We start from the raw sequence: 53,353 nt of genomic DNA on the forward strand, positions 1-53,353 counted from the left end.
ATATAATAATTAATTACTATTAACAATAAATTAACAGATAATATATTAGTATCTTATATTTTTTTTATATAGTTATTATATATGTACGCGAGGCCCCTCCATTGTTTGATGACCTAGTGGAGGGGCGTATATAGGCTTTCTCTCCCTTCTTCCAATTTTACATATATGATATTTTATCTTAAGATATATATAATATTAAAAAATTTCTAAAAATTCATATTTAATTTATTGATCTACAAGTTAAAAACGAAAGTTAAAATGTAATCTAAAAAGCATTTTTCATATACGGTTCTGCTACGTTATTAACAGCATATCTGCCAATTTCTGCCAACTTTTATTTATAATTGTGTTTTATGAAAGTGTGTTCTTGGATGTGTCTAATAAAAATGTCTTTTTTATAGCTGTGTTTAATAGAAATGTATTTATAGATATATTTTCTGGATGTGTCTCTTTATATATATATTTAAAATATGATAATTAGTACCCTATACTTTTCCTTTCATATATTAGTTGCACATATCCACGTAAATATATGGTCAGTATTAATTTATGTTGCCCTTGATTTTTTTATATTATTGCATATTTTAATATTATATAATTATAAAATTGTATTAAAATTAACATTTATTTTATATTATATATATTTATTTATAGTACCTGCTCTTTTTTAACTTTTTTACATGGGTCCTGATTACAGCGTAGGAGGTGTAAATAGAAAAACTCATTGTAATTACATAGGATTGTGTTGAACTGAATTAGTTAAATTCATCAGTATAATAAAATGATGATATTTATGCTAAAGATATTTTTGTTGGTTTGGTTTTGGTAAAGTGGGGACAGAAGGAATCACCAGATTATGGGATGCCAACTGAATCTGTTACCCACCCTTTTAGAGGAGTGCAAATAATATCTATTTGTTCTTTTCTTTTGAGTGAGTAACATGTTTGTCTGTTTTAGCTGGCTAGCGTTCGCACTTGTTCTTCGTCTTCATCTTCATCATTCAATATTCATTACCCATGTGCTCTTAGTGGGTGTGGGGCAGCGGGGCAGGGATAGAATCGTAATTATAGTTATTTGCTAAATATTTTAATTTCTCTCTTGTCCTCCCATTAAAAAAGTTATGAATGATAGTAGTAGGTAATAAGGACGGAAATGTTAAGTTTTCCTGAAAGAGCATGCATACCTGACCCTAAGCCTCTTAAAAAGTTGATAAAAAAATATAATTACAAAAAATTAATTAGAATAATAATAAAAAATATGCTATTTCTTTTGTTAGTATTTTTGTTTTTTGTTAAAAAAGATACAAAATATATTAATTCAATATTTTTAAATATGATATTTTTGTTTTGTCTTATATGTAAAATATAATTTTGTGTCTTTATATTTCTATTTCAGTATCTCATGCTTATAAATAAATACAACATAAAAAAAACAACGCAACAAAAATATGTGAACGTTCCCAAAAAAAAACTAACCCGTTTTAATTTAATTAATGTATGACTATTTTTGTTTTTGGTTATTAGGGTTGACAGTGGACGGGTAGGCGTGAGATTTTACCCTATTTGATCGTGTCTCGCCTTCCTTTCACTTGGGTACTCGTCTCGCTCCTATTCGTCTCTATCCATCCCTATAAAAATTAAATAACACTTTAATTTTTACATATTCATATATAGATTAAGATAAAAACTTGAAATTTATACATAAATTAAAATACAAATATAAAATTCATACAATATCAAATAACTTGAAATTCAAATAAAAACTAACACCTGATCACTACAAATTTAACACCATAATCAAGAAATTGCAACATTAAATATAAATGAGTCTTCAATCCTTATTCTTTATCACTTTTCAACTCTTCATCATCGTTCAATATTTAAATCTGAAAATCAAAAGGTATAGCAATTTAATTAGTATTAACATGCCAACATCATAAAAGAAAACCAAAGTCGATAACAATTTAAAATGAAAAAAAAAAACTACAATGAAACATATATAAACTATAATAACAAAATCTCTAATTCTCAATCAACAAAGTCTGATTCTCAATCAACATAACAACATACCAACATCATAAAAAAATGAAACCATTGCCGACAACAATTTAAAATAAAATAAAAAATTGCAATCAAAATATATAAACTGCAATCACAAAGTCTCTAATTCTCAATAACAAAGTCCTGATTCTCAATCAACATAACAACATGCCAACATCATGAAAAAATGAAACCAAACCCGACAACAATTTAAAATGAAAAATAAAAATTGCAATCAAACATATATAAACTGCAATCACAAAGTCTCTGATTCTCAATCAACAAAATTCTGATTCTCAATCAACATAGCAAGATGCCAACATCATGAAAAAAACAACCAAAGCCAATAATGATTTAAAATAAAAAAAACTACAATTGGACCTATATAAATTGCAATCACAAAGTCTCTGATTCTTAATCAACAAAACCCTGATTCTCAATCAACATAGCAACATGCCAACATTATGCAAAAAATAAACAAAACTGATAATGATTTAAAACGAAAAAAAAAACTGCAATCAGACATATGTAAACTATAATCACAAAGTTTTTTATTCTTAATCAACATATATAAATTGCAATCAGACCCACTATAGGGCACATATATAAAGAAAATTGTAGCACAAATTCACAACAATCATGAAGTGCAGATTTAGTCATTCATAATGTGAGAGAGAGAGAAGGAGGGAGAGGGAATTTATCAGTGGTGAGAGAGAGAGAGAGAGAGAGAGAGGAGGAAGTCAGACACGATCAGAGGAAAAGGGCTACAGTGATGGTCTCACAGGAAGCTGCAACGAAAATGCTCAAGCTCACAGCAATGACGACCAAGTGCAAATCTGTGGAAGAAGAAGAGAAGAACTTAAAACGATGAAGTGCAGATTCACAACGACGCAGTTAGAGGACGGATGGCGATGTGGTGATGGATGAAGTAGTCACTATAAGAAAGTCGTTGGATACCGTCGGATTTAGCGGCGGAATAAATTCGATGGTATAAACCTCGTCGGTAACTGTTTATTGGCGAATTGTTTCGTTCGCCACTAATTACCGACGAATTTAGCAGCGAATATAAACTTTTAATTGTGAAATTCTGGAGCTTGTTACTATCAGTAATTACTGGAAATCAAGTGGATGAGTTGCAACTTGAATTAAAGGATCGCAAAACACTATAGAAACTATGAAATACGTCATTTTTACCTACAAGAGAGTGCACAAACAGAACCATAACTTAACCAGACACTGTAAACACCGGCAACAACCATAATAGTTAATAAACTACATTAATGATATGAAAATCGTGCATTTCAACTAACAAGAAACACAAGCTACTTATGAAATGGCAAACACCCTCTTTTCCCCAATGATATGAGCTACTCTTTTTCATCAACAACATAACTTACTAAGAGAGAAGATTCTCAGCTACTAACAAATCTTACTCCATTTTATCTTCAACTCAAATGACTATCTCATCCAAAACATATATAAAGAAAGAAAACAAAATAAGAAAAGAGAAATCAAACCTCGAATCACTCTGTAAGCCTGCCTCTTGAAGAGAAAAACGGCAGTGAAGAAAGACGTTGTGGCACTAATTGCTTGGTTAAACGACACAGGAAGGTACCTCAACGACACATTCCTAAACACAATGGAGACACAGAAAATAAGTCTCAAAGCAGAGATCTTGAAGAACTGAACAATTATTAGCAAAAATTTAACAAATCAACAAGAACAATGACAGCAACAATAACAATCACTAACAAATCAACAAGAACCACAACAACAATAACTACAAGAAAAATTTAAGTAATCAAGAACAATAATAGCAAATAAATTCAATAACTACAAGAACTAAACATCTTTGCAACAACAACATAACAATTAACAAGAAGAATCAGCAACAAGAAGAACAACTAACAGAGGCTGAAAAAGAACAATCAGCGACGAGATGCTGTTTGGAAAAAAGGGGGGTTAGGGAAAAAAAAAGGTTAGGGTTTTTTATTAAAAAAATGAAAACATTATAGAATAGGGAGAGGGATGGGAGCAACCTACCTGACGACGGAGGAGAGACACAGCTTTGACAACAGAGGGAGCAGCAGCAGTAGCTCTTCCAATGGCGGCGGAGACAGATGGAGCAACTCTGTTTGAGGCAATGAAACACAATCCAGATAACTTGATGTAGACTTTGGAAGAGAATGGAGGTCGGCAGCGCTAGCGGAGGGTGGTTGCAGGTGCTGCCGGAGGATGTTGCAGGGGAGAGAGAAAAGAGAGGAGAATGGGGGCAAAGAGAAGGGTGTTATCGAAAGTGAGGGGAGAGGCCTGCACATTTTGAATTTAGATCAGGTTTACCGTCGGTAATGCATTGCGTATGACCAAAATACAGCGTTCTATTATTTGAGATTTACCGGTGGATAAATCCGACGGTAAATCCGACGGTAAACTTGATGCCAATTTTTCATGTTTTTCCTCCAATTATTACCGAAGAATTTACCGTTGGAATATCAAATCTGATGGTAACCTTTTTATCCGATGAATTTATTGCCATATCTGCCGGTAAATCTGCCATAAACCTGCCGCTAACGTTCAACGGCATTCAGTATTTTTCTTGTAGTAAGTGAAGAAAAAGAAGACTCTGGGTCTGAGGGTGAATGTCTCTGGCTCGGGCTCAGTAGTAACAGACGGCGATGCAGTGATAGTTGAAGTAGTGGAGATTGGTGACGGTGAGGGTAAGGGTGAGGGTGTGAGGGTGAAGGTCTGAGGAATGAGGCAGTGATCACTAAAGGAGAGGCTGTGCAATACAAACCCTAATCCTAAATATAGTTTATAGATTTTTTAAATTTTAAATTTATATATACGGGTTATTACTCGCGGGTTTGGTTACTCCTGCCAACCCTATTGGTTATGATCCGGTAGTCATAAATCGGCCCATTTATGCTTATCAATCAGAATTCAAATACAATAATAAACATGATTTATCTTCCGCTAGAGAGAATCTCGTCCTTAACAACCCACTCAAAAACAAACTAAGGTTGGTTACCGAAAGACCAGAAAAGATCTCAACCATTCTGAAGAGTAACACTTTATAAATATAAAAATCTAACTATTTAAAAGGTATGCTATTCACTCTAAATTACATTATACTCATTTTTTACTCTTACTAACTTGAGTGTCGGAGTGCCTTTGCAAGTGTCCGCCACTCCCGTTCCTCTTGAAGTCGACGTATACCTCATCTGTCTCAGGTGAAGGCAAGCCCAACCTTGGACAGAACGAGCTATATACCATTCGAGGACTACCATGCCAGAACATTTGGCACCCACCATGGGACTGAGTTTACTTAACTCCACTATCATTTTTTTGATCCCATTATTTATCCTTTTTTGCAGGTTATAATCAATGGCAAAAAAGCAAAGCAATTCACCTTCTCCTCCTCCCACTACAGCCGAACTATTAGTTATCAATGAATTGTTGAAAGCAAAATTTAGAAGATAACTGAACTTTTGAACCAAAACGGACAAGATGATTAGCAGGGCCAGAAGAGTCCTGGTCATAATTATCAGAACCAAACCAACAATCGACCCGGCCAAATTACTAGATCATTGAGTCACTGGTTTAACCGGTGGGTCATAAGTTAAATCGGTTGACCCGGTCATAATTAAATAAATGTATAAATTTTAATTTTCTATATTAAATTAACTTTTTTTTAATTCATTAATTAATTAGTATCTATTAAATTATTCAAATATATGTTAAAAAATATTAATATTAATAGATGTCATATAATTATCAATAAAAAAAATATGTTATGATTAATAAAAAGTTTTGCTTATCTTTTTTAATTTATAGATATTTAATAAAGTTTAATGTTTATTTTAATAATGATATATAATTAAAAAATAATTAATTTAAGAAAGAATAAATATAAAATATAAAATAAATTAAATTAATATGAACATTATTTATTAAAATAAAGAGATAAAAAATATCTTAAATTTGCATGACCAAAAGAGTTAATACATAAAGTTATTAATTAGGATATGTCTAATAGTTAGTAATATATTTATAAAATGACAATATATTACAAAGAACAAACTTGGTCTAGTGGTTGCAGGTCTTTTATAACTTTAAGGACTCAAGTTTGAACCCAGCACTTAGCATATCCTCCAATTTTTTGAAATTTGAGTGATACGTGTGCTAACGTTAGCGGGCCTTCCGGTCTTTGATCCTGGGTTTAGGTCGGATTTGACTGGATTTTTCGAGTTTGACTGGTTCATTTGCTTGCCCGATTAAAATGTCAATCCAGACCTGTTTAAGATCCAGTTTACCGATTTTTTGATCGAACTGGTTGGTTCGGTTAGATTCAATAACTATGGTCCTTGTAATGGTACAGTGATGACGATCACACCTCGAAAATAATGACCGCGGTAGTAGTCACTCCAAAGTTATCAACAAAGAGAACAAGTCCTTCCAAATTCTCTGGTAACATCATCTAATGGTATACAATTTTAGTTGCATTTAATGCATACTAGACTTCCATGTTTTCATTAGAAATTCTAAATAAGCACAATTATACAAGCGTTTGATGTAACACTCCGATTTTCCACAAAGTTATTCTCAGAAATTATGTGATGAGAAATTTGATAAATATCTGAGAATCATCTCATCATAAAATAATAAGGCAGATTTAGACTTGATAAGTGAAAATAAAAGATATAGCGTGAGAGATAAAAGCGTGTCCTAAGCCAAAAACCGTATCGATAACAATGAATTTGACCGTCGAGTTAAATTCATCTATGGAATCTTTTCTACTAGCTTATCTTGAATGAATTAACTTAGTAGAATATTCTAAATTTTATTCAAAATTAAGATACTCTCTGCTGCTGATTTCTCAGTTGCCGGTTGTTTAAACCAATATAGTTTGAAAATGGTAATCTTACAGTTTAATTATTGAACCGTTTTCTTTTCTCTCTTTGGCAATTTGGCCAAACCTTCAAGGAAGATATCTTCAATCTAAAGTCATGAAGCCACTAGAAAGATTATATAGAAGAAAAATAAAGAACCAAAATACCTAGCTTAATTAAAAATCTAATCGAACTTAAACCGAACCGATTTTTTTCAACCAAATCACTCTCTCTAGATTAGCCACTTAACCACAATTAACCACTCTCTCTTCTCTTCTTGCTGGCTGAACCTCCCCCACATATTATCCAAGAATGATGACTCATTAGAAAGCAATTAATGAAGGAACACATGCAATTAGACAAGTGTGCCTTCCCTTGATTATTGTCACCGAACCACACCTCTTTTTGACCATCCAACCCTTTATCATTAGATCATTCTTTATATAAGCCATGCTAGTATTAAGTGTGAACAAAAAAAAAGAAGAAATGAGAAGGGAGTTAGAGAAAGAGAGGAGTCTGAGAGTTAGAGTGAACCGAAGAAAAGAAGGGAGTTCTTCCAATCTTTACCACCACTTCCACATGATTCCTCAAGCCTCTAGCTACACACCTTCATGGAGATGATCATGCTAAGAAAGGAAAGCAAGGGAAAGTGAAGAAAGGGCTGGCCAAAGTTTAAAGTAAAATTGACCGAAGGAGAAAGAGAAAGCTAGAACCGATTCCGTGAGAAAGGGTGAACTCCATCGAGGTAGGGGTTAGGCTAGTGTAATTGTATGTTGGTGTTTATGTGAATGATGTTTGTTGATGATGTAATGAGTAATTTCTTCTAGCTATGATGTTGGATTATGTATGATATTGATGAAGATGATTGATGTGCTAGCATGCAAAATTTTATGATAATGGTGTGCTCTTGAATGAACATATAATGTATGAATGAATAAATTGACAAGAGCTGAGCTCTTGCGGCTTTAAGACTAAGTTGAGTAAGTCTAAACAAGTGAAATAAAGATATATTATGATTAAGAGATGATGAGAAGCTTAGGAAATTAAAATGGTTAGTTAGAACCTAAGCCAAATTCTGCCGATATAGTTACTGAAATTAGGCAGCGACTTGCATGAATTTTTGGGCAAAATCTAGCCATTCAAAAATCTTGTAATAATTCCCTGGTAATCTTTGATGAGGGTAGATAATCCTTTCAAAATTTTAGAATATTCTGATGAATAGGTTGAAAGATAAAAATGTTTGAAAGTAAATAGTTTCTGTTGGAAGATTTGCTTTTGTGTAGGTTGGAAGTTTCTACTGGATTAATTCAAAAGCAAATCTTTCAACAGAAACTATTTACTTTCAAACATTTTTATCTTCCAACCTATTCATCAGAATATTCTGAGATTTTGAGAAGATTATCTACCCTCATCAAGGATTACCAGGGAATTATTGCAAGATTTTTGAATGGCTAGATTTTGCCCAAATATTCGTGCAAGTCACTGCCTAATTTCAGTAACTATATCGGCAGAATTTGGCTTAGATTCTAACGAACCATTTCGATTTCCTAAGACTCTCATCATCTCTTAATCATAATCTATCTTTATTTCACTTGTCTAGACTTAATCAACTTAGTCTTAAAGCCCTAAGAGCTGAGCTCTTGTCAATTTAATCATTCATACATTATATGTTCATTCAAGAGCACACCATTATCATAAAATTCTGCATGCTAGCACATTAATCATCTTCATTATTATCATACATAATCCAACGTCGTAAGTAGCAGCAATTACTCATTACATCATCAGCAAACATTATTCATATAAACACAAACATACAATTACACTAGCCTAACCCCTACCTCGATGGAGTTCACCCTTTCTCACGGAATCGATTCTGGCTTTCTCTTCCTCCTTCGGTCAACTTTACTTCAAAATTTGGCCAGCCCTTTCTTCACTTTCTCTTGCTCTCCTTAATTATCTTGATCATCTCCATGAAGGTGTGTAGCTAGAGGCTTGAGGAATCATGTGGAAGTGGTGGTGAAGATTGGAAGAACTCCCTTCTCTTCCTCGGTTCACTCTAACTCTCAGACTCCTCTCTTTCTCTAACTCTCTTCTCATTTCTTCTTCTTTTTTTGTTCACACTTAATACTAGCATGGCTTATATGAAGAATGATCTTATGATAAAGGGTTGGGTGGTCAAAAAGAGGTGTGGTTCAGTGACAATAATCAAGGGAAGACACACTTGTCTAATTACATGTGTTCCTTCATTAATTGCTTTCTAATGATTCATCATTCTTGGCTAATATATGGAGGAGGTTCAGCCAGCAAGAAGAGAAAAGAGAGAGTGGTTAATTGTGGTTAAGTAGCTAATCTAGAAAGAGTGCTTTGGTTAAAGAAAAATCGGTTCAGTTTTAGTTTGGTTAGATTTTAATTAAGCTAGGTATTTTGGTTCTTTATTTTTCTTCTAGATAATCTTTCTAGTGGCTTTATGAATTTAGATTGAAGATAGCTTCCTTGAAAGTTTGGCCAAATTGCCAAAGAGAAAAAAGAAAACTGTTTAATAATTAAACCATAAGATTACCATTTTTAAACCGCCGTATCGGTTTAAACAACCCAAGTTTTGGGGTAATCCCATTTTTATAGAATTAAATACACAATTTACAAAATGGAAGGTTCAATATTTTAATGACATGCAATTCTGAAACTTGTTTAAGTTACTGGTATTGATCTTAAACTTCAAATTGAGTGCAACCAGTTTCGATAGAACCCTTATGATGTATAGTTTATTCACTCAAAAGTTTAGGATTTTAGAAGTTATGAATTAAAAGTCTTTAACAGTTTACTGCTCACTAATGGCTAAACGGGATTTACAAACTTAGAGCAGTGACTTCCGTGTTGAATATCTCCTAATGCAGAAAAGCTTTTGTGATGAAACCAAAACCAAATGAAATCCTATGGTATCTACTTCATTCAGTTTAAGTTTAAGAGCCATGGCTATTCTAGAAAATTAGTTATGCACTTTGGAAGTTAACCAGTTCATCGATTAACCTAATAGAAACCTCTCAAAACAGAATATGCATAAATTTTATTTTGGAAATAAGACTGCTCTGAAACTTGAACCAAATGAAACTTAAGTTAGATACAAATGCGTGGACATCAAGTTTGCATAAATCTGAGTCCGTTTGTTATATCAATTATTAAATAGAAGACTGGTTGCCAAGAAGGTAATAGGCTAGACAAGTCAGAAAAATGAGTAAGAATGTAATTTGTCCCTAGAAAGGTTTAAAGTTAAAAGGTGATGCGGATGTATGTTTAGTAATATAGTAATGTGGAGGTATGCTTAGTTATGTGGTGATGCGGAGGTATGTGTATTTATAAGGTGATGCAGAGGCATGATGAAAGAGAGAAAATAAGAAACCATGAATGAATGAGATAATTGTAAACGGATAATTATTTATGAGAATTAATTGTTTGACTGGGCCTGTGTGCCAAATCGCTAATGAGAAAGTGCCCGTCTGACTGATAGCCTAAGGTTGCTAATGCGGGAATGTCCACCTAACTGATGGCCTGAATGAAAAAGATAATTGAGAATTGTTTGTTTGACTGGGCCTTTGCGCAAACCTCAAATGCCGAAGTGCCTGCCTGACTGATAGCCTAAGGTTGCTAATGCGGGAATGTTCGCCTAATTGATAACCTGTTTCTCATTGTGATGCACAGAGAAATGTGAGCAACGGATTTGGCCTAACTGACATGGGTAACCGTAATGCCAAGGTATCTTAACTGACATGGGTTCGCCCATGATGATACCAATGTGCCTGACTGACACAGTAAAGAAACCATATTCAGACAACCGATGCATGAGCTCATGGCCTGCACTAGGAATAGGCATGCATCATAAATTATTTGCACATTTGATTGTGATTGTTTACTGTTCATTATTTCTGTTATATGCTATCTACTTCTTGTTAATTTTCTATTTTCTGATTCTTGTCTGTATTTTTAAAATTATATGATTTAAAATTTCTCCAAAGCTTAGAATAAGATAGTAAAACTAGGAATAACAGTCATAGAGAATAGCATAAAGAGTGGCATTAACCCCAAAGGAAGATGCCAAGAAAGAGTTATGTCAGAGCCCGCAATACGGAAGTAGCCGAGAGACTTAGCAAGCGAGTTGTTACGATAGATCCAGAACTCTAGGTTTCACAAGAGAAATGCGTTTTCATGATGTCACCTTATTGGGAACCATATAGGTTCTCACTCCTTCCTTTTCTCTTTTACCCACAAATGGAGGATTTCGACTTGACTGTCGTCACTGGAGTTCTATTCAGAGAGGTACCAGAGGAGCATGTATTTTCGGACTCTACAAGAGATGCTCAAGACTAGTCTTGAGACGATGTTTGCTGACTTGTGCCCCGAAGGTGGAAAGAATGTAGGATAGATGGTCTTTGTTCCTTAGATGTTGCTTTCCCTCACCTTTGTAGCATCTTTTAGGGATAGGACTTAATATTTTCTTTTCTTTTGTTAATTCGGGTACCAGTTTAGGAGTTTTCTATATGAACTAGGTATTTAGGAAGTTGTCAATTGTATATACGTGTATATATATATATATAAGTATGTCAAGTTTGTGTGAACTAACTTGAGATGTATATATGCATGAGAGTTTTCTGTAATCTTGTTGCCAATTTAATTTTGTTGTTAGTTTGGTATTTATTTTATATTGTATATCTCTGATGATGTTTTTGGTTGCTGCTAACGGGTTTATTGAGAAAAGCATATGATAAAAATAAGCTAACATACGCAATTCCGTTAGTACGAAAGGCTCATATGTAGTAAATATTATCGAGTCTAGAGTTTTATAGAATTATTGAAAAGTGACACCTAATGACTGACAGTGATCCGGACCTGTCAGAAATTGGGTCATTACATTTGATCAAATAACGAAGTTGATTTTATTATTTTTGATATATAATCAAGAATAAAATTACATATGATCCAAACAATTTAAGTCAAGTTACAATGAATTTCTCTCGTTATTTATGTTGTTATTGCTACTAATTACTATTTTGTTCTTCAACTACATTTTGATTCCTCAATGCTAGTTCACGCTATCCTATTTGTATTTTTTTTATTCTCTCTTGGAATAAGAGGGTTTAGCTTTCGGTTTAACAAACAAATTCAAAATCCGTATTTACAATATTCAATACAAAGAGGAAAAATTTAAATTAACTTGGAAGAAAAATAAAAGAAAAATAACCTCAACATATTACATTAATAACTCATTTTTATCACGATAAAACAATATGTACGCGTAATCTAGCTTACTCATGTCAATCTTTTATTTCAAATTTCAATATAACATATCTTCTAATAAGGTAGACCTTCTTTAAATGCATCTAGTGTACTATTTCTACTATACATTTCTGTATCAAGTCTTCTATATAAGATAACACAGTTATAACAGTACATGCCGACTAGAGGGAAGCTAGGCAGTGCTATAGCATACACTTTACAACAAACCCACCAAAGCAACCTCAGCAACAGTATCGCCATGTAGACTATAACTCAAAAAGTTTCAACCTCCTAACAGAACTCAACTCCAAATAAGATATATAAGACTAACCTATACAGAGGATGAAATAAGTTCAAGGACATACGAGATACATCACACGGGCTAAGAAAATAGCTATAGCACGGAACTACAACACAACATTCAAAGCTCATCAGACAAAATGCATACATTTTGCGATAGTACCCTAATGAGTACAGGGAATATCTTTTCTTTAAAGATGTATCATAGCTAAGTTCATAAGTTGAAACATGGTGATATGCTCTTTTTCATTAATGAAATATCTTTACTCTTTTACTTTCAGTTTTTTCTATTACTCTTATTTATCACTATCTCCAATTGATTTATAAATCATCCAATACACAATCAATCAAAATTAATCATTCTGTCCACAAATATTCAAGAACCACATACATATAATTCAATCCACCATACCCTTTCTTGAGATATACTTCCTTATAAAATGCTCATGTTGCTGAGTTATCCGTAATCGATTTTTTCTATACCAAAATAAACTTACAATTCGAATGGTCAAATCCCAAAAAATGAATAATCCATCAATCGATTTTAAGCCAACTGCTCAAGCTTACCCAAGGGATATCCTAATCCATAATTCAAACTCAGTGTTCTTCACCGAATTGTAATTCAATTCTCAAGCAAACCGCAACTTTTACTAAACTAGTTCTTCTTTATTATTTGATTGGCAATTTTAGATACTATCCACAAACAAATATTCTCCACAATCTAAATAAATATCTAAAGACATCTACTAGTCCAGTGATCGATTAGTAACAATATTCAAACCACAACAAATGACTTAATTAACTAATCAAAACTGATTTATATTCCAGTTTTCAAACATTTAAAAGGCCAAGCTATCTATCACCTTCTATTATCTCTAATAACCGACCATTAAAATCGGTTACTCAAACCCAAATACAACTAATGCAAGTGATACTTCGCTACAATTATTCAAATTCAAAATCACTAACCGATGTATAAAACGGTTATTATGCAAATCACATATAGCACAAATTATGCTATCTCTGTTCATCAATCCTAACGTCACTTAAGACATAGCTCTTGGTCCCATCAAAACAATCCTCAATTCACAAATTACAATCCAGCAATATTTACTCAATTATCCATTTCACAATGTTCAATCATCATCCCTAATCAATCCTACCATGATCACATAAACATACACATATCAAAGCAACATAAAAGCACAATATATAAGTTAAACAAGTTCATTCTTTAAAGTTGGGTAGTCAGTTCATCATCAGCAAAACATGACCACACCATATTGTTCAAACAAAATATATAATTCTTAAAACAAATAAACTATTATAGAGTAGCCATATCCTCATCTCCACCCTCCTATTCTATATCATCATCTACAAGTCCTCCGTTAAGAAGAATTCTGCACGGGTCCATAATGACAAAATCAACAACAGGAGCAATAAACTTAGCTTGCTCCGCAGCCCTATCCAATCCAGCCAAGAACATTTCCAACCATAGTTCACCTTGCTATCATGAGTTAGAGAAAATCTTGCCCTTAACAACCCACTCAGAAACAGACTAAGGTTGGTTATCGAAAGATCAGGAAAAGATCTCAACCAATATGAAGAGTAACATTCTATAAATACAAAGTCTTAACTACGTAAAAGGTACGCTATTCACTCTAAATTATATTATACTCATTTTCTACTCTTACTAACTTGAGTATCGGAGTACCTTTGCAGGTGCCCACCGCCACCATTCCTCTTAAAGTCGACGCATACCTCATCCATATCAAGCGAAGGCAAGCCCAACCTTGGACAGGATGAGTTTATACACCATCTGAGGCCTACCATGCAGGAACATGTTACATCATACATTTTCGAGCTCGAGACTTCTTATGGAGTAATGAGTATTGTCTAAAATAATTGAAAGTTGGCAAATGACCATCATGATTAATCTTAAATTCACTTCAATTCGCATATGTTTAATTCTTAGTTCAGGAAACTTCAAAACCATGATATGAATAATATTCATACATACACAACGTATTGGAGGGGAATTTAGAGACGGAAAAAAAATCCGCACCTGCAAATATCCGCCGGGATTATCTGCAATGAAAAGGCTAACAAGGACCCACAAAATCTCCACGGGACGAAGACCTGCCCCTCGAATAAATGGGGACGGAGGCATACTTGAAATAGATTGTGAGTGGATTGGGCTTGGAAAAGAAGTAGGAGATTGGGCAAAGTAGCTAGAATATGGCTTCGTGTGAACTTTGAATGATGGTGGGAGATATCTATAAATGACTATGATGCTTAAGTTAGCAAGAATTATAGGCAGACTTAAATGAATTAGGATTAAGAAATAGTTTGAGTTTGATGGGATATTCATATAGGGAGGTCATGATTTGGCCACCATTCTTATGTTTCTCTACTTACAGTATTGGACAAAATTTTTCCTAATTTTCAGAGAGTTCCCCCACGTTATAGTTGTGGATGAGTTGTGGGTTTATATATGAAATAGTGTCTGATAAGGTCTTACTTGTTATGCAAGTCGGGTCAACAAGTCGGGTCGGACACGGATCATAGAACCCGTGTCCTAAATATCTCGGATAAATCCATGCTCCTATCATAACTCACATGGTTGGGCCTCTTTGATTCTAAAGAGATTGGGTTAATAATTTTAGACCATGTATCGTATTGGACCATGGCTTAAATTGTATCTTTATACATACATCTATAGAAGTGTTTTTTGCTGAATTGATAGAATTGTTCTACTTATTATGTTAAAAAAATTATTATTATTATAAGTTGATAAAAATAATTGAAAAAAAATCACTTGATAATTCTCAGTGAGTTTGTTCAAGTGAATTAATGAACTAGTTATTAGACCATTTCATGTAGGTATTTTATTTGGATTATAATTATAAATGTGAATCAAGTTTGGTTATATTATTTATAAAATTTGATTATAAATTAATTGTTGAGAATATGAATCCATTACCATGTTCTTAGGGCTAGAAGTGAGTCGAGCTGAGTTAAGTTAGACCAAGTTCAAGCTCGACTCAATAAAATTGAGCTTGGCTCATGATTTGACTTATTAACAATCGAGCATATTTTTTAAACTCAAGTTCAACTCGCCGAAAGCTCACGAGCTGACTCAAGCTTACGAGCTGCCTCAAATAATAGGAACATAATCTATAATTCTATATTAATAAATTATATTTTTTATTTATGTCCTACATCAAAATTATATATAAAAAATAAATATAAAATTTTAAATAATTAAGATCAATAATATATATAATTATATATTACTATTTCATATGCATATATATTATATTAAAAGTATATATATATAAAATCGAGTCAGCTTACGAGCTAATGAACTGAACTTATCTATACTCAAGTTCGACTCATTTAATTTATGAGCTCAATTCTAAGTTCAAACTTGACTCACCAGCTCACGAATTCAGTTTATCGAACTATTAACAAATCAAGTTTAAGTTAGCCTATGAACTGACTTGACTGACTTGACTTGCTTCAAACCCTACATGTTCTTATATCATAAATGATTGATAACTGATTTCTAATATTTATATACCATTACTATTTACAAGTTATAATTTGAAAAAGCGAAAACTAATAATATGATACAAAGGTAATTAAATAAAATAAAAATCTTAAATGTTTAACCCTTAAATATCTATAAATTTTGGACACTTGTAAAATTTGCTTATGTTAGTTTAATAATAAAAAAAAAATACTGACAAATGCCTTAAGAATGCATGCTAAAATTATTTTAGAAACTTCCAAAATTTTTTCTTCATTAAATATACAATGAATACATTAAAATCTCCAAATATTTAAATTTCCAATACAAACTTTATTTAAAAAAAGAAAACTCTAAACAACACACTTATTAGCAAATTCCTACATCTATTTAAGCCAAATAAAAGTAAATTTTACAAATGTTAAATAGTTTTCAATTTACACTAACGTTTCTACTAGTAGTAGCCACTGGTCACAGTAAAGATAGTAAGAACAATGCCGTCGGCGGCTCACACTACTAAAAGTAGACACTGACACCTCATTGAGTCTGAATTTTTTCATATATCACTGACACTACTAATAGTTTTCATATTATGAGGTAAACAATTCATTAATAAAAAAACCCAACTAGTTTGCAAAGAAGCAGCAATCAAGACTAGAAAATGAAACAAATGTCTCATAATATTTTTTATCTTATGACTAATGGTTAACAAATCATCATATACTAAGTTACAGATCCAGAAAAATGCACAAGAGATCCAATTTTCATCATGATTTACATCTGATTACAATGATACCATGGATCTACTAACAAAATCAGCCATGTGGTAGGAAGCAGGCCAGGCGCCATACATCCCTTGAAAACATTGCATTATATACAGAATATGACAGCTTATAAAAAATATTTCATTCTGTCATCTCTCCTCATGGCATTATATACAGCTTGGACCTGAAAATGCAACAAACAGATCAAGGTTTTTCCCTCTCTTTTTTCATTTTTTAAAGGGATAGGGATTTGTTGGGCATTGTGCTGGGTATGTCTGCGAGTCAGGATCTTCGAGAGAAGGGAATGACTTGAAGAGTAAAATGGATTTCACTTGTCAATTCATTTTCTTCCATCCCTTTATTTCGAAGATCCCAACTCGCAACTGCAAACTCGGACATCTGTGATAACGGGAATCGGAAACTGGGTACTGGGATTGGGGTAGGTGGAAATCCAATTGCGGCTTGAGTTTGATACCACTGGCTAAAGCCTCAGTGGCAATCAAAGATTTACTTGATTGTTAGTATGGAGAAACAATTAAGAAGGAATCCCCGAGTTAAAATAATTTAGAAAGTTTAATTCAAAAAGACTTACGTATAAAGGGGATATACCTGTTCACTAGAAACAACTTGGATAGGCCCAATATTTACGGATACATATTTGCCCCTAGCAGATAACTTCTGCTTCACTCGTCCCTGTCACAAATATGTTGAAATTCTTGAGGTGAGCCTCAACCACAAGTGAAATCGTGCATGTAATGCATTGATGACATTTCACAGTTAAATCATGAAATCTTCTAGACTACTGATGTAGTGAAAGCCTTGAAGTAAATCATATGCAAATGCTTAAGGTACAATACGCTACACATTTATGCTGTAAACACCTCAAGAGTCAGTCCATTTTGCAGGGACTTATGTTTATATAAAAAGCAAGCAAATTCATCGCAAGCACACCACAAACCAGTGACACAATATCACATTATCAACTTTATTTTTTCAAAGATCTAATTCTCAGAATATTACTGTATTACGTATTTTAAACATAGCAGGTCACAAATAATCATCCATCGGTAATCTAGTCCCAGTTAATTTGAAATACAAGTAAGCTGTAAAAGAATTCAAGGCTAGCTTATAAATTTGCTTATCTTGAGACAGCAGAACCTCAGACATTAATTTGGAAGATGGAAAATTAGAGAGTCAAAAAATGTGTGGATTATTATTAGGGTTGCTATGCCAATGTGTTTGATAAACCAGACAGAATACAATCCACAATGCAACCCAGGGGAATATTCAAAAGATCCTCCAAGTTTTCTGCAATTCTGAGGTACAACCAAATGACACATTCAACATTTTTTCTCTTGCTATCTATAGAACTCCTACACAACGAACTAACTTTCTCAACCTCAACTCAAGTAACAAACAGCTACATGTCTAACGTGGGCCAAAGCTATTCATCCAGCTATTCCTATTGATGCCTTTCCTTACAGAGACATGAAAAAATATACCCCTCTACCATTACTCCCTCCCACTCCCACAGCTTTCACCTTCTGCTCAAGGTGACAGTCTGGGAAATGTTGCAGCAGCTTCTCCGAAATTTCCCAAAAATCATCACAACAGAAGGAAACCTTCCATTGCACCAACAATTCAGCAAGACCCTCCTTATCTATCTGGGAAGGATCTACAGAATTATGAACAACCATATATATAGATAATGGGCAATCTTGCTTAACAAAAACCGAGGTAGCCTAGTGGTTGAGGCTTCAATCCCATAGAAAGAGCACTACAGCACTATTGTTTGAATCCTTCTCTTCCCAAACTTTAAGTATTTTCACAGATGTCCCCATAAAGATGTTGAGCTCTGACCAAGGTATTCTGGTTTGTGGCACTAAACACTTACGTATTCTTTGTTTAGTTTTGTTTATACTTCTCCATATGTCATTTACTTTTAAAACAATAAGAATCAATATACTTGATGATAATTCAGAAATAAAGAAGAGATAAAAAGTCAAGTAAACTTTTTGGGGTTTAACAAAAATAAAACTTAATATATTTATTCTTAAAAATGCATATTAGTTAATTATTAGATTAGTTGTTATTTGCTTTTATAATACTTTCCTAATAACAAAGAAAAAGGATTAAAAAAAGCATTGCTCTTTTCACTATAAGAGAACAATGAAGGCATTCTCAAATTTTACTTAGAAAATGATATATCTTTGATGATACAATTCAATAACTTCTGCTGCATCCCACAACTTTGTGTGACTTCTGGATCTGTTCCGCTGCTGCTCCTTATTATACATTTATAATTCAAAGCCAACAAGTCAACAAGAACGGAAGTGTGGTGGGATGCCAGGATTACGGGAATCTAGTGGAGCTCTGCAACGAATATCTAACTCTTACAGTGTGGTTCTTATAAATTGGTATCAAAGCCTCCTAATGTGTTCTCCCAATAACTGGCTTTCACATTTTATGGTTGGGGCCTTTTTTCCCCCTTGGTTGAGGCCTTGGTTCTTTATTCATGATAGCTAGTTTATATGGTAATGTTCTCCCATAGTTCTTCAAGTGACAAGTATGGAGACAAAGATAAAATAAAATTGTCTTATCTTGTTTGGTAAGTATAAATACAACGAGAGAAAAAAAATTATATAGGGTTAGAACAACCACTATCAAAACTATGCAAATCAAACATCATTCACTGGACTTCTAAATTTACTAGTAAACATGTTGATTATCTACTAAGAAAGCGAAGGAGTGTATTATATAGCATTAATACAGCGCTAGCTAGCAAAATCTCACAGCACTGAACACAAGTAGGACTGACAATTTACTGCATTGTGGGCATTGTGATTTTTTTTTTCAATTTTTTTTTTCTTTTCGGGGAATTTATTTCTTTCAGCTGATGATCTAACAGAAGGTATCATTCACCTTGTAATGACAATTTATAAGAACGAAAATAAAACTATGTTCTCCACCAATAATACACAGTTCAAGAATACATCAAGTTACACAAGTAAATTGAAGCAAAAGGTTTAAAAAATTGAAGATAAATTGATGAATAAAACTTCATAAATTAGTGCATCAATCAGAATTTTTTTTTAACCTCCAAATTTTGAGAAATACAGTGCTGCTTACCTCAGGAATGGGCTGTTGGATTACAGATTCCACGGCAACAACCATTGATTGCACGAAGTCCTCCCCTCCGGTTCCTATTGCAGTAAATCCTCGAACAGTTGGGTACGAGTTCACCTGCGCCGCAGCACATCATCACCCACAACACAAACATTCTGAAACTCTAACAAGTTTAATCACGTTGAGTTACATAATTATTCAGTCTCAAACCATTAGTTATGGTACTGGAACAAAAAAAAAAATATATCTCTTTTCGCTACTGCATCATACCACAATTTGCAAACTACAAACCCAACTGACACACGGTTTTTGCATGATGATGAACACAACAAGCTATGAAATACACAAAAAAAAAAAAATCCATTTTTTGTACCTTCTGGTCCAAAGTGAGCCACTCATTCGTAGAATCATCAGTCACAGTGCCTCCAATAACCATGTTCGTAGTTTGACCAACCCTCCCTTCTGTCTTCGACACCTCTACAACCAAAACCAAACACAAAAGTTTAATTTCAACTTTTATTTTAAAACAATAAATTAAAATTTTAGAGAAAAAGAAAATTAAAAGGAAAGAAAAAAGAAATAGAGAGATTACCTGAAATGGCTTTTAGAACAGCTTCTTGAGGCGGACCCTGATCGTCCTGAGACGAAGACGACGACGTTTCGTTGTGAGAGCAACAAAGAGTTCTTCCTCTGTGAAACCGTTGAGCCCTAACGGTTCTGAATCGCAAAGTTCCTCTGTTCTTGGAATTGAAACCACGAAGATGTTCCAATTGGTAAGGTTCCACAAGTAAAGCTGAACGAAGCATAAACCTGCACGCCATTTTCTCTTTCTGTTATTATATCTGTTCCTTTGTTTCTTCCTTCAGTTCCAATTTATACTTGCCTATCTTCCCGTTTGCCTTGGGAAAAAAAAAAGGAGACCAGGATTTTTGTGATAAATGATAAGAACCAAAATGTATGGTCGAGAATGCCCTTGTCAAGTTCACCGGCACTATGGAATAATGGAAAATTTCAAGGGTATTATTGGCTTTTCACATCTAGTTAAATAACAGTGATTACCTTACTTTTTGTCTTTTTAATTTTTCTGTAAATTTCGCTTTACGTTCAGAACCCTAACACTAACAATTTCTCGCAATTAGGATCCTTTTTTTTTTCCGCCGATGTATGGATCCGAGAGTAACAGGGAAGATTCGGAGCGAACCGCTTTCAGAAGAGCGGAGAAGAATTACAAGCTCTACTACGATACCAATGCTTCCAAGAACAAAAAGTAACTTAATTATCTTATTTTATTTTATTTTTCTTTTGTGTGTTTGTTGAACGCAATTAGTTAGTTGCAGTGTTGGTTACACTGTTGTGTTGATCACTGGAACGTTTTCCTCTCTTGGCGCAGGAAGAAAAAACCCAAACCGGTGGACTTGACGGAAGTTCTTGACTTCCGTTCAATTTTAGAATGCCACGATCGAAACGGCGAGCTTCCTCCGTTTGTTAACGTCATTCACGACAAGTTCAGCTCCCCTGTGTTCTCCTTGCAAAATCGCCCAGGTATTCATTCATCAATTTTTTTTTTTTTTTGGGTTGGTTGTCATCCAACAAACCAATCATCTTAGCATAATGTGTGTTCAATTGGAAAATTATAAATGCCGTAGTCCAAGTAAACTACTCCTTCCGTATACATTAAAGAAAATCAATGTATAGATTCAACTTGCATCTAAAGTTCTGAATACATTGATTATGGACGTATCAATCTGTGCAAAGTTATATGTATTTTGAAATGTAGGGAATAATCGTGTGTGCATTTGTAACTAACTCGATGACTTGTGTAAGTAAGAACTAAGCAATGAGCTAAACAGAATGCGGTAGTGATTGTTGTGTTTTGTAGGTTTTTATTTTATTCCTGGGGCGTTGAGCATAGAGAAACAATGCAGTTTGATAAGGGAGAGTTTGATTGATTTCCCACAGCCACCTAATAGAACGAATCACAATGCGATCTATGGTCCTATACACAATCTATTTGATGAAGCAAAAGAAGGGAAGGTTCTGGTAGAAGAGTACTCTCCCGTTGGTTCACCTGAGCTAGGTCCTGATTGCGGTTTTCAAGATGGTAAGAGGTGGAAGTTCGTAACAGAAAAGGAAGAGCTCATAAGGAAGGGAAAATCTGTTTCTGCTTCTGCTTTGCTGCGGAAGCTGAGATGGAGCACCCTTGGCCTACAATTCAATTGGTCCAGGGTACGTTTTGTTTCACAAATTACCAATAAAACGTATACGAGTATGTAAGTGTTTCACAGCTGCATGTCTCTCCAGAACAGCTATATTCTTAGTTATGGGAATTGATGTGCTAACTTATTTTGGGCTTGGAATACTATATATTCATACCTAGTAAGTGTAATGTAATATTTTGATTTTGATTTTGAGAAATAGTTATATGATAAATGGCCATGGTTGATCTGCTTCTTAGCTTACATAGGTTTTTAACTACCAAGGAATTGATTTTCTGGTTGTGAATGAGAAAAGATAATTGGTTGTGAAGACTAGCTTGCGAGTTACTGACAGTGCCTCAATTCTTTTTTGGTGTAAGTTTGCTTAAAATAATATTATATTTGAGTTGCCAGTAGAAGCTGTTCTAACGAGTTACTTAGTTGTCAAACTATGTAGGCTATGTTTCTTATGGCTGCATCACCTGAATTTGTAATGAGTCTTTTTTGGGAGTTATAATTTCAACTTGTGCACATCACATCTTATGTCCAGGAAAATCATCCAGTGGTTATTTTGTGTGCAGCGGAACTATGATGTATCTCTCCCACATAACAAAATCCCTGAAGCTCTGTGTGATCTGGCCAAAGAATTGGCTAAACCTGCAATGCCTGCTGGTGTTGAATTCCAGCCTGAAGGTGCAATAGTGAATTACTTTGGTTTAGGTATGCTTATAGCAAAACTTAATTTATATTAGATCTCAATGTATGATAACTCCTCGGGCTGCGGGTAGTAAAGCTTTATAATAGATTTTAAAATAGTTGATACCATATTTACTTCAGGTGACACACTGGGTGGCCACCTTGATGACATGGAAGCAGACTGGAGCAAGCCTATAGTTAGCTTAAGGTATTATATACCTGCTTCTTTTTCGAATTTTAGCTTTAGAAAACCCAACAGAAGGATCGAACTTGTTCTTGGATCATAATTAGTTTATTATCTTGTTGCCATAGTTTGGGCTGCAAAGCTATATTTCTTTTGGGTGGAAAAACTAGAGAGGATCCTCCCTTGGCAATGTTTCTTAGAAGTGGTGATGTTGTACTCATGGCCGGAGAAGCAAGGGAATGCTTTCATGGTAAGTTTTATTGCAAAAACATACTTAAGAGTGTGTTTGCTTTGTGTAAAAATGTGGTGAAAATATTCTCGAGTAGAATTATACGGAAAGCGTATCCATGAGAATTTCCACTTATTTTCACTTTCAAACCAAACATACCCTTAGAAAAAATAACATGAAAGATGAATTCCTATGATCATTTGAAGTTCTGGACTCAAAGAAGTTGGAAATCAGTTTGATTTTGATGTGTTGCAGGTGTTCCACGGATATTCACAGATGAAAAAAATGCTGAAATAGACCATCTTCAGGCACAACTTTCACATGAAGATGATCTTTGTTTCTTAAAATACATTCAAACTTCAAGGATCAATATCAACATCAGACAAGTTTTTTGAGTAGTGTGTTTCTTTTCTTCCAAAGTGAAATTTTGGTTGATTAGCTGATGAAAAATGAAATGATGTATCATTGTATAATTTAATTTGACTATGGCTTAATTTTCATCTTTATTCTGACAATTAAGTCTTGTCCAGAAAACCACCCAGTCTCTGGAATTCTTTGTCCTCACCAGTTTCCTTAGACGAAGAAAATTAGACCAGGTTAGCGGGTCCAACAAAAAAAAAACTAGTCAGTGAAAATAAGTTATTCTTTTTCTTATGCTTTAACACTATAATCTTTCAAAAACGTAGTATTAATTTGACAAATAATAACAAAAAGAACATTTTCTTTATACATAACAGACGCTCTTGTGCATTTTGCGAATGAATTAATAATTGGATCCAATCTTTTTGGAAACATGTAAATAATTATTTAGATAATTGTTCTCACCAATTCTTCTCATGGGAAATTCTTTTCCGTCTAGCTTGTTAATGATTATGGAGAATCTTTCAAACATATCATATGTTTTCTTCTTCTTTTATGAAGAATAGCTCGTATTCTCCCATAAACATGTTAGGTCTAGTTTATCGGATTTGTTTGTTACTTTATGTATGGGTTGAAGCTTGTCCCACATTTTTCTGGCAGTTTTGCATCTCGAGACCTGGACCTTTTCAAAGTTTTTGGTGCAATGCATCATGTTGATTATTTTGGCATTTATCTTGATATTCTTTTCTTCAATTATCTTCTGAATCGTCCTCTGAAACTATTAGTATATTGAACAAATAACCTTATTATCTCCTCTTAATATAAGTAGTTATTTCCATTGGACTATATTTGGGTTAGTGTATAGGAGACTATGTTGGCTATAGATTTTTACAACATGTTAAGCTTGATTCCTTGAACGTGAGTTCTTGATATCAGTCAGTTAAACCATGAGAAGAGGGGTTGAATTAAAGTAGCTTTAAGACTTTTTCCCCTTTTAACCTTTAAAATAGAATTATGCAGGAGATTTTTCTGTTTCCTCGCATAATGTGCATAAGGCTAACAAAATAGAGGAAACATAAAGAAGATTACACAATCATATATCTTGGTTTAACGTCGAAAGATAATAAGGTCTGCATCCAGTCTTTACTAAAAAATTATAAATTATGGTAGAATTTTTTATTAAATCAAAACTGATTATATACACCAATTTCAATGAAATTATACCCAAATTCACCGGTAGAAAACTACCAAGACTCTATTCCCTAGTTCCTTTCTCCAAAACTATTTTAATCTTACTCCTTAGTTTCTAATGAATGCAAAATCCAAGAAAGTTATACCTAATTGACCGACAAAGCTGCCATTACTCTCTGTCCTAGTTCATTTACCCTAAACTATAAGAATCTTCCTTCTGAGTTTGAGTTGAAAAAACAAGTGTAAGCTTCTACTCGAGCCTAGACCTATTCGAAAGTATAAAGCCTTTCTCTAAGCTTGAACCCCCTAAATAAATTTGATTGTATGAGCTCAATTTCTATGCTCAAACTACCAAACAAATTACAAAGAAACATAAATTTATTATGGCCTTTTCAAATATATCTCTCTTGCCTTTATCCTTCCATGGCTTTTATTGGTTCCTCACTTGATATCAATATTTTCTCTTTTCTATTATAGAAAGAGATAGACAACAATAAAGTAAAAGCACTCTACAACTAGCTAAGAATATTAAGACTATCCTCCTCATCAAAGGAACATAATGAAAATTCTATGTAATCATGATATGAGAAAAAGAGGATGCTCCACTGATGGAAGAATGATGCTAAAAACCTCTCCTTTTTAAATTTGAATTCTAAATTTTGTATTATTTGATAAAGTGTCATTGCTTGAATTCAAACTATACTGCTTATTTGGTTTGGGTTGCTATTGAAGCAAAATGTTTGTGTGGTTAACATGTTTGGGTTCTCAGGTTTATATTACCATTTTGATAAATGAACAAATCAATGTCAATGTGTTTTTAAGGTTTGCGTTGAAGTAAATATAGCTTCTTTTAACATCACAAATTATAGGTCAAATAGGTCCCCTAAAATATTATTATAAGACAAATAGGTTCTCATCATGAAAACGGCGCTGTTTGCATTCTCTGTCTAAGTAGGGACGAATTTGTCCTCCCCGAAATGATGTCGTTTTGTCCCTGGTTCCAATACGACGTTGTTTTGTCCAGCGTGAATGGGGACCAAAATGTCCTAAAAATGACATGTCACAGTTAACCTAACACGTCACCACTTTAACTGGATCAAACGATTTTGGGATGTATCTGGGGGATATTTAAGAACCTCAGGGTCGAAATCTTAGTTAAATTTTGTGGAGGACAAAACTGTCGGATAGTAAATTTCTTGGGGACCTATTTGAGGTATTATTCTTTAATAATCTATAAATAAAATGCTGAAGTTTGGCTTAATTTAATGTGGTAAAAGGCTGGAAAATCAGAAGAAAACAGAGAACTTTCCGGTAAGTTTGAAGAAAACGTTGTCGTTTTGGGCAAATTTGGCTTACCGCGCCTAATGTCTCTCACTCTCACTCTCACTCTCACTCTCACTCTCATTCCTCTCAGCTTCCACCAGAAGTGCAGGACTCTAAATCCCCCTTCTCCAACCCTAGCCTCTCTTCGAGCCACTGCCGCCGCCTGTCCATCGAGCGACTGCCACCGTCCGTCTGTGTAACCACTGCTCTCTCAAGCTGCAGAACTTTGAACCATATCATTCCCCCTTCTCTAACCGTAGCTGCTGCCACCACCAGTCCGTCGATCCACTGTCACCATCCATCCGTCGAGCTCGGTCACCGTTTGTCCATGTAGCCACTGCCCTTAAGCCTCCAACCCCTGCTCCCTTCTTCTGCGAGCTCTCGGTGCATCCCCTGCTCTCTTCATCTTCTCGCCGTCATCTTCATCTTCTCGCTATCGTCAGGTCGGCATCTTCCGTCAATCAAGGGTCTGTCGGCGTCATCTTCGAAGGTCAGTGAATGTCTTGATCACTTGTTCTTCACTTGTTCGGTTCTTCATTTTTTTTTACCTTTTTGTGCTCTGTTTCTGTGATTAGTTATGGTTTTGTGTGTTGTGATTTTATTGATTAATGAATGTCTTGTGATTAACTCTATTTCTTTACTGATTAGTGATTAGCTCTGGTTCTTTACTGATTTTGTGTGTTATGTTTTCCTGTTTTGTTTTGTAATTTAATTGTACCTAGATTGTGACTATGTTGATTATTGTGACTATGTTCTTTCCAAGTCACAGGTTGCCAAATTGAAAAAGAAGAAAAGAAAACAATGAAGATTTCTGATACATTCTGCAACAAACTGACAAAATACAAGACCAATCTCAGTCATCTACAATCAAACAGCACCCAGTTGTTCTTATATTCTTGACATCATAGTTTTAGTAGTTCAAATGGACAGTGATCCTTAGCAATGTCTCTGCTCCATCAGTGGAAACCTGTCCTGGGGGGATAAGAGCTCTGAGCTCTGCAAAACCGCTTGCGTTCTTGAACTTCCTTGTGCCCCCGATCACTGATAACTGCGACATGGCGCTCCCTATCTTGTACAGGCCATAGAAGTTAAGGCTGTCTCCATACTCCCCTCCTTCGAACAAGGCGGTAAATGTCATCATCTGTCTACTCCCATCTGCCAAACTCGCCACGTACACTCCTTGAGCTTTCCCAACTATTTGTTACAGTGATTGTGCCGAAACCAAGTCCCAAACCATCAGGTCCTAACTGCAACTGGGCATTATTCTGGTTGTTATTGTTGCCTGAGTCTCCTGCAAAGCTCGTACCAGCCAAGCCGGTTCCAAGTGGGATCCCGAATACTCCGTTGACAGTTGGAAGAGCACCATTGGCATTGGGGACAGCAGTCTGACCTTGCGGGATGTTGAATCCTATTGGCATCGCAAAAGGCACTTGCCCGCTGTAAATGTTGCCCAGCAAGCCGGTAACCGGCCTAGCTGTTGGGCTGCTTCCTCCTTGAATGTCATGCCTGTACAACTCAATCATTGCTTCTTTTCCTGTGGCTGCAATCGGGTCAATTGCGGATACATCAATCACTTCCCATTGAGCAATGGTAATTAACATTGCCATTGAAGCTGTAAATAATGATCTTATCAACATCTTGTTTCCAAGTATTTCAGATGTAGATTTTGCTACTTCTTCTATTTAGTAAAGAGTCCTTTTTTGTTAAGTGCAATTGAATACAAAACCTTGGTATTATATAGTAGAGAATGCATGGGTGAGTTTTGGAGTGGTTGTGAGAAAGGAGATTTCATGAAGTGGTTGAATTTAGTAAGAACGTTGATTAGTTGAAATGAGCCACATCCTTATCTAGTGGCATTTTTGAGGTGTTTATGAAGGAGAATATTTGTGATGAAATGAAATCAGGTTCTTCGTGAAAATGCATAGCGAAAAAAAGTAATTTGATTTAAACCACTCAATCCCTTAATGTTTTTCTATCGCTAGATGTTCTACGATTCAGAAAATGGATCTAGATGGTGAGGTACAACTAAACCAAAGTCTAGTGACACTATTATCGTTGAAAATCTAAAGAGAAAAGTACGATAATGGTATTTTGCAATATCACATTATTAATAAAATCTATTATTTTTTTTAATACTTGATCAATAACCAAGAGCTATTTTTGTACTAATTCAAAATTTTAAATCTTAAAGCATAAATTTTAATAATATAAAAATAAAATATCTAAAATACTAACTAATATTAATAAAAAGTATTTACTTTCTGACATCTCTTTCAATCATTGTAATTACAATATTAGTATAGTATTTTCATGTGAACGGTTAATGTTCCAAATTTTATTAAATTTTATTTTATTTAAATTTTCTTTGAATTACTCAAAACTTGTTGTTGTTTTGAAATAATCCTATTTACTAAGGATATACTTAAAAATAATGTAATTATGTTTTTGTAATAAAAATTTAATTTGGCCTCTCAAATTCCATATTTATCTCAATTAAAATCTTCAAATTTTAATGATTTAAAATGGTACTTAGAACTTAACTCTATAATAATTTATTTTAGTCATTTAATTTGGAGTGAACACCCAATTCGGTCCTTATCCTTTTTTTTATGGATATTGTGACCTTTGTCCAAAAAAAAAAAGGACAAATCGGTCTCTGTCCTATACTTTCATGAGACGTCGCGGTTCTTCCGTCATCAGTCCTTATCAAAATAGACAAAAATTTTACGTGTCAGTTAACGTTGTTGATGTGGAGGTTAACACTTTGTTAAGTTTACGTTGGCCATTAGAAAATGGACAGGGATCGATCTATCCCACTTTAGAAACCTAAAACTATGTCTTTTTTTGGTTTCACTCCATGTTCCATTAGGGAATGGACAGGGGTCGATCTGTCCCGCTTTAGAAACCAAAAACTACATCGTTTTTGGTCTTCACTGAAATAGAATGGTTTGAAAGTGATTCCATGCAGCTAATCTCTCACTCTTCTCCCAACCCAAATACAAACCCTAGGAGACCATGATTGGTAGTGGAGAGCGTTGTTCATCATCAAATCGACGAAGTGGAGACGATTCAGGCTGGAGCTTGAATTCTAGTGGGAGTGTTGGAGCTCCGAAGAAGAAGAAATAGGTTGCCCCCAATTTGTTATTGTGGTTCTCATGCAATTTTGTTCATGTCAGGGACGGTGAATAATCCAGACAAATTATTCTTTCGCTGCCCATACTTCAAGGTAGTTGTTTAGGGTTTAGCTAATTTTTTGTTTTCAATTTCTATTCCATAGATGCTAACAAATGTTAAACATTTTTGTAGACTGAAAAATGGTATTGCAACTTCTTTGCATGGTTAGATGATTATGTTTCTTTATGTGGTGAGGATGCTAACAAGGCAGTCTCAGTTGGGGCATCAAAGCAGAAGCATAATCGATTGGAAGGCCATGGTTATGTGGTGGATAACAAAGTTAATGAGTTGAAGGAAAGATTTATTGGCTTGAAAGATCAGTTAGATAAGTGTAGATTGAAAATGGGTGAAAGTAGATGTATTAGGTATGGGTTTAATTTGTTAGCATTTTTTGGTGGGGTTGTAATTGCAAGCTTGTTCAGAGCAAGTGTGTAGGATTTTGATAGCTGAATTTTGTTATTTTCTAGAGTTGAATTTTGAACAACACTTTTGATGATGAATGAAATAAGAAATATCGTGGTGAATTTGTAAAATTTGAACTATGACAATGAATATGTTAAATTTCATCCTTTTATTGATAAATAATAGCATATATGTCATGAAATAAACTTAACAAATATGCATGCTAGCTAAGCAATAGATGTGTAGCAGTAAGTATCTAAACTCAAAGAAAGATGCATGTTCATATATTGATAATAAAGGAGCAATTCAGTTGTTGAAATAACTTAACACATAATATGTCCATTCAAAATATGGGCAGCAACATGGCCTTGAGTCAGATAACCAAAATATAGGGATCTCAACCAAAAGCTCTAAACCTAAAATCAGTAGTATTAAGTAGCAAAATATAGTAGTTTTTGAACCAAAACATCTGTCCTAAAGGTTTGTAGCCAAGATACAAATTAGCAACGAAAGATGGTCTAATTTCATGTCTTCTTAGGTGGCCTAAGTCCTGGGCGCCTGAAGCCAGAAGTGGGCACAAATTTGAAATGCCTTGAAGCAGTTTTCGAGCTTGCAGCAACTGTTGTTTCTGCTGATATTGCACCATCTCCACTTGTTGGATTTGTTGGAGGAGATATTGGGCCATAAGTAGGATTTGCCGAAGTATGGGACCTCAGAGCTGGACCTTGTCCTGGTTGAGATTTGAACCATAGTGTTAGCCTTGGTGTTGGTGGGGTGTGGGCATGAAACTTGGCATATTAGCAGTTGGGTTAGATTGATCTGTTGTAGGTACTTGATTGAAGTGCACATACTGGATTGTTGGAGGTGGGGGCTGACAATAGGGTTCTTTAACCTTCAGGTTGGATTGGATTGAGTTGTGAAGGCTACATCATATGGACCTTCTTGAATGTTGCTGGAATTTGTAGCATGCTGGACCTACAAAGAATTTTTTATGATGTCTTAGAAAATTTATGAAGTTAAAGTAACTAGCTTTAAAGTTATATAGGATAACTTTACCTCTTCTGATTGTGGGGAATTCTGTGACAAAGAAATCTCTTGTGGTTGACCTTCTAGACCTACACCAAAAACCAAAATAATGCTTAGATTTTTAGAAAATTATTATCCCACAGTCACACTGTTTATTATTTCTCTTCTTCTTGGACCACACACACAATGTACATGCCAAAGCATATCAGAATTATTGAAAATGACAACACACATTTGAAAAGGTAAGGGAAGGATCACACTAACCTGGCACGTCGCAAACTCTGTGCAATCTCCGTCCAAGCTTCAACCAAGCTCCGTCAACCATACTATCAACCACCGTCAACAACAATATGTGGAGGTCAATCAGCAACCTTGTCAGCAATACTGTCAACACGTTGCTCTAACTTCGAGAGGTCAACGATCACTTCAAGGGGAGGACTCTTGCTCTAATAGAGTTTTCTAGTAATTACCGGAGCAACACTGGAGGCTTATATGGAAACCCCAATCGAAACGCATCTCAGACCCAAAAAATGACGTAGTTTTAGGTTTCTAAAGTGGGACAGATTGACCCCTATCCATTTTCTAATGGCCAACGTGGAACTTAACAGAGTGTTAACCTCCACATCAGCAACGTTAACTGACACGTAAGCTATTTTTGTCTGTTTTGGTCAGGAGAGATGATGGAAGGACGCGATGTCTCACGAAAGTATGGGACAGGGACCGATTTGTCCCTTTTTTTTTGGATAAGGGTCGCGATGTCCATAAAAAAAAAAGGACAAGGATCGGTCCCTGTCCTCTAACTAATGCATTATTTGGATTTAAATGATTCGAAATGACATAACTTAGATTTTGGAAGGATTAAGTGAGTCAAACAGAGGCCAATCCTAGGTTTAAATAATATCGCATTAGTGTTGATATTAACGATGCTATATATTTGTAGAACTTTTTAGAATTTTCATGATCTATTTCTATAAAAATAAATATCTAGATATTATGATGGAGAAGTTTAGAAGTTAACTAAATAAATTAAGTACTAGAAATATCTAAAATTTGGAATTATCTAGAATCAACTTATAGAGCCTGTAAATAGGCCATCATAGAGTTCATTGTAACTAACTAATAAACATATCAAATTCCACTAGCATTTGTACTCTCTCCTTAACTCAATAAAAAATATAACTATCAAATTTCTCAAACCATTTATTTAAATTACTTATTCATCAAAACTATCCTTGCTACAATATTCAAGTCCATAATACACTAAACTAATATCAAACTATTTCATAAAACTAACAGTAGCATCAGAGCTACATTCGATCATCTATTGGGCGTAAAATCTTTCCTTCTAACTTATCAACTATACATATCTACCACATTATAACCCACTCAAAAAATAAATTTTTTTCCATAACATGGCTATCTCAACCATCAATATCCCCATGTCCATATTGTCAAAAGATAATTATGAAGATTGGCATTCTCAAATAAAAATCTTTCTACAATTACAAGACTTGTGGAATATTGTTCACGAAGAGTTTATCATGCCAGAAAATCAAGCAACATTTTTCGCTGTAGAAAAGAAAAAATTTAAAGAAGAGCAACAAAAAAATTATATTGTTCTATGTTTCCTCTAACAAGCTGTAACATTAAGGATGATTTTGTTTAAGGGATAATTTTAAAAATAATTTTAATATTAAGGACGATTTTGAAAAAAAAAATTAGAAATAATTTTGATTTTCACACTAAACTATATGAATCAAAACAGTACTTATTTCAAACAAATCCACAATGAACAGAAAAGATGCATCTACTTATATATCTTTTCATCGGTCTCTTTATCGCATAAGTCTATACTTATAGTTTTTTATCTATAGTTTAGATTGCATTCTTGTAAATTTGAGGATAATATATGTTGAATTGATAACATCTTTTGAAATAACTCAAAACCAAGATAGCATTTTGAGTTAAGTTATTAAGTTTATAGACTTCTCAACATTATTACTGTGTAAACATTATGGGTCTTTGTATTTTACAAAATATTTTCTGTAACTTAATCCTATAATGATATTTATTCTTAAGAAGACTTAAGAAAAAAATTTCTAAGATTTTTAGATGTTGAAACTAAAGCAAGTGCCAACTTCTCCAGTTTTAGATATCGAAGCTCGACATGCTAAAGAAATATACTGGTGTTGAATGCGATTTACCTCTCTAATTAAAATGAAACTAGCAACATAATTACTGACAGATAAATATAGATATAGAAGCCTCCCAACCACTAGACGATGCAGGAGGATATATAGTAGGTGTAGATAATATGTCTATTAACTCGCCAAAAGCATGCTTGCAATCCGGATTCCAACAGAATTCTTTTTGCTTATTTGAAGTCTAGAAAACTTATCTAGGCAATGCGTGAGCCGATGTAAAAGTGGGACAAAGATGCTAGTCGTCCAGTTAACTATTGTCAGACATCCTTCAAGGACAGAGGACTTTTTATGTTTAGCATATATAGCATGCCACATGTTAGGATTTGCTTTAATGCCTTGGTTGGTCAACATAAAACTTAGGAACTTTCCTCCCTGGTCCCTTATGCATACTTCTTTGTCGCATATGATACTCTCTTAACTGTGCAAATATTTCTAATTAAAAGGTCAATAACATGACTACTCCCCCATCATTGTTTTGGTGACTATGTCCTCAACATAGACCTCAATGTTGCGGCCGATTTGATTAGCAAAGACTTAGCTTTATGAGACGTTGATAAGTTATTAATTGCATTTTTAAGAATAGATGGCATAATTTTATAACAAAAATTATCGTGTTTAGTAATAAATCTAAATTAATCTTAGTCATCATGGTGCATTAAAATTTGATTATATCCGTTTTGTCAATTTTTAGCAAATCGATAGTGGTTCGATTCTAATGGTCTAGGAGCGAAACTTACTCCTTTTTTGCAGGTACCAGTTCTATAAGTGCATCAAAGGTTCTCGAATTAGACGAGTATTAAAATAGGAAATAAGTTCGAAAAAATGCCAAAAAGGATAAAAGAAGCGTAAAAGAAAAGATTCGAAAAGTAAATTGACTGAAATCAAAATAGTTTGCATTGAATTTAAACAAAGCAGTAAGATGTCTTCGACTGAATCAAAGGACTTTTGACATAGAAATTAAAGACGCTAAAATGTAAATTGGACAAAGAAATTAAACATTGCTTGAAAGATAAATTGGACAGGAAAAATAAAGTTTTACAAAAAGTGTAAATGGAAATTTAAAGACAATGGAAGGAACCCTACAGAAATCGAACTCGAATGCAAACTCAGAAATTCGCTGGGGATGTGAGTGTGCTTGAGTGTATTTCTGAAAAAAAGTTCCAACCCCTATTTCCTAGAACTTGCTAGTATTTATAATCTACTTTCTATAACCGACCATTAATTGCATGGTGCTGCCTTGTATGTGCATTCCTTTATAATCGTTCCTTCTCTTTTACTAATGAACGTTACCGATAAATTTCCAACTCAGAGAAAAGCCTTTAACTTCCTTCTTTGTATAACCGCTCGATTCCCCATTTCGAAAGTGCCATTCGATCCTCTATTCAAATTATCTTCCCGATTCACCAAGGTATCAAAATCAAGTACACGTCAGACAACTTCTATTTAACACTGGTACATGTGTCTTTGATTTCTGCTCCCCTCTTAACATCTCTCCAACATTTTGAGTTAGCTTATTCTTTTGAAAGTATATCTTGACCAACAAATTTCCCCCTAGGATTAAAGAAAAGCAAGATCGGGCAATTTCATCTCTAATTGAAGCGATCTCTTCAGATTAACTTGAAAATCTAGACTTTATCTTTAGTAATGATAGGGTTTGATAGTTTTCTAATTAATTTGGGATGTTCATCAATATGACATGTCCTTAATAGAACCGATCTTCTTCTCGGTTCTTAACAACCTAGTCCCTCCTGAAATAAGACAGTAGTGGTTTTAGCTTGTAGTTCTCGTGATGACATGCCATTATGTTATGTAGGTTTTATCTATTTGATAGGACTAATAAGAAATTTTACACTAAGCCATATCTATGGGTCAATGTATGTGAGAGATTAACGTTAAGTGAATACATTGGTTTCTTTCTTGTAAGGAGGTAGGAAAGGATCCAGAGTTGCCTAAGGCTTTGAGAGCCAGGATGCTTGCTTTTGAAGATGAAGTAAACATGGTCATGGACCAATATCTCGGTGCTGTTGAAAATATGGATGAACACAAAACCCTAGTTGGTCGTCTTGACTAAACTTTCTTATACCCCTTAAGTAAGAGGAGGAATAGGAATAGACATTCTCTGAATAGTAACACGATAAGGCCAAAGATCTACCCAAAGTGGGAAATTAACAATTTGATTCTTATAAGGGCTGCAATCTTCAGCCCACCTCTTGACATGGAGGAAATAATTTTTGAACAACCATGACGATCTACATTCAATCCTTATGACATCTAGCTCTTTAGAGAAAAGGAACTGGAATCTATTGCTACCCTTATCACTCACATGAAATGTAACACCCTACCACACAAAACTTTACGCTTAAGTCGTAAAACAGAGGTGGTGTGGTATTACGACCTCTAAAATAAAATGTATACATGTAATAGCAGAAATATTGTAATATGCTAGGAGCCTTAAAGAATAGGAGAAATAAAAATCGCGAAATAAAAGCGCAACACTCAAGAAACGAGTTAACTTGCGTGCTAAGAAAGACTATAGCTGTTAAGTGTAAAGTAATCCAAAACAAGAACAGAGAGTCAAAGGTACAAAGTAACGAGCTCCTGACTCAGTCTACGAAGTCAAGACTGGCCGGAGAATATTTACACATATATATACATATCCAAAACCCAAATGTACATAAACACAATCCTGCCTCTCCATAAACCTCTAAGAGGATAAAAAAGAAATATAAGGTCCTGTTAATGCCAGAGGCAATCCTAGAATGCTGACACTCAGATTACAGAGCTTAAAGTATTAAACAGAAGCCATAAAATGTGGTTTTCTAAGAATATTTAAAGCTAACTTAACTTAACCTTAAATCTAAGTCCCATACTGCCATTCCTCCATACCTCCAACTCCATCATGCATTTACACAGACAAATAGACAAATAAAGACAAACACAAGAAGGTTACAATTACTGCAGGTAATAAGTACACATTTAGTATGGCAAGTACATATAGGCACACCCAATTAATGTACAAGCAAGTAATTCAAGTAATATGCAGATGATGCATGCCTGTCCTGTGGCTGATGAGGCTCATCTGTTGGTTATTCAGCCAACCCGACAAGTCTGAATTGTACTTAGACTGTCCCCCGACGTGCATCCCCAAGAGTCTATGCATACCTTTATCTCAAATAATCAATATTGCTCAATGGGGGTAATATTCCCGAGAATTTATATAGTGTCCGGTCACACTTACATCGTAGGGTCAATAGAGTATCGAGTTTCCAACCTGGTACATGTGGTGGAAAGCCACGACACTTTATCTAGGGAATCTCGTATCTCAGATCACTCAAATTCATAAGCCATATGAATAATTCTATTATAATTCATCAAAATCCACATCATTCTCAATCGCATCTCATTCATCATCATATATCAATCATACTCAATCATTATCCTTTATTATCACGCCTCTCATTCCGTTCATCAATAGTTCCAATTCAAAACATAATTCATTCTTTTCTAAATGAATCAAACTTAAAACATACTCATTTTCTTAATAACTCAAAATCAAACCATATAACCTTTGAATCTAAATCTTTCTCAATAATCATCTAAACAAAATCTCTAATTTTTATAAAATTTCGGCAGCATCTCCTCTAAAACTCGGATTTTGCTACCCTTTTCGGGTCCAAACCTGCATTCTTTCCAATTCAACACACCCCTCCTCATCATCATAACAATCACCACAATAAATTTACCTCAGATCAACAATTATACTCATATAATATTCAAATCCAACAACTAAAATTCAACTAAAAATCATAGTTCACCAATCTTAGGCTTTTAACACAAAAAAACTCTTTTTCATTCAAAATTTCCATTCCAATTATTTTCAAACCTATTACCACCAATCCAAATTACCAACAATAATTCTCAACAAGCTCCATATCTTTTCATCAATCATCATTCAACCAAACCAAAATATAGGCATATAATCAACAATTCAATCACATATCCTTTCAAAGATCCAACTAGCAACCAATATCATCTTACAAATAAATCACCAAACCAAACCAAGCATATTCATCAATCCATTACTAAACATTAAATATACACCTGCATTCCAACTTATCCTATGGTCATCTAGTCTAAGTTTTCACAGAACATTATATATTAAACGCAAGAAACCTAAACCATACCTTGGCCGATTTCTACGTAATGACCAAAGCTATTTATTCAAAACCAAGGCAGCCCCTTAAAACTCAACTAATCAGCTTCCTCCAAGTTCCAGTATTCACAATTTTCAAGCTCCAATTATTTATTCACAACCTAATATACATTTATAACACATATATATCCAATTTAATACTCAAAGCTCAAATTCAATGAAATTAAAATAAAATGATCGTATCCTCACCTTACCCAAGCTTCACATAAGCAAGAGTGAACGTTTTCCTCAAGCTAATTGGATCCTAAAACATCAGAAATCAAAGAAATTCAACCTTCCTATTAAAAATTCGAAAATTGGGGGAAAAGAGGGCTGGGAGTGATTAAACAAGTTACCAGTAAAATTGTTCCGGTAGAAACATAGAGTTTGACGCGATGAACGCGTGACTGCAAACGGTGCGGCGATTGGAGCTCAGACGGAGAAGTTACGGCATACGGAAGTTAACGTGAGGGTTTCGGGAGCTTTCTCTCTTCCCTGGAAGCATTTCACGCTACTGCAGTGAAATGAAGAAGAAAGGGGCTTTCGGCTCATTTAATGTGTTGGTCCGGTTCGGGTCCGGTTCAACCAGTTTAGCCTGTTCGGTCTAATTTTGGACCGATTTCTTCGAAATTGGTGTCAAAATTCTCGTTTCGATGAGTTCTATCCTAATTTGATATAATATTCACATTTCTAATCCTCCTTATTAAAAATTAATTTATTGACTAATTATCTACTAATTTAACCAGAGTTTACATGAAAAGCTTCAAGTGTACTCTATATGGCCCGTAGAGCATTCTCCATAGTTCCTAGGGGTGTAATTGGCTCGGTTCGGTTCGATTTTGGACCGAAAACCAACTGAACTGACCTGATCAGTTCTTCAAAGAGGACAACCGTTCGGTTGGCTGCTGCTTGAGCAACCAAACCGAACCGAACCAAACCAACAACGGTTTGGTTCGGTCGGTTTTTTCGGTTTTTTTACACCTGCTTATCTGAATTTCAAATGCCATAAAATGAAATTTAAAACCTTCAATAAACTAGAATAACAAGAGTTTATCACATCCAAATCCAATACAAATTCAGCTTAATTAAACATAAAACAAAGACAATTAAAAATGTCTAGCAAAACAACAACAATAAACACAGTTTAAACCGAAACATTCACTTTAAAACAAATAAAAGCCAAACAGCATCCATGTTTAATCAGAATCCACAGCAGACTCATCCTCATCTTCTCCGGTTGGTGCAATTTCTACAAAAATAAAACAAGAAAATCAATATAAATTATAAACATAATATAGATTATAAATTATAAACATAAACCATAAAGGGAACTACAAATTTCTTTTTTGCATACCTAATTCAAGTTTCTCAAACTCTTCAATAAGCTCCTCAAAATCAGTTGTCATTGGAGAAGCACGAAGCCAATTTTGTGTGCATATCAATGCCTCAACTATCTTTGGAGTTAAAGAACTCCTATAGTTGTTAAGCACTCTTCCACCAGTGCTAAAAGCTTATTCTGAAGCAACAGTTGAGACCGGCATTGCTAAGACATCTCTAGCTATTTGGGATAAGATAGGATACTTGCTAGAATTTACCTTCCACTAATTCAATATGTCAAAAGTATTTTGATCATGAGGCTTCTCTATACCATCCATCAAATACAAATCCACCTCATTCTTGTTGATGATCTCATGAAAATAAACCTCCTTGAAAAAATCACCAGCTATGTCGCCATCAGGTACTCCCACATCTGATGCACCATCCATTATTGCTGAAGTAAATAATCTACCCCCATTATTTGCACTCACATAGCAATCAAACATCTTGGAGAAGGTCTCTTTCACTTTTGCACCCAAAAAATCAGTATCATCCTTATCATATAGCTTTTCAAAGCTAAAGTTCACAAACTTCAACTTGTATCTAGGATCAAGAACCACAGCAACAAAAATCATCATATTGATATTTTTTATGTTACCCCAGTACTTGTCATACTTAAGCTTCATCCTCTCAGCCATACTCCCAAGTAATGGATCTCGACTACCACAAGAAGCGTTGAACACTCGCAAAATCTTACAAAACTCATGAAAATATTGAGAAGAAGTCACAAGCAAACTACCAGACACACTCTTTGTAACATCATGAAAAATTTTCAAGAATTCCATAAAGTGTTTTGCATTGTCCCAATCAATATTCCTCGGCATACCACCTTGCATTAGAGCATATTCTGTATCTCTCTCCCCTAACCTCTTGAACGCCTTTTGAAACTTCAGACCACTTTTAAGCATAGTGTATGTAAAGTTCCATCTAGTGGGAACATCGAGTTGAACAGTACACTTGTCTTGTATCCTAGCTTCCTTTATGAAATTTTTGAACCTATTCATGCGACTAGGGGAAGCACGCACATATCTAATAGCATTTCTTATCTTACTAATAGATTCATGCATATCTTTCAATCCATCATTAACAACAAGATTAAGAATATGTGCACAACACCTAAGATGCAAATGTTCTCCTTTCAAAGGATGTAAATTCCAATCCTCCATTCTAGTTCTTAGATAAGATATTGCAGTATCATTAGAACTAGCATTATCAACAGTAATTGTGAACACTCTAGATATCCCCCACCCCAAAAGACATCTCTCAATTTTTCTACCAATTGTTTCTCTCTTGTGGTTTTTAATAAGACAAAAATTGATAATCCTCTTTTGCAATTTCCAATCATGATCAATGTAATAAGCAGTGAGACACATATAATTCAGATTTTGCACAGAAGTCCAACAATCAGTAGTTAAACAAACAGATTGATTCGGTTGTTTGAACACAGTTTTCAACCTATTCTTCTCACTAATATAAAGATTCCAACAATCCTTAGCAACAGTAATCCTTCCTGGAAGTGGAAATCTAGGTTGCACTATACTCATATAGAATCTGAATCCCTCCCCCTCAACAAACTTGAACAGTAGCTCATCAACAATTATCATTCGAGCAAGGGCTTTTCTACACATTTCAGCATCAAAAGTAACTGCAGTAAATACCCCTTCACCATCTTTTTTTTGTTGGAAGGTAAGGATTGTTTGACTAGGGTCACCCGAGTCCCTAGGAAATTTTTTACATTAATTCAACAAATCATAACGCATATTAGTTGTACCATTTCTATGAGAGTCACATGCATATGATGCACCACACCAATTATATTTAGCCCTAGGATGTGATGGCTTGGACTTAGGATCCTTTGCAAAGTGATCCCAAGTCCAAGATCTAGGTCTAGAAGGTTTTCTGTTACCTTCATTGGCTTCATCCTTGCCATCCTCTTCATCAGTGTCCACATTACTTGGAGCTGGATTTGTAGGAGTTGCTCCCGAAGTTGCACCCACATTAGTCATACCAACCTTCCTCTTCTTTGATCTAGGATGGGGCGGGGGTTTGGTAAGCGCGCCGCTGTCCGTTAAGGAACGTACCACGGACTCAACATTTTCACCCCCAACTTCAGGCGTCCGTTCATTGGGCACCTCATTGCTTGTTGGCTGCATACATATAAACAGAACAATGAAAAAGTAGCATTTTTAACTCATGAACAGAACCAACAGTTTTGTTTCCATCAACAAAACCACAACAGCTCATAAGCAACCAATCAACAATTAGTTATATATTAACAAAGAAAATAAATTTGGCTGATATCAACACCTTCCACCAATAAAATAAACAACCTCTATATAAAATAGACCAATACCTTCCACCAATGAATCCACTTGACAAAAGTGCAGAGTTAAAGAAAATATGCATACAACATCAGCAGCTAGTACTGCTAGATGAAGCAGAAAGTGAACAAAAAGTAGACCTTTGGTAAGACGGAACAGAGATGCAGAGATATCCATCACAAATAAAAAGTGATAAATAACTGTCATAAGATTTTTAAAATAAATTCACTCTCTTTTAAGTGATATCTAAACTGCCAACATTTTATGTATGATAACTGATAACCATTCCAACAAGAAACTACCTTCTTTTTTTAATCTTTTTCTCTGTTTACGTTAACCACACTTCTCATATAATAAGTTGCTTGAGTTTTAGAATTTAATAAGCATAACTATGTAATACCAAGAAATGGTTAAAAAAGTATTGTTAGATAATAGAAAGGCTTATGCACATCATATGCCTACAAGTACAAACCTAAAACAAGTTTTAAGCACTGCTGTTAACACAATCGAACTATTTTAGTTATTCATCATGCATCACTATCATATCACTTAGTAGTACTGGCAAAGTCATAAATAGTTGACCAATATTTGCAAAGATATCATGGTCTCTTTTCAGCATCTTTAAGTAACATTTCAGTAATATACTAAAACTCAATATTTACTTTATCATGTAAAAGGCAACATGAAAAGGCAGTTCACCACATGGTTAGCAGTTTAATCAAACAAATGATAAATGAAGGAATCATCTGCAACTTATGGTTATCACCAAGAATAAGAGGTTGCTGATTCACCCCCAAAAAGAAGACACATTCAACACAGCAACATTTTCTCAGATCTAACAACTCCATAACTTCATTTTTTTGTTCATTAACTCTATATTTTTAAATAAGTCTTCAAAATCACTAAACATACAATCAGAAACTCACATAACAATACAAATAAGCCAATGATCAGTATCACAAGAACAAGAAAGAGCAATCAAAGAGACTCACTAGTAGTTAACAAAAACAACACAGCAATATTAACTAAAATACAAATCACTAAACATTTGTATATTTTCAACACAGCAATATTTTCTCAAATCTAACAACTTTAGAACTTCATTTTTTCCGTTCATTAACTCTGTATATTTTTAAATAAGTCTTCTAAATCACTAAACATACAATCAGAAACTCACATAATAATACAAATAACCAAACACAAAATCTAACCTCTGACGAAGACATAGTTCTGTTTCATTTTGGGTTTTTGCAGGAGAGGGACTGGTTGTTCGGCGGCTCGGCCACTGGAGTCTTGCTCGGCGGCTGGACTGGTTGGACGTTGGAGTGCTGCTCGAGTGCTCGGCGACCCTGCGACGGCAACCTTTCGACGGTGATGATGAACTACCTCGAGGCTTCGAGCGACGATTGGCGAGTTCTCCGTCTCCCTCAGCCTCTCCTTCTCTCAAGTATGGAGCTCGGAGGTGGAACCGTGGAACCTTCAAAGAATAAGGGAGATAGGTGTGGCCGTGTGGGTGACTGGCAGACTGGGTAAGTGGGTATAGGGTAAGGGTAGGGTTCGCGGCTAAAGAAGAAAGGGGAAGAAGAAAGCTAGGTTATTTTTCCGAGTTTCCCTTTTATACCTAGGTTAAGGGGCAACTTAGTAAAATCACACTCCACTGAACCCTCATTCTTCGGTTCGGTCTGGTTCGGTTCGGTTTTAGCAAAGGCAATCGAAAACCAAACCGAACCGATCGGTTTAGTTCGAAAAAAACAAAAAAAAACCAGTTTTTTCGGTTTTCTAATCGGTTGTTGTAAACTTCGGTTCGGTTCTGCAATAATTTTCGGTCCGGTTCGGTAACTTACACCCCTAATAGTTCCTATAGAGAAAGGTTTGTTAGCGAAGAGTTTGCCAATGAAACTATTAGCACAAGCGTTAACCCCCCTTTGAGATATCCCCTTTCTCTAACAGCACCACCCCATCCTTACTATTATTCTCATTACAGTCATTATGTTCTTCTGTTTCAGCCATATTAGTGAGAATTCAAATACTGTAGACTCTACTTTAATTAATAGGAGTTTACATAAAATTGATTTTACAAATTTGATTTTGATAAAAAGTAAGTTTGTGTTGACGTGATTTATGTTTGGCAATCTTTATATCAAAATGGATTATAATAAAATAAATGTTGTTTAGATTATACTACTTAAAATTACTTTTAGATGAAAAATTACTAAAAGAGATATCAACTTAAATAATTTTTTATATTATTCTATCATTTTAATTTAGATATTTAAACAGATCTTACTAATTAATTTTATAATAAAATTAATATTTACTTACTAAATTAAAGTAACATATAAAAATTAGCAAAATATATTTTATACTAAAAATAAAAAATATATGAATAAACTAATAGTTTAATATATTAATGTAAATAAATATTAAATTAAAAGATAAAACAATAAAATACATAAAAAATAATATCTTATACAAAATTAGTACATAATAATACCATTATTTCTACTGCATGTAATTAATAATTTGATCCTTAATTGAGTCTCGAATACGATCTATTTCTACAAAAGAGCTAATAGTTAAAATTTATCAGAATTTTCACCAACATGACTATTATCTTCTATATCAAGAATATTTGCATGTGTCATATTTATTAAATTCAGTATCTGTTTCAAAATGTCTTCTAATAAAGTTATGAATAACTATAGTTACACACTATGTTCACTTGAATTTCAATTTTGAACTTAGGCATGTATGGCATGATAGCAAATCTATTTTTTTACACTTCAAAAGTCCTTTTATTGTGCATCTTAAGTTTTAGTGATAATAATTAAACACTTCTTATGATTTATAAATCCAGAAAAATGACTAAAATCTGCAAGATGATAGCGCTCACTTTTATATGAACCAATATATTCCTTTGGTATTGGATAACCGATATCTACCAAATAATATTTACATAATGAACAATAAAATTAGTTACATATCATATGATAACTAAGTAAATATAGCTTATTTGTAAGAATATGATAAAAATTAATTTGGAGGAGGATATGAAAAATTTATGGTAGAAATTGTAATAGCATTGTCAAATATACGAGCATCATGCACAATGTCTTTCCATCCAAGTAAAGCAAAAATAAAGCACATGTCCCAATCACATACAACTAATATATTTTGTGTTAGATATTCTTTTCTTCTAATAAATTTGGGTTGATCACTTTAACTAATTGCACATGAGATATGAGTACCATCAATTGCTCATATAGCATTTTTAAAAAAATGGCCAATAGAATTTTGGTCGTTTTTATTTTGCTTTGAACATTCTGAAACCTAGGATCCAATAGCTTAATATATTTTATAAACAATCTCAAGCAAGCAACCAATATCTCATGAAAATGTCTATTTATTATCTCTTTAGAATATTGAAATCTTTTTTGTATCATCTTATTATCCAATCCATGACCAACTATATTTAAGAACATTACAACTATTTCCTGAACTCCCATCTGCCTTGTGTATTTTAATCCATGTTCAACTAATTCAGCACAAAATTAAAAAAATATATGTTTTTCCATCCAAAATATTTCATAACAACGAATATCATTGCCACATAGAATTTTTTGTACCCATAAATAATCTGTTTATTCACTAGTTCTGTATGGTTCTTTGCATAAATAATTGACTGTATATTGACCAATCAATGCAATAACATTTTTAATCTCATGTGTATCTTCTTCTATAATAAAAAATAATTTTGATTCTTCATTTCGTTCTTTTTCATAATCTTCAAACAAATACTCCATGTTCATTCCAAATTAATTAACAAAAATTTAGTACTAGATAGAGATATAAATAAATTATTATGAACATAACAATACCAAGATAAGAAATAAATTGTATATAATAAGAACAATAATTAAGTACCACGAGCAATTTATTATAAAATAACACATAAGCAACACACAAATTTTCTATTGGCTTATCCTAACCAGGGATGGATATAAAAGGGGCAAGTGGAGGCCTCGGGCCCCCCAATTTTCTTTAAAAATATCAATAGTAATAAGTTGTTAAATATGATTTAATTTTAAAAAAAAAATAATTTAATATTTAGTCTAGTATAAACAAAAATTTAGTCCAACTATTTAGTCTAGTATAAATAAAAGTTCAGTCCAACCTAAATATTAATTATTTTTAATATCTAAAAAATAACTAACAATATTAAAAAAATCTGAAAAACATATTGTTATTAATATTTTTAATTAAATAAAATTTTTTAAATTTCATAAAGTGAATTATTTTTGTGACAGTCCTTTTTTATTCATTTGATATTAATTCTCTCTATTTCAGTTGTTATAATTGATAGATCTTTTTCGGCTATGAATATTGTGAAGAATAACTCAAAAACAAAATGAAAAATGAATTTCTTTCTAATTGTCTTTTAATTATATTGAAAAAAATTGCTGAAAATTTTGACACAGATTTTATTATCGATAAATTTTATGATACGAAAAATGGATCACTTTGTTAGTAAAAAGTACATACATATTTTTTGTATTTTAAAATATATTCTCTATCAGTATATTTTTGTAATACATCTTACATTATATAATTTTTTTACATAATTTTTTAATATTATATATATTATTGGCCCCATAATAATATTCCTGGATCCGTATTCCTAGCATAACAAGAAAGGTCCAGTTAAAATAAAGTACAATAATAACTTAATTAATTTTACATGAATGGTAGTAGATTATAAGCTGCATATTTGAGCCAATCCAACAATCCTTACACAATATCATTTTAAAGATACAAACATTTTTCTAACAGGCTTAAATATCATTAGTTGACAACAACGATTATAAAAATTGAGATCACTAGTAATAGTTTCTATCTTCTGAATCTCAGCCATTACTTTCTCAACAAATGCACCAGGTACTAAAAATGTGGACATAATAGTTGATCATGATTCAGATGCAGAAACAATTCTACTTATTACATCGCTTTGAGGGAGGGGCTTTAAAATTTTTCTTTTTTTTTGTTGTTTCACAAACTACAGCTCTCTTTCTTTTTTCTGTACTCTTTTGATTATTATTATTTTTTAAAAGAACTAAGATTTATTTGTTGAAATTCAATACTAATTCTTATACTAGCATCTATACCTTCTTCACTATCTCCAGAATCTTCTTCTATATTAACATGACCTTCCCCAAAGTATGGTCGATATCCATCACCATATTCTTCTATACCACTAGGTAAAATCCTAGATGAGGGAGTTCAAGAAAATTTGTCATCGGCCATAACATCTTTGAATAATATAGTTAACTCATTTCTAAAAGAAAGTCTTTTATTTTTGAATTTTTTATATAAGAGATTTTTCTGTATATGTACAACTAATCAACACAATACTTATTACCAAAAATAAACTTAAATTTTTTTCTTAATAATAAGTTACTACGTACCAATTGTTTTCTCTTCCACCATTCATTTGATGCATCAATAATGTGTTTAGTATAATCTCATTCTAAATCCAATTTTTTTGCCAAACAATTTATACTATACTGACCATTCTATCTTAATATTGTTCCACTTATTTTTTAATTGAATCTTATTATATTGTTTTATAGTAAATGAGAGAAAAAATACAATTCATATAAACAAGAAATAATAAAAATACCATAAAAATTAATAATATACCTAAGAAATCAGAACATTAAAAAAAATATAAAAAAAGTAAATAATAAAAAAAAGTAAAAAATTAAAATAAACAAAGACAAATAAAAATAAAAAAGACTTCCTAAAAAATAGACATAAAGAATAGTATACTAAATGAAAAAAAAAAGTTCATATAAACTATTTTGATAAGATCATAATTCATATTATACAAAATTTTGATAATAAATATAATATATAAGAATTATAAATACAAATTTTACAGAGCCAAATAAAAAATAAAAAAATTCATATAAAACAAAGATAAAATACAACAAAGAACAAAAAAAAACTCATACAAATAAAAAAGAATAAAAATTCTATAAAACTAACAACATACATTATATGAACAAAATAAACAATAAAAAATAAATAAAATTTATATGAATAAAATCAAATAACAAAAAAACTTTCATACAAAACATAAATGTAGTGCAGTAAAAAATAAAAAAAGAATTCATATAAATAAAAAACAATAAAAATATCATAAAAATTAATAAAATACCTGAGAGATTAGAGTACTAAAAAAACAAAAAAATTAATAATATTTGTTATATGAATAAAAAAATATAATAAAAATAAGTAAAAAATTATATAAATAAAGCCAAATAAAAATAAAAAAGATTTCATAAAACAATATATAAAAAAACAATATAGAGAGTATTAAAATAAAAAAAATAAAATATTTACTTTGGTAATGATTGAAACAAATTTTAAGTTTTTTATGAAAAGAAGGACTACAAAAAAAACTGTTGTAAAAGTAGATTGTTAACAAGATGGGGCACTCTACTATATAGATTGAGTGATATAGAGAGAGAAAATAAATTCTTTTTATATTTATCTTTTATTATTTTATTGTTATTCGGGTTCTACCTTTTTTAATCTCTCTTTCATCCCATAAAAAGAAAGATGTATAAATTTATATCTTTACTATATAATTCACCTAATAAAATTGGTAAGAAAAAAATAAATTTCTCACTTAATTTTTTAGTAGTAACAAAGCCACCGTCAACGTAAATTTAGAAATTACAACTTTTAACTTACTACTTTTAAAGGTGAAATCACTTTTACTTTTAAAGAATAAAAAAAATTGTCAAACATAAAAATAAAACGGTCAAAATATGTTTTAGTTCAAACTCACTTTTTTTTTCCCAAGACAAAACCAAACAAGTCTTAAAATGGAAATAGATCTTCTCCATTCTTTTAATACTTAAGAAAATACAGTGTGATATTCCATCGTTAACTTTATAAGTAGGGCCAAATTAAAAATGAGAGAGAGAACATTGAAGGGTAAGAGGTCACAATTGACACCGTCCAATTTTTTTTACCGGAGAGGATCCACTCTCCTTAAAACTTTAGTTTTAAAAGTTTTAATCTAGAACGTTTAAATATTTAAATAAAAATACTTTATTAAATATTAAATTGTAAAAAACAAATTAAGTACATATTTATTATTGTATTCTTATTAAATTTAAAAAAAAATTTAAGTATAGTAGATTGTCGAAAAACATGTTTAATATTTAAAAATACCTGATTTTAAAAAAATATTTTTTCAAAAAAGAAATTGATCTACAGTTCTAATTTCTAAACAAACATTGAGTATCTCAAAAAGCTTTGCAACTTTGGAAAACCAGAACAATATGCAAGTCTTTCTGTTTTGCTTTGTCGCAATTCCTCTTCGTCTGCACATTAGCACGAATTTTCAATGCAAATCAAATAATGCATTCAGTACACTCAATTTTCTAGATGAGAGTGGTAATGGTGGTAGCATTATCTGCCCCTCGTATGATTCTTATGAATTCTCCACTTACTCAAAGCTTCCACAAAACAAGCTCACGACTTGCTTGCCAATTCACCACTTCGCTCGGTTTCATTGAAAGCTCATTTGTTCGTTATGTTAAACATGAAGACAATTATAATTTTTCAAGTCCTTTTGAGTCCCTACCTGCTTACAAGAATTCAGGTCAGCACACTGCTTGGAACTCAAAATTCATGCATGCCCATTTGATTAAAACTTGTGATTTGCAGTCTGATATCTTCGCTGTGAATTCTTTGCTTGATTTTCACTGCAAATCTGCTGACATGGTTGTTGCCCGCAAGCTGTTTGATTCAATTCCTATTCCAAATGATGTTTCGTGGAACATCATGATATCTGGTTATAGGCATAATTCAATGTTTGAGAATTCGTGGGAGATGTTTAGTAGGATGCATTCGGTTGGTGCTGATCCTAATGAGTTTAGCTATTGGAGTGTTCTTTAGGCTTGTGTTGCTCTGCAAGGTCCTTTATTTGGTGAGCAAGTTTTTTTCACTTGTTTTGAAAAATGGGTTCCTTTCCAGTGGTTTTTTTCAGACTCAAATGTTACAAACGTTTTCCAAATTCCATGGCTTTAAGGAGGCTCTTACGTTTTTTAATTATCTTTCATGCACTAATGTGGCATGTTGGAGTACTATTATTTCTGGGGCAGTTAAAACTGGAGAAAGCTGCGTTGCTTTGAATTTGTTTCGCCAAATGTTGCGAGCATATCTGATGCCAAATAGTTATACATTTCCAAGCGTCTTAACAGCATGTTGTATCCTTAAAGATATGCAGATGGGTAAAGTTGTTCATGGTTGTGTTGTCAAATGTTGTGCAACTGATATCTTTGTCAAGACTGCTATTGTTGATTTTTATGCCAAATTTCGGTGTATGGATGAAGCTTTTAGAGAATTCTCACATATGTCAGTCCATAATGTGGTTTCTTGGACTGCAATAATTTCTGGGTTTGTGCTAGACAATGATATTTTTTCTGCATTAAAGCTTTTCAATGATATGAGGCAAATAGGGGAGGAGATAAATAGCTATACCCTTACGAGTGTGCTTTCTGCATGTGCAAAACCTGGGATGATTGATCTGGCAGTCCAAATTCATTCCCTGATATTAAAATTAGGGTTCTATTTGTACCTTAATGTTGGGGCTGCTTTGATCAACATGTATGCAAAAATGGGAGAAGTTGAACTATCAGAATTAGCCTTCAATGAGATGGAAAATAAGAAGGATCAGGGCACATGGGCAGCCATCCTGTCATCTTTTGCACAATGGTAATCATTATATATCTATATTAAATTTATTTTCCAAATCTTAAATAAATTTACCAAAAGTCTAGGAGGGTGGTTGAGTTATTCCGGGTAATGTTAAGAGAAGGAGTGAAATCTAATGAGTATTGTATTAGTAGTGTGTTAAGTATTATTAGCTGCTTAACTTTAGTGACACAGATGCATAGTTACACTTTAAGGTCTGGGTTCGTGACTGAAGCTTCGGTCGGCTGTTCCCTTTTCACAATATACTCAAAGTGTGGCAATTTGGAGGAGTCTTATAAAGTTGGAAGAAGGGACAAAAGTACACCTGAAAGTTCATACACTGGACAATAATACACTTGAATCGTTTAATGAGTCATGCGTGCACAGTAAGTATACATTCCGGCGGACAAAATCACCATTCCGGCTATCAACGTATGGCGTGGTTAGTTTGAGTGGACAAGTGACTCTATTTTATTCTTGTTGGCACGTTCACAGTGAGTGACCTGGGCATTTAGTGCCAACTCAAAAAAAATTAATTTATTTTAATGATTAATTAGGCAAAATTAAGTGTGAAACCCTAACATCTTCTTTCTCTTCCACCCCTTCATTGATTCACACCAAAAGCTTGAAACTTTGATTGATGGTGTACCTCAATTTCTCTTACAGGGTTGAATCCGCAGTTTCAACCTCCAATTCTCTCACACCATCACCTTCTTTTTCTTCTTCTTCCACCGCCACCATTTCAAAAAAACAGAACAACAAAGAAAAAGAAAAACCCATCAAGATCCAACACTTCCATTACAGTGACCTTGAAGCTGCCACCAATGGCTTCTCAGAGCGCAAGCTCCTCGGCAAAGGAAGCCATGGTTATGTCTATAAAGCTGTAATGGTTTCTTCTTCTTCCTTTGCATCTGCACCAGAGTTCATCATCAGCAACAACGAGGTTGATAACGAGATTGATATCTTGTCCAAAATCCAGAGCAATAATAGCAAGCTTCCAAATTGGGGAAGAAGGGTTCGTTTGGCATTGCAAACTGCAAAGGAAATTGATACCCTTCATTCATCAACACCACTTGTGATCCACAGAAATCAACAAATGTTCTGATTGATAGAAACTTCAATGCAAGGTTAGGTGATCAATAATGTCCAAAAACTCAACCCTAAACAAATGCCCACAACCATATTTTTAATACACTTTATTTCACCCTTAATCGTATTAACTGTCTTTTGTAACTGTTGCATATCTTCTTTCAATTCGATGGCACACTCTGTAAGCTCATTCATCTTCTGGTATGATTGTTTCAATGGCCTTTCTTCAGATACAACCTCTATCCCCACATTTCTTGTTTTTCCTTCTACTTCGTCCAGCTAAACAAAATACTCACAAGGATCTGTCTGGATTTCACTCTATTCCAGACTTGAGTACCACAGCTTCAATTCTGTGCAAATACTTGCCATTGTTGTACTCAAACTTCTTCTTTTTCTTGTTCTTCAACAACGAAGATCTGCCACCAACAGCGCTGCCATAATTTAGGGATAAAGAGCTCGATTTTTTCTAGAGTGAGTCCATATTCTTAGTTATTGGTTAAGGTGTTAGGGTTTCAACACATAGCATCTTCTTTCTGAAGATAAAAGAGAAGGAAGGGTTTATTTTAATTAATCATTAAAATAAATTATAATTTCTGAGTTGGCACTAAATACCCAGGTCACTCACTGTGAACGTGCCAGCAAGGATAAAATAGAGCCACCTGTCCACTTAAACGCCACACGCTGATGGCCGGAATGGTGATTTTATCCGCCGGAGTGCATAATTACTGTGCATGCGTGACTCATTAAACGATTCAAGTGTATTACTGTCCAATGTATGAACTTTCAAGTGTACTTTTGTCCCTTCTTCCTATAAAGTTTTTCTGCAAGTTCCGGTAAAAGACAATGTCTCGTGGACCTCCATGATTTCTGGTTTGGCAGAGCATGGATATGCAGAGCAAGCTCTTCAGCTGTTTAGAGATATGATATATCAAAAAATTCTCCCCGATCATGTGGTCTTAATACCAACTCTATCTGCTTGTTCCACTCTTCAGTCCTTGCAGATTGGTAAAGAAATTCATGGTTATGCTTTTCGTTTAGAAATAGGAAAAAACTCAGCCTTTTGTGGAGCATTGGTAAATATGTATTCAAAGTGTGGAAGCTTGAATTTGGCAAGGACAGTGTTTGATATGCTACCCGAAAAGGATGCATTTGCATGCTCTTCGATGGTTGCAGGATAAGCCCAAAGCGGCCTAATTGAAAAGGCATTTTTGTTATTCCGTGAGATGCTCTTCGCTGATGTATCAGTGGACTCTTCCGTAATTTCATCCATTCTCGGAGCTGCTGCAATTTCGTATCAATCAGAAATCGGAACTCAATTGCATGCCTACGTCCAAAAATTGGGTTTACAAGCAGATGTTTATATTGGAAGTTCGCTAATGACAATGTATTCAAAATGTGGAAGTATTTTAGAATGCCAAAAGGCGTTTAATGATGCTGAGAAGACAGATGTAATAGGTTGGACATCCATGATTGTGAGCTATGCTTATCATGGTAAAGGCGTAGAGGCCTTAGAAGCTTATGAACTAATGAGAAAAGATGGAGTAAATATATATTTATTATTGGACATTTTTATGTATTTTTAAATTATTTAAAAATATTTTTATCGATAATAAAATTCAGATGTATTTTTGTCAGCATTTAAATAATTCAGAGACATTTTTTGTAGTTAATCTTTTTTTTAATTTTGCATCTAAATTTGGATCCGGATCTGGATCTAGGATTTAAATGATTTGGATTAAAAAATCAAAATGATATAATTTGGTTTGGACTTTTTTTTCATTTAATATTGGTTTTTTTTGGGTTTAAAATCCAAAATCTGAATTTTTTTTTTTGCATTACCTTACTAATAATTTAGTCTAATTCTATCTTAACCACCTAAATTCACCGAAAAAAAGTTAAATCTAAGTTCGTTCCAATAACTAACTAAAAATTATCCTAAGCAACCTACAATTAACTAACAGGGGATTAAATAACAAAGAAATAAAAGATGATTGTACAATTAACCTGGAACTATGAAATAAGAACAGAGGAAGAAGAGAAGATGAAGAAGGGTGCTGTGATATCGTTGGAGTTAGAGACAGCAGAAGTGGTCGACGAAATGTCGTCGGGACTGATGATGGAGGCAGAGAGAGAAAAAATAAAGGATGCTACGAGTTTTGTATTCTGAGAGTGAGGGCGATAAGGCTGAAACTGAGGTAAGTGATAGAAGAGGCGAGCTAATGGGAGATGAGAAGTGGTAGGGTGTAGGAGGCACTCCTGTGCGATGAGAGGGAGAAGAGAGATGAGCATTAGGGTTCAAAAACGCGACGACTCGTGCACACATATAGAAGACTTGCACGCAGTGTTTTCACACCGAGTCACTGACCAAGCTTTCGCGCGCACAAAAGGGCCACGCATGGCATGATTTTGCCTGTAACCAGCCTCACCCACTCACAAAAAGTAAGGTGTTTACTGTGCGGTTTTGTTCGACTATAAGGCAAAAATGTACGATTTAGATTGCATGAAATTTTTTGAAAATTCGATATAATCCGATCCAATTATAGAATTTGTGACTTTTTATATAAGAAAAAATAACGTTGATATAATGTTTTAAATAGTGTTGTATTGGTTTGATTTTTTTATTTTTTATTTTATTTAATTTTATTTAAATAATTTAAAATTTAAAAATTACAAAATTTTAATTTAAAATTTAGATAAATA

At 33.6% G+C, this 53,353-nt stretch overlaps 4 protein-coding genes and 1 pseudogene across 4 annotated transcripts; 2 read left to right on the forward strand and 3 right to left on the reverse strand.

Moving 5' to 3' along the window:
- Nucleotides 1-16,661: 16,661 nt before the first annotated feature.
- Nucleotides 16,662-20,824, reverse strand: LOC107468871 (uncharacterized). Its single transcript, XM_016088251.3, has 5 exons — nucleotides 20,514-20,824; nucleotides 20,295-20,398; nucleotides 19,925-20,038; nucleotides 17,405-17,488; nucleotides 16,662-16,979 (listed from the first exon to the last, which is right to left on the reverse strand). Exons 1-5 carry the CDS (start codon nucleotides 20,740-20,742, stop codon nucleotides 16,923-16,925), a joined length of 588 nt encoding a protein of 195 aa, XP_015943737.1. The 5' UTR covers nucleotides 20,743-20,824; the 3' UTR covers nucleotides 16,662-16,922.
- A 184-nt stretch (nucleotides 20,825-21,008) lies between these two features.
- LOC107468870 (alpha-ketoglutarate-dependent dioxygenase alkB) lies at nucleotides 21,009-23,959 on the forward strand. The gene is made up of 7 exons (XM_016088250.3): nucleotides 21,009-21,188; nucleotides 21,312-21,463; nucleotides 21,801-22,147; nucleotides 22,698-22,836; nucleotides 22,954-23,020; nucleotides 23,125-23,246; nucleotides 23,481-23,959. Exons 1-7 carry the CDS (start codon nucleotides 21,082-21,084, stop codon nucleotides 23,618-23,620), a joined length of 1,074 nt encoding a protein of 357 aa, XP_015943736.1. The 5' UTR covers nucleotides 21,009-21,081; the 3' UTR covers nucleotides 23,621-23,959.
- A 2,914-nt stretch (nucleotides 23,960-26,873) lies between these two features.
- On the reverse strand, nucleotides 26,874-29,063 carry LOC107468874 (dirigent protein 16-like; annotated as a pseudogene).
- Nucleotides 29,064-38,698: 9,635 nt separating this feature from the next.
- LOC110276750 (zinc finger BED domain-containing protein RICESLEEPER 2-like) lies at nucleotides 38,699-40,972 on the reverse strand. Its single transcript, XM_052255537.1, has 3 exons — nucleotides 40,883-40,972; nucleotides 40,284-40,621; nucleotides 38,699-40,193 (listed from the first exon to the last, which is right to left on the reverse strand). Exons 1-3 carry the CDS (start codon nucleotides 40,970-40,972, stop codon nucleotides 38,699-38,701), a joined length of 1,923 nt encoding a protein of 640 aa, XP_052111497.1.
- Nucleotides 40,973-48,863: 7,891 nt separating this feature from the next.
- LOC107468844 (pentatricopeptide repeat-containing protein At1g74600, chloroplastic-like) lies at nucleotides 48,864-50,669 on the forward strand. The gene is made up of 2 exons (XM_021133851.1): nucleotides 48,864-49,585; nucleotides 50,231-50,669. Exons 1-2 carry the CDS (start codon nucleotides 48,864-48,866, stop codon nucleotides 50,667-50,669), a joined length of 1,161 nt encoding a protein of 386 aa, XP_020989510.1.
- The last annotated feature ends 2,684 nt before the right edge of the window (nucleotides 50,670-53,353 follow it).

Source organism: Arachis duranensis, chromosome 10 (genome assembly GCF_000817695.3).
Source record: "Arachis duranensis cultivar V14167 chromosome 10, aradu.V14167.gnm2.J7QH, whole genome shotgun sequence".
In the NCBI taxonomy this organism is placed as follows: domain Eukaryota; kingdom Viridiplantae; phylum Streptophyta; class Magnoliopsida; order Fabales; family Fabaceae; genus Arachis; species Arachis duranensis.

Coding starts and splice junctions, on each gene's coding strand:
- LOC107468871 (XM_016088251.3), bottom strand. CDS start 20,742: ATGGCGTGCAGGTTTATGCTTCGTTCAGCTTTACTTGTGGAACCTTAC. Junction 17,489..19,924: donor TCCAACAGCCCATTCCTGAG/GTAAGCAGCACT, acceptor TATTTGTGACAG/GGACGAGTGAAGCAGAAGTT. Junction 16,980..17,404: donor AAGTTGTTTCTAGTGAACAG/GTATATCCCCTT, acceptor TTGCATTTTCAG/GTCCAAGCTGTATATAATGC.
- LOC107468870 (XM_016088250.3), top strand. CDS start 21,082: ATGTATGGATCCGAGAGTAACAGGGAAGATTCGGAGCGAACCGCTTTC. Junction 21,189..21,311: donor AATGCTTCCAAGAACAAAAA/GTAACTTAATTA, acceptor CTCTTGGCGCAG/GAAGAAAAAACCCAAACCGG. Junction 21,464..21,800: donor CTCCTTGCAAAATCGCCCAG/GTATTCATTCAT, acceptor TGTGTTTTGTAG/GTTTTTATTTTATTCCTGGG.
- LOC107468844 (XM_021133851.1), top strand. CDS start 48,864: ATGTTACAAACGTTTTCCAAATTCCATGGCTTTAAGGAGGCTCTTACG. Junction 49,586..50,230: donor CTGTCATCTTTTGCACAATG/GTAATCATTATA, acceptor TTTCTCTTACAG/GGTTGAATCCGCAGTTTCAA.
- LOC110276750 (XM_052255537.1), bottom strand. CDS start 40,972: ATGGATATCTCTGCATCTCTGTTCCGTCTTACCAAAGGTCTACTTTTT. Junction 40,622..40,882: donor CAGTACTAGCTGCTGATGTT/GTATGCATATTT, acceptor ATATGTATGCAG/CCAACAAGCAATGAGGTGCC. Junction 40,194..40,283: donor CCTAGGGCTAAATATAATTG/GTGTGGTGCATC, acceptor AAAATTTCCTAG/GGACTCGGGTGACCCTAGTC.